The sequence below is a fragment of the Glycine soja genome, chromosome 1, assembly GCF_004193775.1.
Source record: "Glycine soja cultivar W05 chromosome 1, ASM419377v2, whole genome shotgun sequence".
Taxonomy (NCBI): domain Eukaryota; kingdom Viridiplantae; phylum Streptophyta; class Magnoliopsida; order Fabales; family Fabaceae; genus Glycine; species Glycine soja.
Window position 1 is genome coordinate 49,443,366 of NC_041002.1, and position 72,089 is coordinate 49,515,454.

At 32.6% G+C, this 72,089-nt stretch overlaps 6 protein-coding genes and 1 pseudogene across 13 annotated transcripts; 3 read left to right on the forward strand and 4 right to left on the reverse strand.

The window, feature by feature from the left end:
• LOC114418582 overlaps nt 1-2,268 on the reverse strand; it is a 4,840-nt pseudogene extending 2,572 nt beyond the window's left edge.
• A 4,610-nt stretch (nt 2,269-6,878) lies between these two features.
• On the forward strand, nt 6,879-8,846 carry LOC114391791. The gene is made up of 3 exons (XM_028352788.1): nt 6,879-7,012; nt 7,099-7,948; nt 8,094-8,846. Exons 1-3 carry the CDS (start codon nt 6,879-6,881, stop codon nt 8,844-8,846), a joined length of 1,737 nt encoding a protein of 578 aa, XP_028208589.1.
• Nucleotides 8,847-14,373: 5,527 nt separating this feature from the next.
• LOC114391872 lies at nt 14,374-15,635 on the forward strand. Its single transcript, XM_028352900.1, has 2 exons — nt 14,374-14,644; nt 14,797-15,635. Exons 1-2 carry the CDS (start codon nt 14,374-14,376, stop codon nt 15,633-15,635), a joined length of 1,110 nt encoding a protein of 369 aa, XP_028208701.1.
• Nucleotides 15,636-15,789: 154 nt separating this feature from the next.
• On the reverse strand, nt 15,790-17,195 carry LOC114405506. The gene is made up of 3 exons (XM_028368004.1): nt 17,118-17,195; nt 16,636-17,040; nt 15,790-16,553 (listed from the first exon to the last, which is right to left on the reverse strand). The coding sequence occupies exons 2-3, from the start codon at nt 16,903-16,905 to the stop codon at nt 15,888-15,890; spliced, it is 936 nt and encodes a 311-aa protein (XP_028223805.1). The 5' UTR covers nt 16,906-17,040; nt 17,118-17,195; the 3' UTR covers nt 15,790-15,887.
• A 14,053-nt stretch (nt 17,196-31,248) lies between these two features.
• On the reverse strand, nt 31,249-36,822 carry LOC114418589. Of its 6 annotated transcripts, XM_028384037.1 has the most exons (7): nt 36,631-36,820; nt 36,048-36,197; nt 35,612-35,653; nt 33,746-34,076; nt 33,040-33,093; nt 32,761-32,940; nt 31,249-32,187 (listed from the first exon to the last, which is right to left on the reverse strand). In XM_028384037.1, exons 4-7 carry the CDS (start codon nt 33,986-33,988, stop codon nt 31,549-31,551), a joined length of 1,116 nt encoding a protein of 371 aa, XP_028239838.1. In that variant the 5' UTR covers nt 33,989-34,076; nt 35,612-35,653; nt 36,048-36,197; nt 36,631-36,820; the 3' UTR covers nt 31,249-31,548. The 6 variants fall into 6 exon arrangements, with proteins under 6 accessions (XP_028239838.1, XP_028239843.1, XP_028239823.1 ...); XM_028384042.1 differs by lacking the exon at nt 35,612-35,653 and having other exon boundaries at nt 31,249-32,181; nt 36,631-36,822; XM_028384022.1 differs by lacking the exon at nt 35,612-35,653 and having other exon boundaries at nt 36,631-36,819.
• Nucleotides 36,823-38,997: 2,175 nt separating this feature from the next.
• LOC114418625 (NDR1/HIN1-like protein 12) lies at nt 38,998-40,322 on the reverse strand. Its single transcript, XM_028384071.1, has one exon. The coding sequence runs from the start codon at nt 40,118-40,120 to the stop codon at nt 39,431-39,433; it is 690 nt and encodes a 229-aa protein (XP_028239872.1). The 5' UTR covers nt 40,121-40,322; the 3' UTR covers nt 38,998-39,430.
• Nucleotides 40,323-41,890: 1,568 nt separating this feature from the next.
• On the forward strand, nt 41,891-45,794 carry LOC114418633. Of its 3 annotated transcripts, XM_028384093.1 has the most exons (6): nt 41,891-42,013; nt 42,122-42,430; nt 42,548-42,625; nt 43,750-43,831; nt 44,205-44,332; nt 45,408-45,794. In XM_028384093.1, the coding sequence occupies exons 2-6, from the start codon at nt 42,125-42,127 to the stop codon at nt 45,606-45,608; spliced, it is 795 nt and encodes a 264-aa protein (XP_028239894.1). In that variant the 5' UTR covers nt 41,891-42,013; nt 42,122-42,124; the 3' UTR covers nt 45,609-45,794. The 3 variants fall into 3 exon arrangements, with proteins under 3 accessions (XP_028239894.1, XP_028239900.1, XP_028239884.1); XM_028384083.1 differs by lacking the exon at nt 41,891-42,013 and having other exon boundaries at nt 42,028-42,430; XM_028384099.1 differs by lacking the exons at nt 41,891-42,013; nt 42,548-42,625 and having other exon boundaries at nt 42,026-42,430.
• Nucleotides 45,795-72,089: the final 26,295 nt, after the last annotated feature.

A 72,089-nucleotide genomic window follows, 5' to 3' on the forward strand; every position in this document is an offset into this window, starting at 1 on the left:
TGTGAGCTCCTTTTCTTTGAAGGTTTAGGACCTTTATGGCTACAACTTTGTCTTCTGACTCAAGAGTTCCTTTGTAGACAAAGCTAAAATTTCCAGACCCTATCAAGTTTGCAGTTGAGAACCCATCAGTTCCGTTGTGTAGACTTTGGTATGAAACTTTAGCCAGTTGGTCAATTATTGGTGAATCCAAAGATGGTTTCTTACTCCTTTTCCTCATGCAATAGATAGTTAGAATAATGGACAGAATGAGAAGAAAAGCAAGTACACTAACTATCACTGCTATCAACCTGAACTTGTGGTGTTCTACAAGTTTGTTACCTTTGACAAGGCATGGTGGTAGATGCAGTTCTGGAATACCTCCACAAAGTTTACTATTTCCCGTCACCACTAACTCACTTGCATTTTGAAAGACACCTTCTGTTGGTACCTCACCATTCAACATGTTGAAAGATACATTCAAGTATTCCAAAGTAGAAATATTTTGCAAAACATTAGGAATTGTTCCAGACAAGCGATTTTGTGACAGGTCTAATTTTCTTAGACCTTTTAATGAAGCCAAAGAGGTTGGTATAAATCCCTGGAAGGAATTCTCCCGTAAATAAAGGTACTCCAGCATTAGGCATTCTCCAATCATTCCAGGAATATCACCAGACAAATTATTGCTAGACACATCTAGGCTAGAGATATGTTTTAGCCTGCCCACTTCTTCTGACATACTACCACTCAATGAGTTTTGTGACAAATTCAAGTTTGTTAGAGATGAAAGATTAAAAATCTCTAAGGGTATGGTTCCTCTAAGTCTGTTTTGTGAAAGTTTCAAGTATTGTAACATCTGGCAATTTTCTATACTTCGAGGAATAATCCCTTCTAACATGTTTTCTCCTATACCCAAATGAAACAATTGACTGAGGTTGCCTATGAAGGCTGGAATATCTCCTGAAAGATTGTTCCCACCAAGTTCTAGCACTTGCATCTTCTGAAATTTCCCAAAAGCACTAGGAACAAACCCTTCAAAATAATTATTTTCCATTGTCAAGAGAATTAAGTTAATTAAATTTCCTGATTCGGCAGGAATTTCTCCTGATATTTGATTACCCCCAAGATATAGTACATTGAGTTGGGTGGATAAATTGCCCAATAAATTTGGCAAATGACCTCCAAAATTATTGTAAGATATAGATAACACATTCAACTTACTACAGTTTGTTAATGATTTTAAAAAGTCCAAATCATTAGTTGAATTGTCACCTAGATTGTTCTCAGACAAATTTAGCAAAAAAAGATTTTGTACCTTCCCTAGACTTGAAACTTGTCCTGAGAAATGGTTTACACTGATATCAAATATTGTAAGGAAAGATGCATTTATGATGGAAGGTGGGATCGGACCTGAGAATTGATTGCCACCAAATCCAACTTCTTGGAGATTGGGGAGGGTGTGGAACATGTTGGGCGGAAGAGAACCATTAAATTGATTTACTGTAGCTGAGATTGCTGTAAGAGATGACATATTATAAAGACAAGAAGGAAATGTACCAGACAATCTGTTAGGACCAATTACTATGGTTGTCAAGCTTTTAAGGTGGCATATTTCTTGTGGAATATCTCCCACTAAGTTGTTACCTCCCACCTGGAGGTAAGTTAGGGATGAAAGATTCCCTATGAATGATGAGATTCCTCCAGTTAACTGGTTTCTAACAACCAAAAAATACTGAAGCTTCTGAAGCGAGAAAATTTGGATCGGTATTTTGCCAATCAAATTGTTTCCATTTAAGTGTAAGATTTTGAGTTGAACACAACCTGTCAAGTTTGTAGGAATTTCTCCTACCAATGAGTTATTTCCGATAGAGAGAATCTGCAATTGTGACAATCGTCCCAATTCTTGTGGGATGTTCCCGTAGAAGCTGTTATTTGCAAGGATGAAGCTTTTGATATAAGAGAGATTGCCTACATGAGGAGATATGGATCCCTTCAAGTTGTATCCTCGCAAGTTGATCTTTGTAACTCTTTGAAGCATGGGGTTGCATGTGATTCCATGCCAGTTACAGAAGTGAGCAGAAGTATTCCAAGAGAGCAAGATTCCATATGGGTCACTGGATATGGATTCTCTGAATTTAAGCAATGTCAAATGATCAACCTCATTTCTTGATGCAAAGGCAGACATGTTTGGGCTAAGCCATAATGTGTTTAGTGTAAACAAAAAGAACAAGTGGACGTATACAAACCAAAATGCAAGTAACATGAGATAAAAATGCTTCATTTTCTGCTAGATGGTGGTATTTCTATTCTTAGATAGTCTTATATGGAGTCTGGTAAATTGGATGGAATCAGACAAATGTACGTCGTTCAGGTCAAGTCAGTAACCAATAATGCAAGTAAAGGGTCAAGTCAATAACCAACCAACAGGCAATTGCATATTGGACCTAATTTTGGAGAAATTTATAAAGTTAGAATAACGAGAGGGACTTTTTATTCACGTTAAGAATTAGCCCCAAAACAGCTTTAGTCAAATATATTTTTTAATATTGGTGAAATATGTTATTAATCCCGTAATTTTAGTAAAAATTGGTATTAGTCCTTGTATTATAACAATTTAGTTCCTGAATTTTTGGAAAAGTAATTGTTTTTGTAGCTTATCACAAATGATTTTCAACATGAGGAACGAATTTTTTTTTTAAGAGTTAGGGACCAAATGGATCAAAGTAGAAGTTCGGAAACTAATACCAAATTTTAACGAAAATATAAGGATTATAAATATATTTTATTCTTTTAAATATGTATTCTTATCTATTTTCTGCGTATCATTTGTTTAATTAATCAAGAGAAAATGATATGCAAAATTGTATGATATAAAATGATAACTTTTAGCATGTAATAAAAGTTTGATAACAATTTAATTAATATATCATTAATATCAAATTAAAAGAAAATTTGATACAAAAACAATTTTAATGAGCAATTTATCATTTTTTTCACCATTATATTGATGTGGAATTCCTACTACCTTTACCAATTATTAATTTTTGTCCAATTAACTTACTTGATTACTTTTCTTTTAATTACATTTTTTTTATTCAGCATATATGATCAAATCCAAAAGTTACTTAGAGATCAAACTCAATTTTACTCGGACGAAGAATATATGATGGTGTGCAATTAATCATTATAGAAGCAAGAATTATATTAAAAAAAAGATTGATATGCATAACAAGTTTTGTACGTATGTATAATGTTTACGCTAGGAGTTATATAATTCAGCAAAAAAATGTTAGGAGTTATATAACTTTTTATTGAATTTAAATGCTAATGGATTTAATGTATTTTGTTTTTTTTGTTTTTTTAACAATAATGTTAAATTTGTAATAAAATGACTTTAGTTATTGGTATTGTAATATATGGTATGGTATTATTTTATAGTAACAGGTCAAGACATAGAATTAAGCCTCCTCTACAAAAAAGAATTAATTTCTAGGCTTTAGCCTTTTCCATTTTATTGTAAGTGCTTTTTGAGTCTTAAAAGATTTTTTTCTTGTTTCGAATGGGCACCATCCTCTCCCCCTAAATTTTACTCTACCAAAAGAAATATTAAGCCCTGCGTTTTTTTTTTTTTTTTTGTGTGTAGAAATTGAGCTCTGCATTGATAGCACAGGAATTGTGCTAATAATTAGTTTAATAATAGTTATAAAAGTATTATTTTATTTTTAAAAATACTTTTAATTTCCTCCTAAGTTATATTATTGATAAATGTAAAAATATATACTAAAACAATTATCGGAAAAGTTACGAAACTCGAAATCCAAATTTAATTTTTTTAAGGGTTAAAATGTTCAAAATTATAAATGAAAAATAGTAGCAAAAATAGAAAATGATCATTTTGTAATTTGACGTGATATGCGTCTCAATTTTGAAATCATTTTTTAATATGTTATAGGTAAAAATATGTTTTTTATCCATGACAAAATTTGAATTTTGTTTTTATAATAAAAATAATCTATTTTTCGTTCTCATAAAATTAGATTATGTCATTTTTCCAGGAATAAGGTTCGGATAGTTCGGATTATAAATTATTTGTGTTAATTAGTTTTAAGTTGTTAAAAAATAATGTTTCTATAAAAAAAATGTTACACTTTCAGGAGAGGGATACCCTGTTGAAATAGAGGTGTGATTATTATTATTATTATTATTAATTTATTATTATTATTATTATAAGTTGTTATTTAAGTTATTATACATTTTAATAAATTATAATTTACTTAGAAAATACTAACTTACTTATTTTCCTATATTAAGTTGGAGTTTTAAAATTTTATTGTATCAAATAATAAATCCTACAAATAATTAATATCTAAACAGTCATTTTATCAAGTTACTGTAATCAAACTAAGGTTTATTTCATATACTTTTATATTTAGAGAAACTATTTAATATCACATATATTTAAAGTGCATCAAAAGGAATCTAACTCATTTTATTAAATAATAAGATGCATGAAATATTGCAAAACTCTAATACTTGTTTCTATAAAACAAAATAATTTAGAGTGTGTACTTACATTTGAAAAGAAGAAAAAAGGGCAAAAATGAAAGAAAGTAGATTGAGCTGGATCAATGAATGGAAATTCAGTAGCCGCTAATCCCGGAATTGGTCCATCGAGAACACTGACTACTATTATTACTAAGAAATTCCTTGGGAGACTTTATTAAAAGCAATGTTATGAAGTCTTGAGACAATCAAAAGTCTTAGACTTTTTTTCTATAATATTATGATATTGGTATGAAATAAGGATATTTAAAATTGAATTAAAATATTTATAAATCGTTAAATCAATTTAACAAATAAAAAAATTGTTGAAACCAAAAATTACAAAAATAAAAAATCCAAAAATTTGCATAAATCGTTAAATCGATTTAACACACTGTCTATTACATACAACTGAACTGAACATATGTATTTATACAAGTCGCATATGAGATATTAATGTATAAAAATCAAGAGTTAATTAATCACTTTCACTAGCAGAATTAATCAACTAACAGGATTATTTTATTAGTCATTCACTTAATAGAGTTAACCCACTATGAATTACTATACAACGGAGGAATTATTTGTTTCACGTAATTATTTTATATTTTTGGGAATTACATCTCTAAAAATATTGTAAATGGAAATGTTATTTCTTGACATATATATATATATATATATATATATATATATATATATATATATATATATATATATATATAAATGCGTTAGGTTAATTTCTAATATTCCTAAAAATATTTTTAAAGTTTTGAAATAATAAATAAAAAATAAAAATAAACATTCATATTTTCAGGAAAGTAAGATAATTTCGTGAAGCAAACGCCCTAAAGTGAAGGCTTTTTCACCATGACTAATACAAGTCTATTTTACTTGGACCAGTTTTTCTATACCTCCCAACAAAGTGAAGACTAGACAAATTTTAATACGCAGATGTTATATTTGCTCTCCTTCTTTGCTTATATCCACTTCCCTTTATAATTTGTTTTTCAAAAAATACACTCTCTTATTTACTTAGAAAAGAAGAGTGGATAAACAAAGAAGGGGAGTGGATATAACAAGTGTTGCCTTTGATAAAAGTCTTGTCTATTAATTTTTTCATGAATAGTCCTGTTTTATTTTACCTTCACTTGATAGTTGACAAACCGTTTCCATTTGGACATGGAAAAGTGGGTTTTTTTTTATGTTTTCATAATGCCATGTAACGATATTGTTACACCGAAGAGCCATTTATGTATGACAGAATGTGGACTCAAAGTATACTACATATCTTAGTGGATAAACCACGAAAACATGATTTTGTTATACAATAAAATTGTGTTTATGTTCTTTTTGAAGGGGTGCAAAAAATATTATGGAATCATGATTTGATTGTTTTTTTTACACAAAAATGGAACTGACTTCCATTGCCCATTTCCCTTTTATTCTTCCTTTACGAGAATATATCTAATGATGCATGGGCACACAAACCAAGGAAAGGAATTGTGGCTACACAGTGGTGTTTGGACACGATGCTAAGGACACATGGTGTTGGTTGGGCTAGTGAGGGGTCGTGATAGGAACTCAAAAACAACAGCAGGGGTAAGGGTCAAATAGCAAACCAGGGGGTACAGGAAGAAGCAAAGCCCAAAAGAAAAGTTGCAAAATCATCTTACCTCAACAACTACGTCTGAGGAAGAATGGATGATGATCAGCGAAGTCACCTTAGGAAAAATCTCCTCCTTGCTTGATGTTGTCTGCTCTAGGGGGACAAGCACTAACAAATTCGGTTATTGCAAATATTCCTAGAATTCATCTGTTACTAGGAAGCCTATAAATATATGTAAATAACAAGCAAGGAAATCAATGAAAAATATACAAATTACCTTATCCTTCTTTGTTCCTTCTCTTCTCTTCTCTGTGTCTTCTTCTTCTTAATTGTTGGAGGTTCTGGTTCCTCGAAGCCAATAGCTAGGGAGAGCTAACATTTGGTGTTCTCGTTGTCCACATGTCCGACACCCACAAGCACGCAGGCTTCTCCAGCCATCTCGAGGATGTCCTTGCTCGTCTTGGCGATACCATGCACTCGATGACCCTAAAAAATGGACGAGCTTATCACCCACATTGCTCCCGTCACCCCCTCTTCCACAAACAACCCCACACCAGTTCCTCACCACTCCACCTCTATTCCTGCAACCACCCACAAAATGAAGATAGAAATGCCTCGTTTTGACGGCACCGAACCTCTTGGTTGGATCTTTAAGATCAACCAGTACTTTGAATACCATGGCACCCCGGACCAGGATCGTCTTACCATAGCTTCATTCTACATGGAGGGTTGGGCTCTTGCTTGGTTTTAGTACATGACCAGCAACGCCCAATTTACCTCCTGGCCCACATTCCTGCAAGCACTACAAACCCGGTTTGCCCCATCACAATATGAGGACCTCGGTGCCCTGTTCAAACTTACTCAAAAGGGTTCAGTGGCAGCTTACCTGTCAGAGTTCGAAGACTTGGCTAATCACATTATCGATTTGTCGGCCCCGTTCCTTTTGAGTTGCTTCATCTTCGGCTTGATGCCAGAGATTCGCCGCAAAGCCCAGGCCCATCATCCCTGACTCTGGTCCAATCCGCCGGCCTCACGCGCCTCCAAGAAGAGAAGCTGTCAGACCATCGCCCGCCACCGCGACCACGACCCCCACCCATCATTCCCCCACCTCCTCGTCCCACGATGCTCCTGCCTCTCTTGCCCTCACCACCTCAACCCCCACCACCCACAGTGAAACGCTTGACTCCAGATGAACTCACCTCACGCCGGGAGCGTGGGCTGTGTTTCAACTGTGACGAAAGGTACCATAGAGGGCATTGTTGCACCTCTAGGGTTTTCCTTCTTATCGTGGAAGATGAAGACCCCAGTTGGCCTCATATAGACCCTTTCGACCCGACCCAAGACACAAACTCTACATCTAACCCGAACCCGGCCCAAATTAGCTTGACCTCGTTATCGGGCAATTTGGCACCGGAAACTTTGCGCCTCACAGGCTTTCTTTCCGACCATCGTATGATCCTCCTTGTTGATGGGAGAAGTACCCACAATTTTATCCAGCCTCAATTAGCTACCGCCCTGAGCTTGCCCTGTCGGACCACTCAAACCCCATTACGAGTGATGGCGGGAAATGGTCAATACTTGGAGTGCACCAGCCTTTGTGAATCAGTTTCTTTGACCATTCAGAACCATGTCTTCGTCCTCGACCTCCATGTCCTACCAATTTCAAGCGCCAATATTGTTTTGGGGGTGCAATGGCTCAAGACTTTGGGGCTAGTCCTCACTGATTATGCTACCCTATGCATGCAATTCTTTCATCAAGGGCGCTTGGTGGAATTACAGGGCGAGAATGACACCAACTTGGGTATTCTCACCAACCCCAGTTTCGTCGCCTCTATCGGAAACACGACGATGTTTCCTACTTCCATATTGTTGTATTTCTTGAAGATCCTCCTGACCCACTTCCCATCAACACACCTGACGTAATTCAACCTTTGATTACTAAGTTTGCACCCTTATTTCACTACCCCAGAGCCTTCCTCCGGCTAGGTCCATCGATCATTATATTCACTTGGTCCCAAACTCCCCTCCAGTCAACGTGAGGCCCTACTGTTATCCTCACTATCAAAAGCAGGAGATTGAGCTTCAGGTTGATTCCATGCTTCAGAAAGGGCTTATTCAACCCAGCACGAGCCTCTTCTCGTCGCCGGTGTTGCTTGTCCAGAAGCAGGATGGTACGTGGAGGTTTTGCATCGACTACCGTGCTCTTAACGTGGTGACGGTCAGGGATAGGTTCCCTATCCCCACCATTGACGAATTGCTATACGAGTTGGGTGGCGCGGAATGCTTCTCGAAGCTCAATTTGTTGCAGGGCTACCATCATATTTGGATACATGATGCTGATATCCCCAAGCCCACCTTCAGAACCCATCACAGCCATTACGAGTTCAAAGTAATGTTGTTTGGGTTGTGCAACGTGCCATCTTCCTTCCAAGCCACAATGAACTTGATTTTCCGGCCATACCTCCACCACTTCATCATCATCTTCTTTGACAATATCCTCATATACAGTGCTTCCTTTGAGGCTCACCTAAGCCATTTGGAAATTGCTTTTCAAGTGCTGCTTGACAATCATTTTGTTCTAAAATTGTCTAAATGTTTCTTTGCGCAGCCCCAGGTGGAGTATCTCGAACACATGGTTTCTCGGCGGGGAGTGGAGCCCGTGGCTTCTAAGGTCGCCGCTATTCATCAATGGTCAGTTCCTCGTTCCATTAAAGCTGTCTGAAGCTTCTTAGGCCTCGTTGGATTCTACCGGAGATTCATCATATGCTATGCCACTATTGCAGCCCCCATGGTCAAGACCGCCACCATTGAGCCATTTGTATGGACCCCGCAAGCCCAATTGGCTTTTGAGCAACTGAAACAAGCGTTTTCCACTGCCCTAGTCCTGGCCCTGCCTGGTTTCTCCTTGCCATTCACTGTCAAGACAGACGCTTCTGGGATAGGTATGGGTGTTGTCTTATCGCAATAGGGACACCTCATTGCCTTCTTCAGCAAACCATTCAATATGAAACTCCTCCGTGCTTCCACATATGTCCGAGAATTGTTTGCTATCACCTCGATGGTCAAGAATTGGAGGCAGTGCCTTCTTGGTCAGCACTTCACCATTATCACTAGTCATCGGAGTCTCAAGGAGTTACTCACTCAAGTCATTCAGACACCGGAACAACATATGTATTTGGCGCACTTGATGGGCTATGATTACCAAATACAGTATCGCTCCGGCAGCCACAATCAGGCTACGGATGCTTTGTCACGACTGTCGAAACAGGGACCCTCCCTGTCCATGATTCTGTCAGTGACTTCTCTGACCTTCCTTGAAGAGCTTCGTTGCCAGCTGGAAGCTCATCTTGAATACACATAGCAATGCCAGGACATCCGCGAAGACCCCACCAAACATCCCCAGTTCTCCCTTTCGAATGATTTGTTGTTACACGCAGGCCGTATTTGGCTTCCCCGGGGCATTCCGATTACCTCTGCATTGCTCACAGAGTACCACGCCACACCCACCGATGGTCATGCCGGTGTTGCTAAGACCTTAGCCAGGATATCAGAAAATTTTTATTGGGCCGGTCTCAGGGAAGACGTCAAGCACTTTGTAGCTAATTGTGCTGATTGTCAAGTTACAAAATATGAAACCCAAAAGGTCACGGGTCTGCTTTGTCCTCTTCTGGTGCCTTGTCAGCCATGGGAGGACCTTTCTCTCGACTTCATTATCAGATTACCTTCGTACCAGGGCCATACAACCATATTAGTGGTGGTGGATCACTTCTCAAAAGGCATCCACCTGGGCACACTACCCACTGTGCACACGGCACGCATGGTCGCCTCTCTGTTCATCAGCATTGTCGTGAAGATTCATGGAATTCCCAAAATCTTAGTCTTGGATAGAGACCTTCTATTCATTAGTCGGTTCTGACAAAAGTTGTTCGGATCAAGTGGAACACAACTGCGGATGAGCTCTGCATACCATCCCCAGAGTGATGGTCAAACAGAGGTCTTGAATTAGATAATTGAACAGTACTTAAAAGCGTTTGTGCATCGCCGATCAAGCCTATGGGGGAAGCTCTTGCCTTAGGTTGAATGGTCTCATAACACTTCATGGAACACAGGAATAGGAAGCACACCGTATGAAGTTACATTTGACCGTAAACCATTCACTTTTCCAGAATACATCACCGGGTCTTCGAACATTGAAGTTATTGAGGAAATGATTACTAACAGGGACGATACTTTTCAACTTATTCGTAAAAAGCTTCTTAAAGCTTAGGCAGCCATGAAAAGTTAAGCTGACAGTTACCGCAGGGAGGTCAACTACCAGGAAGGGGATTGGGTCCTCTTGAATCTCCGTTCTCACCGTTAGACAACGGCAAAAAGCTCTCAGGCAATCACAGGCAAGCCAGCTAAAAGATTCTACAGGCCCTTCAAGATCATACAGTGCATTGGTCCTGTTGCATATAAGTTACAGTTACCCGAGGCAACTAAAATCCATTCTGTGTTTCACTGTTCCACGCTTAAACCTTTTCAAGGCTCCCCTAATCAGATGGAAGGGCTTCAACTGCCCACTGACTTCCTTAATGATCAACCGCTAGTGTTTCCTCTAGCCATTCTTGACTATCGTCGAGCATCACCGAAAGCACCCTGGGAAGTCCTCATGCAGTGGCATGGCCTTTCACCAGACGAGACCTCCTGGGAAGACTGGACCCAATTATGCCGAAACTATCACCTTGAGGACAAAGTGGTCTTACAAGGGTCGAAGGATGATAGGAACTCAGAAACAATAGTAGGGGTAAGGGTCAAAATAGCAAACCAGGGGGTACAAGAAGAAGCAAAGCCCAAAAGAAAAGTTGCAAAACCATCTTACCTTAACGACTACGTCTGAGGAAGAATGGATGATGATCAGCGAAACCACCTTGCTTGATGTTGTCTGCTCTAGAGGGACAAGCACTAACAAATTCGATTATTGCAAATATTCCTAGAATCCTTCTGTTACTAGGAAGCCTATAAATATATGTAAATAACAAGCAAGGAAATCAATGAAAAATATACAAATTACCTCATCCTTCTCTATTCTTTCTCTTCTCTTCTCTATGTCTTCTTCTCTATGTCTTCTTCTTCTTAATTGCTGGAGGTTCTGGTTCCTCGAAGCCAATAGCTAGGGAGAGCTAACAGATTGCACGCTCACGAATCTGCAATTGGGAACGACGCATGATGCCATTGGTGATGTCGCATTTATATCTAGCCAGTGAGGGGGTTTCACGATTCAAATATGGTCGGTGAAGGGGTTGCACAGTGAGGTGATGACATGGTGGGGTCAAGTCTCGTGGCGAGGTGGTGGCTCACGGCCTTGGCTAATGGTGATGGGTTGGGTGGGGTGCAAAGAAAGAAAAGGAGAAGAGGAAGAAATAAAAAGATTTTTTCTCACATTTATAGGGGTCGGTAACAAATGGGGTTGGGACCAATAGTAAGTTCCCATATCTTATCATCTCCATTTGGTATCAATTCCAATCTTTGACATGAGAGGAAGAAAAAATATTTAAAAGGTATTTACTTTGAAAATTATTTATGTATTTTTATTTTGATAATAGAAATATTGTTTTAATTATATTAATTAAGTTATCTATAAGATTATATAATTACAAATGTCTGATTTATCACAAATTTAGTTGCCATGAAAATTAAGTTCATATCAAAGTATTCAAGGGTTAAATTAATCAAAATATACATGTACAATACTGAAAGGAGTAGCTTTATCAAGAGTTATTCAATAAAACATTTGCATTCAACAAATGGCAAAATCACCAAATTGGGTCCCTTTTACAAATTAATTACCAAAATGAGTCTGTTTTATTTTTATTTACCAAGGGGGTCTGTTATTTTACTACAAAGCGCCTACCTGAGGAGCGCGTTCCACCAGAACGCGACACGTGGCTTGTCTGGACAGGACGATGTGACAGGGGTGGTCGTGCCTGCCTGCCAGGCGCTACCAGTCGTGCCTACCTGCCAGGCGCTACCAGTAGTGGTAGGGCCCCAGGCGCGACCACTAGTGGTAGCCTGGCAGGCACTTCCACTAGTGGTGGGGCCCCTGGCACGTCCCTGTTCCCTATAAAACCATCTGCCCTCCGTTTCATTTTCACACAAAAATCAAGCTCATTTGGAAACCTTGAAGCTGAGTTGAAACGTACCGGTTAGAAATTTTTTTCAAAACTAGTAAATATTTTTTATCTTCAATACATTATAGCATTAATTAATATTTATTTTGTTGATGATAATAATGATTATATTTTGTAGGTGCATAAACAAATTGACATGAACTATAAAATGAAATAGTAATTTTGTTTATATTTTTTGTGTGATAATTAGTAATTTTTGGTAACTTAATAATTTATTTTTTGGTTATAATTATGATATATTTGTTTGTTGATGACAATAATTATTTATTGTAGTAGTTTTTATGTCTAGCACATTATTATTATTATTAGTTAAGCTCATAATTATTGATGTTGTTGGTATATTTTTTTAATAGCCAAAATTTATACATAGACATTAAAAATAAATGCCGATTGTTTTGCGTCATGAGTGTGCGAAGTAGGAAATTGTTGTGACAGTAATTTCATTTATTTAGAGTAATTTGTTGTTGTTAATTTATTTTAGGTTAATAATTTATGTTATGTTAATATATTTTTTATATTATTGTTTGTTGACGACATTAATTATTTATTGTAGGTATATTTTTGAAAAATGAATTCAATTATTACACTCGTCTATTTAAATGGTAAGATGTACGAAACTGATGATGGTATCACATTTGAAGGCCCTAAAAAAGCTATTCAAATAAAGCGTGGTATTAGTTTTGAGAGTTTAAAAAAAAGGATACACGACAAGGTAAAATTACAAAAACATGAAAGTATATCTACTATCACTTGTAGATTTTTAGTTGCAGGTAAATATATTGCACTGCAAATTTGTGACGATGAAGATGTTGAAACAATGATTCAAAGTTTTGAACAACAACAAGAAATGTCTGTCATAGAATTATGTGTTGAAGTTGATGTTGCGGGTGCTTCTGCAATTAATTTGACAAATTCATTGTTATCATGCGGAAATAATATGTCTCACAATGAATCGGGTAGTGCAACAGTTGGAACAAATTCAGAAGAAGATTTTGATGATGATGATTATTTAATATCTAATTCATACGCTGAGGACTCATTAGATGAGGATGAGGATATTAATGAAATATCTGACACAGATGATGAAGCTGCTTGTTTGATCGAACCACTTATAGTTGTGCAATCGGGAGAAGGTATATTTATTGTTATATATAAATAAATATTATAATATTTAAATAATTCTCTACCCTTGAATTATAAATTTTTGGTATATTGTTTTTGTAGGTGGAAGTCAGACTCCATTTTGGGATTCTGCTTCTCACTATAGTAATATTAATTAGAGTTATCCTGACCAAGAAGAAATTTGCGGTTTAGATATGGAATCAAATTTTAATATGGGTCAAGAATTATATGTTGGTATGGAATTTGATACCAAAAGCGCAGTAAAAAATGCATTACAACAATATGTAATGAAAGTGCATCAAAGTTTCAAAGTTGTTGAATCTAAATCGCAGAAATATGTCGTCTGTTGTGGAAATAGAAGCGATGACATCCCATGCCCTTTTTATATGAGGGCAATTTTATCAAAAAAAACTGATACATGGAAAGTTACGCAATGGGGAGGACCACACAGTTGCTTGAATATGAGTATAACTCAAGACCATGATAAATTGGATTCTGATTTGATTGCCACTTGTGTACTAGGTATGATTATAAATTTTCATTCTTATTTATCCTTTTTTTTGTGTTTGTTGGTGTGGTGTACAATAATTTTTTGTACTTATTTTTATAGGGATGATCAAAGAAGATCCGTCACTCAAGATTTCTTTGATTCAAGAGAGGATCAATGGAATGTTTAATTACAACATTTCGTACAGGAAAGCGTGGAAGGCAAAGCAAAAGGCAATAACAATTGAATATGGCGACTAGGATGAGTCTTATGTCGTTCTTCCGTCATGGCTGAAACACATGCAAAATCATTCGCCAGGATCGTATTATCAAATTTGTGATGATGATTTTGTTGTTGGCAATACTGTCAGCTGTGAACACCGACAATTCCATCGAGTCTTTTGGACCTTCGGTCAATGCAAAGAGGCTTTTAAATATTGCAAACCAGTCATACAAGTTGATGGTACATTCATGTATGGGAAGTATCGCGGTACGCTGTTAATTGCAACAACACAAGATGGAAATAGTCATTTTCTTCCACTTGCATTCGCTGTGGTTGAGGGGGAAACATTAACAGCGTGGTCATGGTTTTTGACACACTTGCGTGAACATGTCACAGATAAAGATGGTATCTGTCTCATTCCTGATCGTCATGCAAGTATAAAGTCAGCTGTTGCGAATGAAGCACTTGGGTGGCAACCTCCTCATGCGTATCATGTGTATTGCGTGCGCCACATTGCAAGTAATTTTAATCACAAATTTAAGAATGGGAAACAAAAAGAAATGTTAAAAAAATTAGGTAACATTTCATATCTAAAATATATTATTTCATATATAACATATATGTTATTTATTATGCAAATTTGACTAATGTGGATAATTTATTATGTGCAGGATACACCCCGTGTAAGCATATTTTTGATAGAAATTTTGATAAATTTTGTGAGCTAAGTCCCCCAGTAAAAGCATGGATTGGGAAGATCTCAAAAGAAAAATGGACAATGGCATATGACAAAGAAGGCCGTAGATACGGTCATATGACAACCAATCTATTGGAATGTGTAAATAAAGTTTTTAAGGGATGTCGCAATGTACCAATAACTGCCCTTGTGAAGTCAACATACAGCAGGTGTCGAAAGTATTTTGTTGATCGTGGTCGTCAAGCACAAAGGGAAATACGCGATGGTCAAATATATTGCTCACACGTCATGAAAAAACTTCGGGAAAATCAAGAAAAGGCTTGTTCTCACATTGTTCGGACATATGATATTCAGAGAACAATATTTGAGGTTGAGGAGGCTTTCGACCCTATGACTCAACGAGGTGGACATAAATGGACAGTTAACTTGAATGAGCGCTACTGTCAATGTGGACAATTTACTACTTACCACTATCCGTGCTCTCATATCATTGCTGCGTGTGGTACTGTTAGCATCAACTTCTATCAATATATAGATGTTGTGTACACAAATGACTACATATTACATGCTTACTCTGCACAATGGTGGCCTCTTGGGAATGACGATGCGATTGTCCCATCTGATGACCCGTGGACACTTGTGCCTGATCCAAGTTTTATTCGTGACAAAAAAGGAAGGCCAAGATCAACACGATTAAGAAATGAAATGGATTGGAGGGAGCCATCGCAAAGTCGCTACAAGTGTGGCAGATGTGGGACAGTAGGACACAACCGACGTAATTGTCCATTGCAATCTCAACAAGGCAGTTGTTGATGTCATGTATTAGATCATATGATAATGAAATGTTTACTTCTTTTTTTGTTATTCTTAAACACATTTATGTGTCAGTGACATTATCGTAATTTATTTTAAAAGCATTGCACGATAAGATTGAACGTTAAAGTAACAATAATATAAAATTAACATGAAAACAACCATACAAAGTACATGACATTGTTAAAACATGAAAAAAAAAACAATACAAAGTACATGGAAAAAAACAATACAATGTAAACCCATTATTAATCAATCATGACTATGTCTGTGATGTCGCGACGATGTCCCACATGGCCGATCCCAATTCCTAGCTGCCCTATCAGGGTTTCTTCTTCTAAGATTCCCCCTTTCATCCACTTCGTCAGCCTCGGCAGAGAAATCATGACGTAAATCGACCCCCAATAAGTCATTCATGTCGGGTATATTTCCAGGTACATTCCACGGACCACCAAGTGGAGCATTTGGGGTCGGTAGTTCATTATTTTGGGTGAATGAAGGAGTCCCCCCTGAAGGAGGAGAGGATCCAAATATGCCTGTCATACTGTACCCTGATTGGAAATCATGTGGGTATGAATACATCGGCGCCATCTGCGATGGTTCTTGGGTGAATACCGGTGGTGTGTAATACATTCCATGTTCTCGTTCTGGCATCGGAGGCAAACTGTACAGTGCTGCATCCACAGTTTGCCGACGTCGCCCTAAGCCTCGAGTCTCCACACTTCGCTGTAGTATATTAAACTGCTGATGTTCAAATTGTGGCTGAGAAGGGGGAGCATCTTGATGTGCCTCAAGTATCCTATCCTCTTCTTCAGATATAAGAGTGATCTTCTCGATACATGGCAGTAAATCATCAAAAGTACAAACCCTTCTCCCAACAGGCGACACCATAAAATGTAGTGTTTCCGCGATTTCACCCTGCATAAAAAAAGAAAGGAATAGTTATTAAAATAATCTTCAACGCAACATTATTTTCTAAATTATAATGAACAATTTATACCAATAGTCCTCTTCTTGCATGTTTTGGGTCGACATAAACTTTTGTCTTACGCCTGTACCACCTCATATATTCAGAGTTCAGACTAAGGGTCCCTGTTTGTGGCGGCGTTTGTTCTACTCTCCTTTCATAGCGACTATTCCATTCATTAAGCGCGGGTTGCATTAGTCGCATCCAATTTCTTCCTTCTTTTCCCTTTAAGGTCAAGTCATGTATGTTTTCGGGTTGCATTACTGGGCCCAGAATAGGTTGTTGCATTCCAAACTGTCGCATGACTCTATCCGGCTAGTGCCATTCCACTTTTTGAAAACAAATAAGTGGTACGATACATGTCCATAATACAGACCCAATAAAATAAACTTGACTCAAATTCATTTCCACATGTCCAGCATAAGGGACCCAAACAAACTGCATATAAAAGTTAAATTTAATAAATTAAGTAACAATTAGAACATCATTTAATAAACAAATGTCAAAATTATTACCTCGTCGCGTTTCATGACATCTAATTTACGACGAAACTCAAGTAAATTGTCATTGCCTATGTGATGCAATTCACCTCCCAACCATCTTCACAAAAAACCAAATAACAAAATAAGATGTTACATATAATAATGATTAACATCAAGCAACCAAATTTATTAATTATCAATTCAAAATATTAAAGGAAAGTATACCTGTAAGCAAGTGGCGCGTTTTGTTGTTGTGGAGGAATAACTGACGGGGCTAACGTTGGGCATCGTTCCCATGCCCATAACTGAATCAAGAGAGTGAAACCGCCTATTGATTTAGCATGATAGTCTGTTGCGATGCACATCTCTCTATAAAGGTTACCCAGAAGAGCAGCTCCCCATGCATAAGTGCTGCACTCTCTAAGGTCTCTCAAAAATTGCAAATATCTCATTGGCATCCTTTTGCTGCTTTTATCAATAAACATCACGCCTCCTATGAATCTTAAGATCCAAGCTCGAGCAAATCTTTCAAGCCCTTGTTGGTTGCCTATGAACAATTATCATCTTAAAACTTTGAGAACTTTAAATCTAAATCACACAACTAAAAGACTAATTCTTATTTGGTAGTCACATGACTATTTAAGAAAATCATATTTCATTCAAATAAAGTAAAATTATTCAAAATATGCTTATATTTTAATCTATCATACATTTAAAAACACTTATATTTGAATCTAAAGGAAATTCATTCATTTGTTATATATAAAGGAAAAAAAAGTATTGAGTTAGTTAAAACAAACCTCTAAAAATATTAACTCTTTCTGTATTACTATATCATTATATTATAATAAAGGGTTAAAATTTGTGCATTTTACCCTCTAAACTTTAGAGAAATTCAATATATCCTCCAGCCAAACGTAAAGCACAACTCGTTGGTTGAAATATGACGTTTGAATTCAGTGCCACATAATTTCTGAATGAAGTATTAAATTAGTTAAAACAAACCTTTAGAAATATTAGCTCTTTTTGTACTACTATACCATTATATTATAATACAGAGTTGAAATTTGTGCATTTTACCCTCTAAACTTTAGAGAAATTCAATATACTGTCCAACCAAACATAAAGCACAGCTCTTTGCTTGAAATATAACGTTCAAATTCATTGTCACATAATTTCAAAATCATGTATAAAATATGAATATATTTATTTTTGTTAAGTATTGGTATAAAATAATCTCCATCTAAAACAGTGATTAATCTTAATCAAAGATAATAAGAACATATAATATAAATATTTTTCTTCTAATACGATTTATTTTATACCCAAAGATATGTTAGAAATTCACATCACTTGGTTAAGAAATACATACTCCTACCACGTGTGTCAACCGATTCAATGGCTCATAACTTTGAAAACATTTATAAAATAGGACAACATAATTTTAAAAAAAGTTACATGAGAACCTATTATGTTATTTAATACATAGAGAGAAAAATATATAAATATAATAAAATTTATAATGTGATAAAAAAAATAAAAAATATTAAAAAGGTATTTAAAATAACGAGGTATTTATATATCATTATTCAATTTTAAAAATAAACCTTTCCTCCTAAACAAACAACATACAGGAAATATCTTGCATTAATTCAACTCTTTCGTGCATCTTTTAGCCGAAAAGAATAATTTTCAACTGTAAATCATATTCAATTTTAAAAATAAAAGTACATAAACCTTTCCTCCTAAACAAACAACAGGAAATATCTTGCATTAATTCAACTCTTTCGTGCATCTTTTAGCCGAAAAGAATAATTTTCAACTGTAAATCATATCAACCGAAATCCAGATAGTAACACGAGAAATCAAATGTTACACCTCTAAAGAATCAGAAGCCGTACTAAAAATACTGTATAAGACCATTTTCTGTATAAAAAAGAAACCTTTTAATTTAGAGTTCACACGATATTCACAAAAATACGTAGGAACATCAAATTCTTACATGCTCATAAAATTCACGTGCTAATAGGATATATTTATTATCATTAAAAGACAAAAAAGAGTGAAGTGATATTGCTTATATTATTATATCAAGGACTGTGATCATAGTCTGAAGAGCTGCCAGCCAATAAGGGTCTTCTCCAAATAATCTCCAACCCTCCATTTTATTCAGAGCAAATTTAGATATCAAATTTTCACTATGGAATGACAAATTTCTATCTTAACATGATAGTAGTGTTTCATAACACCATAATGTCAAGAGATAGTTCAAATTAAAAGAACAAGACGGCTACTAAGAGAGAGAAATTTGAAGGAACAAGTTAAAATAAACCTCTCAAAATATTATAAATATCTTAACAATATTGACTATTTTTATATGTAAAAAAAAAAAATCTAGAAAACACACACTATGAGAGAGAAGTGTTTAGGGCATTTCCACATATGCATGGGGAAATTTTTTTTTTTCTATAATTAAATTATAATAGTGTGTTTGAATGGATTAATTCAGTAAGGAAATTCATTTTTTCAAAGAATTTAGAATGATTCATAATAAAATAGCTTGTTTGGATAGAATATTTGAAAGAAGATTTAATTTTTGATATTTTTATGAATAATTTTGATTGACTAAAATAGTGAGATTTAAAATTCTCTCAAAAAATATAGAATTTGAAATTCTTTTTCCAAAGATGTTCACATTAACTCACGTTGTTGCTCACGACTCTTTCTCACTCAACACTCGCAACTACGGGTGATCAAAGTTTTTACGGCCGACATCAACATGAGTTGTTTTTCACCGACGTTGGCCGAGATTTTTTCGATCAAAATTTTTTGTATGATGTCAACCAAAACTATTTTTTGCTGATATTGACTAAGATTTTTTTTAGATGATGTTGGTTAGAGATAATTTTTCACTGACGTCGTTCATGGGAATTTTTTGCTGACGTTGGCCAAGGATTTTTTTTGCTGTTGTCATCCAGGTTTTTTTCAATTGATGTCACACCAATGATTTTTTTTTGCCGACGTTGGCTAGATTTCTTCTACTGACATTGGTCATGACTAACTTTTGAGTAGACATCTGCTAGGGTTTTTCAGCCGACATCATCTAGGTTTTTCCAGCCAACATCAGCCAAAGTTATTTTTTTAGTCAATATCGGCTAGGGTTATTTTTCAGCCGATGTTAGCTAGGGTGTTTTGACTGATGTCAATTAGATTTTCTTAGCCAATGTCGGTTAGGATTTTTTTTTTGCTGATATCGACTATTGCTTTCTGGCTGACATCAACCAAATCTATTTCTTAACCACATTAGTTAGGTTTTTGGTTGATGTTGGCTAGGGTTTTTTCTACTAACACAAGTTACGTATTTTTGACAGACATCAGGTATGACTATTTTTAGTTGACATCGACTAGGTTCTTACAATCGACATCCACTAGAATGTTTTGATCGACATCGGTCAAAACTATTTTTTAACCAACATCAACCAAGACTATTTTATAGCCGATGTTAGGTAGGGTTTTTTGTCCGACATTGGTCGAAGCTATTTTTTAGCCAACTTCAACTAGGGATTTTTCGATCAACGTTGACCAATGATGTTTTTCAACCGACATCAAGTAGGTTCTATTGGTTGGCATCGACCAAGTTATTTTTTAACCGATACTGGGTAGATTTTTTTGTCAACACCTGCTAAAATTTTTAAGCAGACGTTGGCTAAAAATAGTCTTGATCAATGTCGTTCGAAAAGATCATAACCGGTGTCGGCCAAAACAAACCCTAACCGATGTTGGTAAAAAAACCCTAGCCAACATCGACTAAAAAATAGAATCAACCAACGTTAACCAAAAAATAACCTCAACTAACAATTAAAAACATCACTGATTATGGTCAGACAAAACAATCCTAGTTGAAATTATCAATATTTTATATTTTTAAATTATTAAAAATTAAAAAATATTTTTTAATTAATATTTCAAAATTAGATTGTATTTGTTTTTTATAAAATTTAGTATTAAAATTTCATCTATTTAAAACATAAAATTAAAATTTTACATATGAAAAAAATTGAATTACTTTATCCAAATAAATAATTTAAAATTAAAAAAATTTGACTTGATTCATCCAAACAAAACATTTGAAAAATGAAAAAAATTAAAATCAAAACAATTCAAATTTTAAGTATTTTAAATTCTCTGGAATTTTGAAACTCCTAATCCAAACACAAGGTAAAAGTAATTTATGTTTATGTTTCCACGAGGATTTATTTTTAAAGATCAGGCCAACAACATACTTGCATAGATACTCCGGCTCGCTGCAGACCATGTGTATTACAGTAATATGTAATTAAAAAACAAAAACACCATACACAAAAGGAAACAAACTAGTCTTTTGGAAATTATGTATCTAGGCATTTTTCCATACGATACATAACTAACACACAAATCCACAGACGTCAATAGTGCTAGATCATGCCACTATATCATGGCATGGTGTCACACCATTTGACGCTACATAGAAGAACCTGCATTACAGTTTGGCAATGCAGCGGTCATCACCTCTATAGTGGTTTGAATAACAAAATCGCAGGTGGCTTGACAGGTAACAGCATCAAAAATCCAATTTCACTGCACTAAATAACATCATTTACAGCTGTTTAGGGGGCAGACACATAATTATTTCTCATCCCCTTTCATTAAAGCAAAAGGTTCAAACTGAAACCCTATGCTTTCAGTGACATAACTTTGTGTTGTCTCCCTAGACGAACACCGTTCTTCTCTGGTGATTTCCAGCATTTTCCTACCCGCCTCTGCAACCTCTGTTCAGTTCACTCTAATCCTTTATATCATTCTCTGGACAAACACTCACTTTTCTCCAACATGTATCCCGGCATCTTTCAGCATTTTCTAGCAAAGCAAAGACCTCTGCTACCTGCTCACTTCTGTTCTCTTTTTAGTCTGTGACCCTGCTCTGTTCTCTCTATTGTTATTGACATCACTCACATAAAGTATTATTAAGCTTCAATTCCTGATTTTTAATCATATAAATATCTTAAAAGTGTGGGTTTTATTTTCAGCATTTATAAATGTGGAGTATAAATTATTCCATGTGTATTTCACAACTTTAGAATAGCGGCCAACCTGCTATGTGTTATAGTATTATGCATCAATCATTGAAGAATTAATTAGTCCGAGATCCAATGATCAGAAAAACATCATACATCAGAACAAATAGGTTAACTTAGCATTCATAATTTCTTCTAACTTACAAGACAAGACAAAGTAAATGAATTAATAAAGTTAGCAGTCTGTTAACTGAGAAAAAAGAAACAAACAATCAATGCACCATAACTGGCAAGAAACATAGAATAAGTAAATCTCTTCTAGACTTTCAATCACATTCTTAATTTCTCATAATCATAAAAAGATATCCTTGAGGCCACTGCCCCATCCCAGAAATAATAAGAACTCTCGGTTACACAAGTGGGTTTCTCAAAGTTCTTATTTGACAACATATTAGAAGATGAAGATCAGGTTTTTATTGGATAAGTGTTAGAACCAGGTAGAGTAATAAATACTATCCGCATGGGATATATTCATCTTAAGCTACAACAGGAAAATGTTACTTCAATTCACATGATTTTAGAAATAAATTGACTGAAGTCGCGAAGCATTTTGATATATGAAAGTCCCATTGCTTTATAAATCAAACATTCAAATCAATCTCAAGGCGAATGGACACAAACAAGATCAACTGCTTTGACATAGCTAGTATGCAATTTGAAGCCATCCTCAAGTCTTAACTTGGGTTTCTATGTCTAGAAGCTAGTTACACAGAGAGCCAGATACTCAAATCATGCCCCAAACAGGTCATCAATTCCTGCTACACAATTCACTTACAAATGCTTCATAGACTTGAAGCCTTCTGTTCTAAAAGCAATATCAAACAATATAAAATAGCTCGAACCAGAATAAGCACAAGCATCGCAATGGAATGCATCACATAAAACACTTGCAACCGTGGCATGCAATTCAATTCAACCAAGGCTCAAAAACCATCAGAAAACCTAAAAAATGTTTTTTTTTCCCAATCGAATCGCAATCACCTCAATTAGCTTAACCTATACCGATACAGTAAATTCATTATTGTAATAAATCCAAGATTATTTATTTCAGTTCTCAAATATCAAAAATTTCAGCTTGATTATTAATCAATGAAAGGAAGCAGGTCAAGTAAAAATCCAAACAAGGAAAAAGCACATCAGAAGCTTTTTAACTAAAACTATTTCTCTTAGATGTAGATTCTATGCATCGGGATCTACCGCATAAATCACACTTTCTGCATAGAGACGATAAACTTAAATCTAGAAGCGTTTCGGATCTGATAAGCAGAGATTAAAATAAATTTAAAAAATACTGGTGGTAGAATCTCGGAGATGAGATCTGAGCGGAAAACGAGGCAAAGCTTCACCGCGGCCTCCGATTCAGTTGATGCAAGGCGGGATCCAATTCGCCGCCGGCGACCGTTCCTCCATTCCGCGCGAAAACCGGTTCCCGACCTGCACCAAGCGAATTAGAGACCGCACAGTGAGAGAGAGAGAATCAAAATCCCCAACGCAATCGCATCGCATCGAATCGAACTTCACCAAACCAAAACCACCAACCACCGCTCTTTCTCTCTTACTTTCTCTCTCTCCATCCGCGAGGACGAGAGAGAGAGAGAGTTAAAGAGAGAAATAAGAATCGCGAAGCTAACCCCAACCCACACTATATGTGGTGAACGGGTGAAGATTGGGTTAGCGAGGTGTTATTTATAAAGACCACAGACGAAGGAGATACGGACACGTGGCGGAACACGCGCTCGCTGATGCGATGAATACTGTGCAAGTGATTTATATATATATATTTTTTTCTGGAGAAGAAAGAAAGCGCGGCAGGGAGAGACGTGAAAATTTGGACATGGATTTGGAAAGATTTACTGAAGTGATGCCATAAAACCATTTGCTGAAGTACGTGGCTGCACGTGCGTGTGTTTCTGCCACTACAAAGTGCAAACGTGTTTTCTGAGCCCATTTTCACACTTTTCATTGTTGGACTTTCATTGCATTTACCGTAACGTTTGGTTTAGCCGACGCCACTTTGGGCTGCACTTTGTATACTGTTTGCCGTTTGGTCGACCATAAATACTAACAAATGTTTTTAAGATAAGATATTGGTTAAAAAATCAAAAAATAAATAATTTATTAAAATACATAATTCTTTTATTATTTATAACATTTTTTTTTACATTTTTCTATAATTTTTATAATAAATACTTTTTTAGTTTCTTAATTGATGTCTAAGAACACTAATTAACAAAATTCTTAGTTATATATGAGAAAAAAAATTATATTCTATGGACTTTGATTTATTTGTGCTATTTGAAGGAAAAAAAAAATTTTAAGGCTGTGTTTTTATATATATAGTCAATGAGAGTTAGGCAAGATTTGAGTGATGAATTGGCTGGGCTCCACTGTGCCAAAGTTGACAAGTATATCAAAGAGAAAAAAAAATGGGATGTGAGTTAGATGGGAAGATGGCTACATATATCATTAGTTATGGTGGACTGTGCTTGCAAGTTTTTGGTAAGTCAAAAGCGATGGATTGGTTAAGAGATCTAATTTAAGAAGGTAGGCAAGTCACAATAATGGATTGGGTATACATCACCCGATTGAAGGAAGAGACGTTGGAGGGAGATAAGGAATATTCATAAATTTAGCTTGAGAAGATTTTAATTTTACAAAATTAATTATGATTAGAATTGAGATTGAGGGTAAGAGTTTGTATATTTGAAAACCTTTCTCTTAAAAAGATGTCTATTATTTTTATTAATTTTTGTATATTCTTTTCTTTCTTTTATATAGGAAGGTGAGATCTTACTAAACTAATATATTATAAAAATATATATAAAAAAAATACCACAAAAGTCTAAAAATAATAATTTCTCACAAATTAACAAGAAAACCATTTAACGAAGTAACATAATAAATTACTATAAGACAAAATTGCCAACCAATTAGTCATGTTATAACCTTCGAGAGAAAATGAGTTAAATGACCTTTTCAATTTTGATATTTTTTTTTAGTTGGTTAATAGTCTTTAATGGTGTAAATTGAGATATTTTGTTTTTCTTATGTTATAATCCTCTTGTCGTTGAGTTCTCTTCCTCCTCGGTTCACAGAGACAAAATGTAAAATAAGATAGTTTATCAGAAAGAAAGGATTAAGTGAGTCAAAATCACTAACTAAAACGAATTTAATATTAATAGAGAATACTAACGGAATAGAAATTGAATTATCTTTTCACATAGATATTCTTTCAACACAACATAGGTTATCGAAAGGATCTTGAAGATCCACCAACGCATGAAAGCTGAGATCTTTCAGAAAATAGATTCTATTCAAAAAGTGATCAAAAGTAGAATAAATAAAATCAATTGTTGAGATGAAAATTATCATATTGTATTTCATTACATTTATAATTTGTTGTGAATGTGTATAAAATAATTATTGATTTTTTTTCCAAAAAATATTCAAATTAATTATTTTATCTACTAAGAAATTTAATTTAATTGGTTAAATAGTGTGTGAATCCTTATAACTTTAATACTTAAGAATTACTTACTTTATCTTTTAAAGTGAGTTATTCACTTTAGAGAAGTTAGTTCATAAGAATGCGTGGGAACACAATCATAATAAATCAAATAAACTACAACATTGGTGCACTATTTAAAGTCATCCTGAACTTAAGTTTCTCACAAAGTCATATAATAAATACAAGAGTCTCTTAAAATTTTCCTCCATCATATGCACATGCATTTGATGTTGTATATTTTTTTTTATAGATAAATGTTAATAGTTAAAATGTTAATTCTATTAGTTAGAATAATCAAATCCTTAACTTTCTTCTTCTTCCTTTCACCTTTAACCATTTAATCCACTTTATATCTCTAATTTTGCACTTGATCCACCATTCCGGTGGGAACATCCACCCTATTGCAATTTGTTAGTAGGTCTGCATCATTCAAAGAAGGTGAGATCTGGTACTAGTTGCACTTTGAAACTCACTAGTAATAAACAATAAAAAATAAATGATATTCATTAAATTATGTTCTTCAAACACCTTTTCATTAGTTACTACCAAATAAATGACAACAGGAAATGAATGTCCAATTCAAATATATTTATGGATCTTGTTACCCTTTACCCATTCATAATCGTCGATGAAGAATCAAGCATAATGTTCTTCTGGGTGAAGATGTTTTCCAAACTAACTTCCTAAAATGCCCTTAAATGATCTATTACATTTTCAATCAATTATATATATACATGATGGATTATTTATGTTGTCCTTGCTTGAGATTTGCGACTTAAATTGAAATAATCGATTATAGTGGCATAGTCATAGATTTGTCCATGTCGTTGTTGAATATGTGTGTGGAAACTATATCAAAATAATTTTGATCCTTTCTTAATTTATCTGTTTTTTTTTTTACAAAAATAGAAAATATTAAAATATTTTAATAATTCTAATTTGATAAAGTTGAAAAAATATATAGTTTAGGTTAAATTGATAACCTATATTTTAAAGATTAGTTCAAGTTGGACAAATGGGACCAATATCAGCATTAATCCTACTTCATTATATTCCAAACTATTGCCTTGATCCCTTGACCCTTGAAACATAAAAATCTTTTATAAACCTAACTACCTTGCCACCAGGAAATCCCAATGACAAATTATCTACAAATCCAATTTATGTTTCATCCATTGTATGCAGCGTCTTGACCGAACAGTGTATAGGCAAATGCTGAGCATTCTTTAATCCGAGTTAGAATGTTAGTGTTGAAGTGTTTCAACGACTAATAGTGTGTTTGGATTATATTTATGTTAGAAAATAATCAATTAATTTTTCATGATGAAGGTAAAACAATAAATAATTACTTCTATTTTTTTTATGATGTCACCATAATTTTATGGAATAAAATTAATTCTTGTTTGTTATCCAAACACATTATAAGTTATACCATATTGAGACTAACTAAACTTAGATCGAAATAGTCAAACCTAAATCATGTCATTCATCTTCCAAACAAAATTTATGATTAAAAATTAACTGTTATTTTTTTTAGTTAAAGTTTAAGTTTTTTTATTTATTCTTTACAATTGATTATTTAAAATACAAAATAAACTAATATAAATAATCACTTCTGCATACATCTTTTTTGTAAGTTTATTATAAAGAAAATCTTTAAATAAAGTAAATAAAATAAATTATCTTGAAATCACTTTTTCCTTATCCTATTTAAACATACATTTCATATAATCAATTACAAAGTTATTGTATCTATAATGATATTGAAATGATTTATTTTATAACTAATCCAACACACACGGTTATAAAAAAAAATAAAAAATCCAACACACGGTTATAAAAAAATCCAACACACACGGTTATATATAAAAAAAATCCAACACACACGGTTATATATAAAAAAAATCCAACACACACGGTATCCACAAATAATAAATGAAAAAATTAACTATTTAGGAAAGAAGCAGTGCAGTTTCAGGAAAAAAAAAAAATAGGGACAATTGCATGAGGAAAAAGTCACTTTTATGTTATTGTAATATTTTCATTGCCTGATGGGTTGATCAACTTTTGACAATTTGGGCAGATAAAGATTTGAATCCTTTTTGTGTGAAAGGCGTGCTGGGATATTCTCTAATCAACTAATAATTTATGTTTCTAAATGCTTGAAAGGCGCAAAGGGAGAGAATTATTATGTCTTGCTTTTGCTTTCTATATTTGTAGTTGAAGGGGATGTAAGAATTCAATCTGGTTCCCGAGGTAGTTCTTTTGTCCTCTCTTTTTTCTTTTCTTATTGCAATTGCAACTTGCAACCATTGTGATGGAGTCTTTCTTTCTTCAATCTAAATTTTTCTATTGTGGCGTCCAAACCAATAGAAAACTCTAAGCTCAGCCCCCAGGTGGAGTTGGATAAATGAACCTAAGTCCATAGACTGTGTCGTATAACTTGCTATTTATGAGTTAAGATCAAAGAAAAAAAAACCCTAATGTGAGATTGTTTCATTTTAATCAGATTTTTATTTTTAAGTGTATATTTATATTAAATACTCAAAAAAATTATTTAATTCAAGCAAAATTGTCTCTAAATTTCAGTGTGATTTAGACAAAAAAATAATTAAGACCATCTAAATCCAAATTTTTAAGGATTTATTTTGGTCAGTTCAAACAGTGGATTTATGAGTAAATTTACGAGCTAAAATGTTTTTTAAATGATATAATTTGTTATTTTTATAGTTTAGTAATCTAATTTGGATGGATTGTACTTGAAGACTTCGCTACGAGACAAAAAATTTCAATCGAAATCGAAAGACACGCGATCCAATATGTATTAGAGGAAGAAAATCACTGACTAGTGCAATTCCAATCCAATGGGTTTTCGTCACCCGACTAAACACTACATTTGTTTTTAATCTCTAATAAGTCACAAGCATTTTATAAAACATGGGGTTTGCTAAAACATTTCAACTGAAATATGAGTAAAACTAAACATACGACTCTAATGTGTTTAATTGTAATACGGTAATTTTTTTGTCCTTTTCTATGTTAAGTTTGAATTGAGACACAAATGTAACCAATATTATTTGAGACACTATTGGCTTCTCCCTTTGTGATCCACCATACAATGTGTAGTAGCAACTAACAAGAGGGCATAAATGAACCTTTCCCTTTGCATGTTCTAGCAAATTAAGGAGTTAGATGTCCATAGACGGTGAATGGATTAGAAAATAGCAAATGGGCATTGCCTTTCCTACACCATATGGGGCAACACCATAGCAGAGTACCAGCAATACATGACGGTCCAAGTTTATTCATCTTGATAACAAAAAATTGTTAGAATGTCACTATCGTGGGAGCACCGCCAAAAATATATGTGAACATGAGGAAGACTTGCATTGAAATAAGTGTACTGAACTTTCCTACTTATGACACTGAAATTTATTTTTTATTATTTTCAATTTATGAACATTATATTATTTTTTATTTAATATTACTAGGATATTATATTAAAATGTTAAAAAATATATGTTATTAAAACGGATTTGATCCCACCTAAACCATTGATTCTTGAATGAGTGTGTGGTTCGATGACTGATTGGAAAATATAGAAAAATAAATAAATGATACTTTATTACAAAGATATTTGAATTTTTATAACAAATAAAACAATTTTTCTCCCATTCTTTTTTTATCAAGCGTTAATCTAGAAATTAGGATGCAATAAATAGAAATTTTTTATTTATTGAAGATTATATTAGAGTTGCATGAGAAATCACAAGAGTAAACTTTCCTAATAAAAAAAAGGGCAGTGGGCACCTGTTAGCATTTAAAATAAAAAGATTAATGTCTCCAATCGTTTAGTATTGGAGATTCTCTCAGTGAACATGCATAAGTACATGTCTATGTTCAATAGAGAAGAAAAGAAAAAGCGTTGTCTACTTATTTATTGTTGTTGAAATCGTGGTAAAACTTGTGTTGTGGGTGCTAAGTTCAGACTCCATAGCTACCACTAGACAGTGCTTTCTGATTCAAAGATACTAGACCATACAGAAATAGAATATATGCCAAAAGTAGAGTAGGTTGCACATAACTAGAAGACCTTCATGTTATTCTAACAGCATAAGGGTTATATTTTATTTGCAAAATGGGGTACATACGACAATGTTATTTGTTCAATCAAATCCCTTCATCATCACCTTTCATGGATAAGTGTCCCAACACAGAGCACATGCTTCAATTGGAATATAAAGGCATATGCTTGATTTAAAAAATAAAAGAGAAAAAAAAAACTAACTCCGACTTCATATATGTGTGCTTTCTTTATCCCTACAAAAATAGATCGTTGACGTTGTAAGGACAAATCAATCCAAAAAAACTTGGTCCCTCGAGGACCATCCACTTCTTAATTCAATATTAGAAAGATGGTGACAGGAGTGGCAAAGTGGGGGTGGAATGATCTAGATAGACATATGATATGCTTACAACACTAGGCAATCCTTATGCCACATTTTCTCATGCTGCTTTAATTAGGCCTACCATAAAGAGTCTTAAAGGTGTGCAACTACCACATTTCCTCATAATACAGCAATCAAGAAAAAAATGTATCCTTCATATGGGACCCCATATCCCAGCCTAACAGGTGTCAATGTGCCATTGCCTTTTGGAAATTCTAAACTAACTAAACATTTTTATTGCAAAAATTTGGATAGAGCCCTGAACTTTTAACGCTTGTAAAGTACAAGCAAATCCTAACTCTTAGACGTTGACGGTTTTGGTAAAGGTTAACTGATGCATTACTTTCAGCACCTCATCCTAAAAGCCACAAATTGAGGTATCACAAAATTAAATGATGGATTTGGATTCATTTAAGTCTTCTCATTTTATGAAAGTGATATGACAGGAGGAATTGTGTTGTATATAATAAAGAGATAAAGAAAAGAACGAATTGTAAAATAACATGATTGATCAATGATATGATAAAAAGAGATAGCTAAAAATATTAATATTGTAAAAGAAAGTCTAAAATACATCATAGGTCTCTTATTTTCTAGTTTCAGATTAGTTTCTTAAGATTAAAAACTTTCAATTTGATCTTGTAAAGCAGCTATGTTAGACCAAATTGATTTTTTTCGTTAACTTAATTTTTTTTTTTACATGAACTAAAATTAACACTGTTAGTGCATATGACTAACAAAAGGATCATATTGGTCTATCAGAGGAGAAATTATTAGTTAGTCATAAACTACCATGGTTTCTATTAATTCTTTCTCTTGAATTGTGAAATTTGAATGTGTTATATAAACATTGGTTGGGACATGAACACGTAGAGGCCTAAAATTACTTAATAATTTCTCCTAATAGAGGCATTTTAAAGACAAAGTAAAACTTTTTAAACTTATCAAATCAAACTTTACAAAAAAATCAGACGAGGGAACAAAAAGTGTATTATAGGATAAAAAAACTAGATAAACAATATAACAATATCATAAAATAACTTTTTCCTTCTTCTCTCCCTTTGTATATATCTCTATATCTATATAAGTAAACATATCGAACCTGCATGATCCTTAAATAATCCAGCAGAACATTGATCAAAGTTAACAAAAACAATAGCTCACTGAACTCTGAAAAAATGGTGAAGAAAACAAAAACTGATTTCCTATCTCCCTTTCATGTTTGTGAGCTGGAAACAGAAAAAACAGAATATCACAACACAGACAACTAAATTACAGAGATTCCTCGTATTGTACAAGCAATAAGAAACGCACACCACAGTAAAAAAGGACACAAAATTCAGATTATACAGCACATAATATAACACAACAGAAAAGAAAAAAGCAGTGTCAAGCTATGGAAAGGAGACCGAACCAGGTGTCATGGTTTGGTCCATAAGGCGTAACACTAGTGGAGCCAGCATGCGAGCAACCCTTGGTAAGGTAGGGTAGGTTAGAGTGCCAAGAATAAACCAATTGAAGCTTAAAAGAGCAACAGCATCAGATGCAGGTTTATTTCTAATGGTGGAGAAAAACTGCACCACACTCTTCAAGGACATGCCTACTACGGCAAAGAGAGCCACCACAAGAGGCGTGCAAGGGTCCTCAGCTTCCCACACAGTGACTCCAACCACAAGTGACATAATGGCACTGAAGAGAGATTGTGAAAGAGCTACGTCTCGATGGTAGTCTAGTGCTTCGCTCGTTTTGGACTTAACTACTGGCCCGGACTTTGGTACTGCTTTTAAGAGTTTAAGCAACTCACTTCTGGTTTTGCTCTCATCTTCCCAAATATCTTTGCACATTATAAGATCCTGAAGAGAGATTCCACTCCCGTTGTAGTTGGAGTTCAGTGAGAGTATAGGATGAGAAATGTTGTAGTTGCTGTCATTGATGGTTTGGACTCTGTCGCTGTTGCTTTGATCTTTGGAGCTCCAGTATCTCTTTCCTTGAATTTCTTTCAGCCGAAGATTTTCATTTGTCTGATCCTGCAACTGTCAAGGAGATATAAGTGACAAACAAAGAATCAAATGAGAAAAAGCTATCTGCACATTGATATAATTACAGAAATGCATGACATGTTACTGAATATGGATGGTATTTTCTAGTAAAATTTTATCTGACTTTGGCTAAATACATGTTAATCTTATCAACCATCAAATACTTACATTTCTGATGATTGCAGATATTACCATTTTGCTTGTTATTCAGTGTCAGCCACAACTAGAAGCCAAGTCTATACAACTAGGTACAGTTAACATTGTTTTTGAAGCCTCTTTTAAAATGTATTTTCAGTTTATAACTTCCAGGAAGTAAAAAAATAAATTATTATAATTCTCTGGAGCTAAAAAACCACTACTAGGATATAAATTAAAAACAGTTGCCCTGGTGTCTGCCACTTTGTTAATCTATTAGACTTTTAAGTGCAATGTATATTGAACAAAAAATCATAAAAGGAAAAGTTCTCAAGAATTTAATTTTATTAAGGATTTAGCAAGTTCACCTTATCATAAGCTCAACAGTAAAAGTCTTTCAGCAAGTAGCATCAAACAAGCGATAAATTTTACCTTTCCCTCTAACTTTTCAATTTTTTCAATGGCCATATCATGCTCCTCTTCAAGCTCCACTAGTAGCATCTCCATCATTTTGCGCTCTTTGACAGCCATTTTAAAATGTTCTTGTAGTTCCTTCTTATCCCACACTAAATTCTCCAACTCTATCTGCATTTCATGTAGTTTTTGTTCCAGCTGCATAACAACATAACACCATTGGATCTAAAATAAGATAAACTTCATGATTAGGGAGAAGAATAAAATGTGGAGACCACTCCAATGGCACCAACTTACCCCATCCCCAATTCCTTTCCCCTTTCTTGGTAACAGGCAACAACATTTGCGAACCTAATAAAACAAAAAAATCACATGTACTTTAGCCTATCAAAGGTATGCTTCCCTATAGTTTTCTGCCTTTTCTCCCAGCCTCTTTTCTTTATACTTTCCTTCTCCCATCTCTTTAAAACCAAGAGCAACCTCACTTTTATTTGATAGTAACAGCCTTCCTCTTCTTGCTCCAATGGTAAGTTAAATTAATTTGATCTTAAACTATATTTAGTGCTAGATCTTCATACTTCAATCAACACCTAAACCCACTTAAGCATGTTGTTAGGGGTTCGATTCTTGATGATGTATATGGAAAAAACTTTATTGAAAGAGGCAACTCATTTTGGTGATTTCTACGCCTCGAAAGAAATTAGTCTCTGACTATCAGTTGGAGGATATCCTTGGTGCAAATGGAAAAATAAAAAATAAAATCAACACCTAAACCCTATTCATTAAGCACAAGTTCTTGCCAGAGCTATACCATCCTTCAGCTCTATGAAAGGGATAGTGTTGGAATTCTATTATCTCTGATATTTCGAGCAAAATGAATTGTATTAAGCCGATATCAAAGCTTGTAATTGCAAATTAAACATATTTTAATTTAAGGAAAATCGAATTGCATTATGCAAGGGGCAAATATCATAATAAAAGAAAACACAGAATGATAACTAACCTGCCTCTCCCTTTGAAAGGCATACACAACTCTTGCAGGCAGGGAGATAAGCCCAAATGTCCATGTGATAATTCTTAATATTATGTTTGCATGGAAGCTAATTGTTGTTCCGATCAACTCCGTCCAAGTATATATGACAGTTAATGCGATTCTGATACCAAACAAGCATGCCAGTCTAAGTAGAGAAAAATGCCTCATCACCAAGAGTATTGTGTTAGCCAGTAGCTCGGAAATCAGTGCCATTAATCAGTTAAATGAATGATCTTCCTTCTTAATCATTACATGTTGAAAAGTTCCATGATGTTGCTCTAACACAGTTTATCACAGCATCCTGCAAAATCAATAAATCCATGTGAAAAATTATTAATTATTGAGGATTAATCAGCTATGGTGCAAACAAATAAGTGGGAAATTGTATATCTTCACTGGACTAAATAGATTTAAGCACAGACCTTAGATGACAATGGTGCAACTCTAAGACTTCATGTTAGAAATAAGAAATCCATCTTACATTACAACTTAAAAGCTTTTAAAAAAACTTGATGGCTTTCAATGTCAACATTAGGAACCCCACAATTAATTTTATTGCTTGAATGATATTGAACAGAATATAGGAGAAAGAATTCTCCTTTTCCTCCAAGGATTTCTCCTTTCACATCAGTGATACTTCTTAGTTCTCTCAAATGATACAAGACAGAATGCCTCCTTTTTCCATACTCCCACTATTTATCAAGATGATCCCTTTAAGTCTTTAACTAACTATCCCTCTAACTAATTTTCCCGTGCCTAATTCCTAACAGTTTATCACTTGAAGAAATATACTGAAAATTCAAAATAAATTCAAATTCTTAGCCTCAGTTTTAGCAACCAGTCTTGATTTGAACTACCAACTCTAATCAAACAACTAACTTTTCCTAGTGTTTCCATGGTGGAGAAGACATTTATCCCTAATTCAAATGCGCAGCCTACAGCTAAAACAATTTGGCAATATGAACAGCAAATATAAGATCATAATCTTACAAGCTTCCATGGAAGTTACAACTGGAAATACGAGTAGTTTCCTACTGATCAAGGCACACATACACAGTGACATGCATACAGAGGTGCAAGTTTCCTTCTTTAATGATGACACATTATAAAAAAATCAAATTTTGTTCTGTTTTTGACTTGGACACATTTTCAAATCAACCTTCCATAGAGCACTGGACACCCCTACAGAAAGCTAGTATTTTAAATAAAATATTTATGAAGATGAATGTTTCACGAAAACTATTCCTACAGTTGATTGAATTGTGTATATTTACTTAAGCAGAATACTGAATCCCATGCTTACAAAACGAATGCCTTTTTTCCCAAAAGGTCAAAGTGTATTTGCTCAAGATACATATACCACATTAGTGAATAGTGATACTTATTTTATGGCTACTTATTCTCAGACCAATGTCTCCCCATTTTCCCTTAAAACCCCTTAACTGACTGCACAATTGGCAGAATTTTTTTGTGTTAGATGAACCCAAATTCAGAATCCAATGGTCAACATACAGTAATAATGCCAATTGAGCAAAGGGCACCACAGAAACCCATTTCTGAGAGTCTTCAACTGGATGTGCTTAATGGATTCATGAATTAGTAAAAGAATGAACCCACTTCCAGAATCAGAAAACACATCAGTGAAAAGTATACCAGAACTCTAAACCAATTTTTAAAGAATCTACTCAGAGCAGAAGAGAGAGAGGAACAAGAAAACATAATAAAAAAAAAACCCAAACAAACCCCTCTGCATGTCTATTAGTGCTACCGATGAGAAGAACACCAATGAGAAGCCAAAGTAGATTATGGCAATGACAACAACAGGGAATTCTTAACTGTATCAGCATTTCACATTGGGCATTCAGCAAATGCTTATAGCTGCACAAAATAGCACAAACACCTCCACAAATAACCATTGATAGAATAGGGTTAAATGTGATAAATGCAAAACAAAAAAATAAAAACGTTAATATAATGAAACAAACCATCCACGGGCATAATTTGTAATATTGTCGACCATTAATAAAAAAAAGAAATGATCTTTTAAAGAAATGAAGAAAGCCCAAATAATCAAAACATGAAAACAAAACTTAGGTTTGAACTGAAAACTCAAATCCGAGGAACCAACTAGTCAAAGAAAATAGAAGATTAAAACTTTCAAATGTAACATATAATTCCAAAATAATCAAGCAAAACCATGTGAAAAAAAAGTAATGAAGGTGATGTGTAACAAACAAATTTATTGGCAAGGAAGAGAGTACCCAGCACTTACACTGCATGCAGAAAGGAAGGGATGGAAAAAGCCGAAAGAGAAAGACAAAGGAAACGAGGAAGAGCGCGCAACCAATGTATCTAATTATGTATGAAGAGTGTGAGTTTGAAGAGGATGCATAACATAGGTGGCAATGAAGGCGTCCTCGACCTGCCACGTAAAGCGTCAAGAGATATACATATATGTGTATTAAGGTAACATCAATCCATTATATATCGAACAAAAACATATCCAAGAAAAAACATCAATCCAATATCCATTCATTAATATATATGTCAATAATTAAAGCAGTAAATAGAGAAAAAGACACCCACAATTAGTTCAAGTTGCTCGGATTTGGACTCTTAAGCTTATGATCAAGAATTTAATTGGTGATCGTGTATGAAAAATTATTGTTGGAAAGAGATAATCCACCTCTTTGAGTGCCAGCAGATATCCCATAAGAGTTCAGGAAAAAAAATAAAGGAAAAGACATTTAATAAACTTATGAATAAACATAAAAAATATTTTAATACTTATCTAAAAGCTTAAAATAAAATGATTTAGAAACAAATTTAAAAAAAAAAAATTGTAGCAGCCATACCATTAATACGATGGTAGCATGCCGTATAAAAAGATTGGATTAATCGAAGAAGTTGGTCACGTCATTTCCCAGATAGGGAGCTACGTGTCTTGTTGAAGCTCTCATGGTCTCTTCTGTGTTCATATTTAGTTCTTGCTCTGTTTCGTTGCAGAAATTAGGCTATTTCTAGTGAAACTGATTCCATGTTGCATCTTATCTTGTAAAATTGATTTCACCTTGGATCTTATGGAGTTGTACTAAAAATAAAATATAGATTTATCGTATTATTTCTTTAAATATAAATTCTACTTAACATATATGTTACTATTCCAAAGGGCTGCCTGCCACCAATTTCCAAACTCAAGTGTTTGTTTTCATTGTGAGAAACATACATTTAACTCAAGTTGCTCTGAATCTTCTTGCTCAGAACTAATATCCTCTTTTTTACCTATAGTTTTGTTGGGGAGATTCGAGGGGTATACTTGTGGGCCAGGTGTCACCACATAAGAAGACCTGACACCACATTCTAACCCAAAATCTTAAGGCTCAGGTTTATGGGTCTTCTCCTCACTTATATGGTGCTCAACCTTTTCACTTCTACCCGAAGTGAGACTTCATCTCACACTTGTAACCCAACACATCTCCCCCTCAAGTGTGAGTCTCTTCCACATGGTAGTCTCTCCCTCGAGCGGAAGTCTTTATCATCCACGAGTATAGCCATGGCCACCTGTAGTACTTTTCCTGTCCGTTAGCCATTCTGGCCACCCCGCTTCACCTGCGAGGCACACTGTGCCGCTAGCCATTCTGGCTACCTGCGGTACTTGCATACTTGTCTGAGCCGGTCACCAACTTGAACCATCGGCTCTGATACCAATTGTTGGGGAGATTCGAGGGGTACACATGTGGACCACGAGCCACCTCATAAGGAAACCTGACACCACACTCTAACCCAAAACCTTAAGGCTCAGGTTTATGAGTCTTCTCCCCACTTATATGATGCTCAACCTTTCCACTGGGACTTCACCTCACACTACACATCTCCTCCTTCCACATCGTAGTCTTCCCCTCGAGCGGAAGTCTTTTATCATCCACGAGTATAGCCATGACCACCTGCGGTACTTGCCTTGCCCGCTAGCCATTCTGGCCACCCCACTTCACCTGCGGGGCACGCTGTGCCGCTAGTCATTCTGACCACCTGCGGTACTTGCATACTCGTATGAGCCGGAACCTGGTCGAACCATCGGCTCTGATACTAATTGTTGGGGGAAATTTGAGGGGTACATCTGTGGACCACGAGCCACCACCTGCGGTACTTGCATACTCGTCCGAGCTGGTGACCAACTTGAACCATCGACTCTGATACCAATTGTTGGGGAGATTCGAGGAGTACACCTGTGGGCCACGAGTCACCACATAAGAAGACCTGACACCACACTCTAACCCAAAACCTTAAGGCTCAGGTTTATGGGTCTTCTCCTCACTTATATGGTGCTCAACCTTTACACTTCTACCCGAAGTGGAACTTCACCTCACACTTGTAACCCAACATAGTTTCTTACATTTCCCTCGTGACTTATTTCCTACAAGTTGAAGGGTTAATCTTTCAATTTTGGAAAAAAACTTATCATCAAAGAATTGGGATTGTTTTGAGACAGCACATTATTTCATTCTATGTACGTGGTCATTCAACATAAAAGTATCCATTGCTTTATTTTTAGCTTTTGGCAATTAGTAATTGGACATTCTGGTAGCTTCCAACCGATAGTCTTTACGTCAGATTTTTCTCGAAGTGACCCTCATGAACTTGGGTCATGCTTTATCCACATATTTAAGGCCAAAATAAAAGGCATATTATGTGGGTAAAGGTGCCAATATCTCTATTTTTTGAAGAGGTAAAGGTGCACTAGGTGGTATGATTGGATTTTCTAGCATCTTCCACCTGGTTCAATATCTCTATTTTTTGATGGTGCTAAATGCTAATCAATTTTCACAAGATTTTCCCTCTTGGTGGGTTTTCTGCAATTTACATTTTTCTACTTTCCTTATGTGACAAGAAATTCAACTCCTCTAGAATACGTAAATGCCAAATGAGGAAAAATAAATTTATTATTAATTTGAATTAAAATATGTCGTAATCTAATTAAATACTTTAAATAAACAATAGATATACTTTCACTTTCTTACTTTACACATTTGTTCAAGAACAAAATCTTGTCCATGAATAATAGTAAGATAAAAGTTGATATTTTTTTCTTTGAACTTGATTTATTTATTATTTCTTTAAATTTGGATGTATCCTTTTCCTATTGTTGGCAGCTACCTACAAAATCACTAAAGGAAGAACAACGAATGTTGTACCAGACAAACTGTTGAATATATAAGTGAACCTTTTTTTGTCTTGTTCCGGTGAATAACTAAATTGATAACTTGTTCAATACAAAGATATGAAGAACATTATAAATTATTCACTACCATTAAAGCCATAAGCTTCCTAAAAAGAGCGTCCAATGCAGAGTCACATCGCTATAGCAGGATTGAAAAATATATCTCTCCTGCAAAAGCAAAAGAATCTAAAAGATACTCAATTTTATTAATCACCGTAAAAATCTATGTTGGGGGGAAGGAAGAAAAAAACTAAGGTATAGAAGTTGAATATGAAGAAGGTATAGAAAGTTTTGTCCAATTTTTTTTTTCTTTTGTGTTCACATGACAAAATGGGAGAAAATAATTAGAGGAGGGATCAAATTACTCCATGAATAACTCTTAAAGTTACTCCTCATCTTGAACATTTATTTTCTTATAATTTAACGGGTAAGATTATTTATTTAGACTCAGAGGTGCAGCGTGAGTGATGAATGTAACTCCCATTAGAAGGACGAAACCTGAGCTGACACTCCAAATTGCACCAGAACTTAACAGAACCTAACGGCCCAACCCTCCACCGTGTCCTCGCGCTTCCCTTCAAGTCAAACCCTATAACGTCACGCTTCCACGACTCATCCACTTCTTCCATCTGCTCAGGAGTTAACGGAATGGAAGCAGACCGAACAACGTAGTTGAGTGGCTTGGAGCTGTTCTTGGCCACATCGAATGGCGGAGCGAGCATAACAGCAATTCCTTGTCCCTGGTAGCTTAGGTTGAACCTTATGTCGGAGAACGTTGCATGGGCCTTGGCGTTGCCGTTCTGCGCCACGACGATGATGGTGAGCTGCGTCTGGAGGAGGCCCGTGTAGTCGTTGCTGAGAAGATCGAGGTGGGCATTGGTGATACTGATCACAGGGATTCTAGGGTGGATCACCATGTAACCCACGAAAACAACTATGCCGGCTATTACAACGCCTATGGCTATGATGGTGCAGAGAATGGCCGCTAGCCAGATAAGAGGGTGTGTTTTGCCGCTGTGGTGAGTGTTCACCAATTTTCTTCTGATGGGTCTGTGGTGGTGGTGGTGGTGGTGCTCAGCCACGTGATCGTCGTCGTGGTCATGGTCGCGATCGCGGTGGGGCGGCATGGAGATTGATCAATGAATAAAATTCAAAAATCAACCCATGAGGGGTTGTTTGGGAGTTTTATGTTTGGTGTGAGGGATGAGACTACTTGAGAAGGAGGAGTTTGGGGGTTGGCAAAGCTTAGTCAGGTAGGGAACTGCACAAAAAAAATTGGGTTCTTTATCTCTAATTGGTGGAGAGGTTTTGGTATCTTCCTTTCCTAGCTTTAAAGCATTTGTCTCCTACTACTACGTACCACCTTGTGCTAATTAATTAATGCTAGTTTTTATATTCTGTTATTTTGTAATGTAGGCCACGGCTCTCTCCAACAGGGTATCTTGCACTTTAATCTTGTTGTAAAAGTGAGTAAAATTATTTTTACATGCTTTTTTAAACACTTTTTCTTACCCTTGATTAGGAAAAAAGAAGAAAAAGTGAATGCCTTCTGATGAGAGATGTGGTTTCTTAACTTATTAGTTACTTAAAGTGAAAAATTGTGTGGCAATATATGAAGTAAAAAAATTGTTTGAAAATATTAGTATTGCACAAAAAGTAAATACCAAACTTGCATGACAAATACCGGGTCACCTGCTCTTTTCCTTGTAGATTTCCTGGCTTTAAAGCTTTTTAATCTGGAATGGCTATTCAGTCGTACAAGGAAGTATGCAATTAGTAGTACTTTTTTTATGTTCGAATATACTGTCTGGTATTTTAATATACCATAAAACATTTATTTAGCATTTTTATTTGTTATATTTTATGATTTGCTAAATAATTTATTTTAAAATCTATCGCTTTAACTACATTGAAATTCATTAGAGTGACGGTACTTAAAAAAAAAAATTGGTGTCCTGAATCCCTATTTGTGTATTTCATCAGTGAAGGTAAGTCCATCACTTCCTGCAATGGGAGATTGAGAGTCATGATCCGAATTGGGCCTTATTCATTCGGACTTCGTGGGCCCGCCCAAATGAGTTTCAGACCTAAAATAGGAATTTTCTTCCTTGACCCAACAAATTTGCTAACTGAGAAAACCCCAAAAATACTGTTAAGTAAAACTTATATGGATTGACAATTCATAAAATTTATATGGATTGGTCATACAAATTGTCTAACCCATTATAAATTTATTATATATGTAAAAAATACATTATTAGATCAAAATTAGTTATTATCAAATTTATTATGCAAACTTATATGTATTAAATATATATTTTAATGTTATATATAGTGACATTAATTATTTTTTAATATAAGCTATTAGCTTAATTGGTTAGAGTGTCTTGCAATTAACGTAAAAATGACAAAGTTCCTCCAAATATTTAACTTATTTCATACCCGATACTTGAATAGGATTAGTTTATAAGCTGAAAAAAAAATCTCATATTAATTAATCCATATACTTGGTGGTTAACGGTTAATTTATAAGGTGAAAGTTGTCTATCTTTTTTATTTTAGTACTATCTACTTTCTTCAGCTGAATGAAGACTTAGGTTTTTTTTTTCCAATAGTTAGAATATACATCAACCAACAATTTTTCAGAATCAACATAAATATTTCATCTGTTACTATAAAGAAAAAACATAAAATTTTCAGCCAATTGAGCTAAGGATAAAAATTATATGGGTGTTGTTAATCAGTGCCTTGGGCGTTTATATTTCATAATTTCATAGCATTTTTTATTCAGCAATTTCCAATTTTATCTTGAGTTTGGCGGCAGTGAGTGAAGTTACTAAACACGTGTACGGGGTAAATTAAATTCCTAGTTTCCAACGTTGTTGTAGGTCCGTGCAGATTTTTGTGGTTGGACGAAATGATGGGTGAACTGTACGTGAGTTCCAGGTGTAACAGATAGGTTCGGTGAAAGTCTCACTCTTTCTCTCACACTCTGACTAGTGGCAGAATCTAGATTCACTGTACGTACTAAAACTCCACAATTTTGTGGCTCACACATACAACACAACACACTCAACTTGCCTACACTGTCTTAGCTTAGCCATTAACTGCTTCAGTTTTTTCCACAGATCATGAAACTGTCACAGACATTGGTGCGGACACCCTTCTCAACAACATCACCAGCGTTACTCCGCACTCAAAATTCCATTTTGTCCTCAAATGGAAAAAGGGTCTCTGTGTTGGAGTATCAAAGCCTCAGGCTCCCGAGTTGCGCCTGCAGCAACTCGGGATCCGCTGTTTCTTCTTCTTCTTCTGCGGCGGCCAAGAAGAATCCTTCGCCGCCGGCGCCGCAGGTTGTTTCCAATTCTGGATATGATTCTGCGGTGACTCAGGAGCTGCCAGGGAAGTTGGAGGCCTTAGAGGAAGGCATTGAGAAGGTGAGAGTTCATTTTTCTGTTTGATTGTTTTTCTTCTTTGCTGCAATCTTTGGTTGTTTGATTGTCTTAAGTGTGGTTGTTGATTGTTCTGTTTTTTTGTTGATATTGATTCTATAGGCGATTTATAGGTGTCGGTTTATGGCTATTCTGGGTGTATTTGGGTCTTTAACTGGTTCATTTCTGTGTTTTATCAAGGTATGGTTTTATACATTCTTATTTACTTTCTCATAGTTATGGATGTCATTTGCATCTGCTCAAATTCACCAAAATTATTGCTTGCCCTGGCCTTTAATGGGAAATTAGTTATGAAAAATTGTAAATCCACTTATCATATCAGAATTTTATAGGAATGCTTCAGTCACCAACAAGTGCCGGTCGCAATGGTTATACATATTTCGCTCTTGTTTTCATTCAGATACTAAATCAAGTATAATCACTGCAACCAGACACATCGGAAATGTCTCAATGGTCCTATTAAACATGTATCTAATCTTGACCTGTTCATAAGTACATGCTAGCCTTTAACCTTTCTTTAGATTAAGCTGAAAGCTAAATGGAAGGTTGATGCTCACCTTTTTCCTTGGTTCAACTAAAAAAATAATGCTTAGTAACTGGTGTCTTTTTCCCTGCATACATCTTAGTGTATGTTTGGATGAGTGTTGACAGAATTGATTTTGAAGTGGTGTGATTTATGTTTAGATATTTTTATTATAAAATTAAGTTAATAGTAAAACTCAATATAAAATTTTTTATTTAACGTAAAAGTTACTTAAAGTTGTTTCAACTCAGAATCAATTTTGTACCCAAAATCAATTCTAAATTTTTTTCCAATGTAAAATCAAACATGTGAAAATTTATGCAAGATCAATTCTAGATAAGGAATCAATCCTCTAACGTGGAACCAGACACACACTTACATGTCTTGAGGGGTGACTCTAGCATCCAAGCATGGAAATATTGTCTATTTCCTAACATTTCATTTCAATTTTGAAAATGCATAGAAACAGCCTCTTGCATGTAATTGTGCTTCCTTTGTTCCACTCAGATCTATCTCTTTGAGGAGATGAAGGTGTCTGTAGCAAAAGGAAATGGGTGGAAGAGGACGGGACATGGGAAGTTGGGAAGAATTAATGAAAGTTTGTACATTTAAATGCAAAATTGAATAACAATATGCTTAAAAAGATATTTTGATTGCTTAAAATGGTTGAGTTAATTGAATCAATTTCAAATAATTAAGAAACATTAGAATCGTTATATGCTATGTCTGATGACTTTTGTTTTAATGCATAATTTTATTTTATTGACCCTTTAACACGCAGGGCTGCACATTTGTTACAGCATCGTTTATGCAATATTTTGTAAACCGCAGTAAAGTAATCCAAACGCTAATAGAAGCTATTGGTGAGTGTCTCTAAAGTTAAACTCCTATAATTCTGTGCAATTGAGGTTCTTATCTGTTTCTTTTTTCTTTTTTGGTGTACTATTATTTCTTAATTATATGACATATTCTTCATTTTCACTGTCCTTGACGATAAATTGCATTTGTCCCTCTCATCAATGAAATTAAATTTGTAGAATTTCGCAAAATGGCATTTTGGCATAATGTAAGGTAATGCATTAGGCACATTTGTTTTTGAGGTTTATCTAAAGGTTTTACAGAGGTACTGTAGAGATGTTTTAAGCTATTCTCTATCTTTTCTTTTTTTTTGGAATTTTGTTTTTACAAGAGGATTTCCTTCTCTTCTTTCTAACTTTAACTTTATTGTTTATCCAGATGTCTATCTTTTAGGAACTGTGATGCTGGTCTTTGGAATGGGTCTCTATGAGCTCTTTGTCAGTAATCTTGGAGTAGATCAAAAACCTTCTGACAGATCAAGTCTCTTTGGTTTATTCCCTCTTAAGGTTAGCTTTGGAACATTCTGTTTCTAGGTCAACCTAATCTAAGTCAGTAGGATTTTATGTTCTTGTACACTGGCTAGCTGCTGCCTCTCTTCTGCATTTAGGCCATTTAAAAAAAATAAGAAAATGAATAGGCTGAATTGAATTAAATGTAGGGGGAGTTGTGCAAGATGTAGAATTATTGTATAGAAAATTAAAGAAATTTAACAGATACATGGGTAATCAAAAGATTCAATATTGCTTTCAGTCGTTATTCAATTGATGTTGGTTGAAATCCTCCAAGATGGTTACTTTTAGGGGACCTGTTTTCTTGGGCAATACTTCTGTTGGGATATTGTTGACGGATATATTGACCTTTAATTCAGTGGAGGGCACAGTTGTATCTTAATGCAACTTTAAATTTTTTAATGTTACTACTGCTGTTAGACACTTATAGGTAGATAATTTTGTGAACAGATAATATTAAGGAGGCATTAGGAACAGGTTATTGTTAGGAAATCTCACATCGTTAGTCTCAAGTATTGGGGTGGAGCTTATATATTTGTTGGATAACTTCACCTAATGTCAATTGATTTTATGCTCAAAGCTTACATGGTATCAGAGCCTATAGCCCATCTTGATTCTCGCCTATTCTAGTAGACTCGCCTTATATATCTATGTGTTTATGAAAGAGCCTTGTGGCCTTCTAAGAAACTCTTTTTAACTTATTTCAATAACTTGATAGAGTGTTTAGTAAAATTAGCTTTTTACTTGTAGTCTATTTAGTAAGATTCATAATCAAACTTATCAATAAGTTCTTATTAAATAAGAAATTATTGAGTAAGTGGCTAAGTGTTCAATTCAGCTGTTTACTAAAACATACCCTAAATAGATGAATAGAGAACATGATTTAGTTTGAACATTCCATGATGGTTCTCAATAACATTGATGTACCAGAGATTGCAGCCTCATGGCCTTCACAATATATTTCTGTTTATGTGTCCACACATCACTGGCTCAGGCTTTTCTTTTTTCTTAATAATAATAATAATAATCTGTCCGTTGATGTTAGTTCCTCTCTGTTGTTTCTCCTTTTCAGGAACGACCAAAATGGCTGGATATAAAAACTGTGGATGAACTGAAAACCAAGCTTGGTCACGTCATAGTGATGCTGCTTCTGATTGGATTGTTTGACAAAAGTAAGAAGGCTGTTATACACACTCCTGTGGATTTGCTATGCTTCTGTGTTTCTGTCCTCCTTTCTTCTAGTTGCCTCTTTTTGCTGTCTAAGCTGAATTAGGCAAAATGATGTTCACATACATGTAAAGTGAGGATCATAACAAGTGATACACACATAAAAAAAATAGCTGTACCTAATACTTACTTTTCTTCTGTATATATTAGGATGAATATGCAATTGTCTTGGTCTTTCCTTTGTTGTGCATTTGTACCTCTTAACCAATCACCTTGTTTTGAGTCTTCAAAATTTCCTTCGCTTCCTTATCTGGGCTCACAAAAATTCATTAAAAACAATGGCAGAAGGCCACGGGGGATGTAAATAAAGGATTCGGCTTCATACTTATTGTTGATAATTTTTATCCAGAGTAAAGAACTTACCAATAAAATATAACATACTTGTAAGCAAAGCCTAAGTTGCTAGCTATCATTAAATGGGCGTATTTGCGGTGTGCTACAATGCAATTAACATGTCGAACTTTTGGTGTATATCACATGTATCTTCCACAGGAGATAATCTTGTTCAAGCCTTACATGTCGAATTTAAAATTGAGAGAATATGTCTTAGCAACTATTTGGGATAAAAGTAGAGGAGATATATGGACACATAAGAAATATTCTGTACACCAAAAGGTAATTCGAAGTGTTTAGGCCAATATAGGGGTCAAGCAACATACAAAAGATAAGAGATTGAAAAAAAGAAAAATAATTCCACCATCGTTTCCACGGGCTCTCATACGTGAAGGTGTCTGATACTAGTACAAAAAGAAAGATGAGTAGAAATTTGAGAAGTAGGGTTGTCAAAACAACTATAAAAATCAAACTATGACTTGCAGAGTTGCTGTAGTTGAATTCTCAACTGGTTAATTAACACAAACTCTGAGGATCTTAAAAGATCTATGGAGAAGTTTTAAGCTGCTAGAACTTGCTCATCCAAAGCATCCAAGAATCACTAGTTCACCACATGATGAGCATCTGTCAGCCTTGAGTTCGAACTTCAAATAAAACCTGAGTTTTTGTCCTAATCACAGTTAGATTCTTTCTTAAATAACCAGTTGACCACAATTCAGTTCACTTTACTTATTAAGTGTTTGGTAATACGTTTGCTAACAACGGATCCACCTCAAGCAGAAGCTACGAAGAGTAGCTTCTACTTTTTTCCCACATCTGACATGAAAAGAATAGTAAAGACTTGTGTTAGAGAAGTGTATCTAAACACACAAATAATCATATCCTGTGAACTCGTATATATTAATGAAGCCATTCAGTCCCAAATTCTTTTTGAACTAGTTTTTGTCAAATTCAGATTTGTATATATTGAATGTCTCTGTTGCTTGTAAAGTTGGTTTTGCATTTGCTCCTGTTTAGAAAAAACTAGTTGCAGACTAATGATGCTTACTTTGTAGTTTAGTCATGAGTGCTTTTAGCTCTGCCTAAGCATGGGCTGAGTGGCTTTTGTATTTTAAACACTTTTAACATTTCATTAATGTGGAAAAAAAATTGAGCATATCAGAGATCAGGTTTTAGCTCCTTTCTTCTTCACGTTTGTGGTTGCTGGTTTGTTTTCTTGCATTCTGTTGAGTCCAATAGTTCAATGATTTTTTTGCATCATCCAATAGCTTTGTTGTTGAGTCTAATAGCTATTTCAGTTGACTCTTATATTTATTTTCCACCTCCTTTGCCAAATAACCCAAGAGTGGCTTAGATAAGGAATCACAACGATGAAATGACAAAGGAAGGCAAAACCCTTGTCATTATACATGCAACACTACATGATGAAGTATTTATCAAGATCTTGAATCTTGAGACTGTAAAAGAAGAGTGAAAGAACGAAGAGAATGCAAGTTTTGAACTTAGGAGAAAGTTTGAAGCCTTCAAGATTAAAGAAACTGAAAATATTAAAGAGTTTTTGTACAGACTTTCCTCAGCAACTTTCTTAATTTACACTTTTAGTCATTTCCATTTGTTTGTCCACTCTCTTTCCTTTGCGCAGACCTTGGATCCTATACTTAGTAGGTTAAATTAATATTTTGTTCCTCTAATTTTTTTATAGATTTAATTTGATCCTTCAATCTAAATTAATTTAAAATTGTAAGCAAGTGATTTTAAATCATTACAAAAATTCATATTTTTTTTATAAAAATGAATCAATTTTAAAAAATAAAAAATTAAATTGAAAAAAAAATATTAAAAGATCAAATTAAATCAATTTTAAAAATTAAAGAATCAAATTAAAAAAAAATTATAGAATCAAATTGAAAAAAAAATACTAATTTAACCTAATTATTATTCTTGTGCCCACCTTCTAAATGTCCTTACTGTTTGTTCCTTTCTTTTTCTTCTATATAGTCAAGTTGAGCACCTACTAATCAGATGCTTGGAAGTTGGACCTAAAAAGTGCGACGAACAACAGGAAGAATATTTGACTAGTTATATATTACTTCCTGTCTTTTATATAAAAAAGAAATAATTAATTCATCAAAATAGTTAACAATTTAATTTTAATCAGTAATATTATAAATTTAAATTTCATTTTCATTCTATCCAATTAAATGAATTAAGTATCATAAATCAAGAAATAACTTTTTCATCCGATAAATATGACTTATGTTGTTAAATGACCAATTATAGAGAGTAGGTGAGTGTTTTATTAATATACTATATTGTACACTAAATTAAGAGCATAAAAATTAATTAATATAGCACATGGGTCTATTTAATATATTATAGTTAAGATATAAAAAAATATGTATCCGTTTGCTTTTTATATAAAAAATCAAAGGTAGTATATGAGAATACAATAGAGTAGTGGTTGTGAGGATTAAGATTACTCATCCTTATAAGAAAACTAAGTTGTACCCTATTGACCTGTTTAGAAAGAAAAAAAAAGTGAAAGTGTTCATCATATTCATATTTGGACATATTTTATAAGTTGATTTCCCTAACTTATATAAATTGATTTCACCAACATAAATACAAGCATATTTTAATAATTTTTAAATTATTTTGATAAGCTACTTCAATTAACTCTTTTTTTAGGAGATACTTCAATTAACTTAAGTTATTAAGTTTTTCTTTTTCTATTTTTATTCTCATTAGTTTACTTAAAATATTTTTCTTTTGGGTAAATAGTCACTTTTGTCCCTAAACGTGTAATTCATTGAAAAATGTGTCCCTGAAAGATGAAAATATGAAATTTAGTCCCCGAAAGTGTAAAGAGTGCTACAAATATATCCGGTCATTAACATTCGCCTGTCACCATTAATAAAATAGTCTACATGACACAGAGAGACGAATTTGTCACTAAAATAATTGTCAACACATGACCATCTCTGAATGTCAGCATAAGGACATATTTGTCATATAATATTTTTTTATTTTTCGTTTTGCCACTTCGCTGACAAATGCGTCCCTAAAAGATGAAAATACAAAATTTAGTCCCTGAAAGTGTAAAAAGTGCGACAAATATTTTCGGATGTTAATAGTATAGTGTGACTAATTATTATAATTTGAAAAAAATTATGATGATTGCGACAAAATTTTGGGAGAGCTATGTCGCACTGGTAAGTGTTTGTGTCCGTTATATAATTTTTAAGTTTCATCACCGGTTGAGACATGCATAAAATATTATCAATGGAAGTGAATTTTTATTGTTTTGGCGAATTCTTCTTCAACTTCAAAAAAAATCAATCCTTTGGTTGTTAACTCTTGAATGAATATTATCAACACACAAAAATTTACTGTAAAACGATAAGAAAATCATTGTTTCTGTTTAATCAAACACTATTTATTTAATTATTTTTTTTATAAATTTTTCATAATAAAATATGAATGTCTATTAGTATATGCAATGACATCAAATTACAAATTATAATAAAAGTTTATTTATTTTTAAATTATTTTTTTTAAAATCATACTCAATAATTTTTTATTGACTGTTTATTTAAAAAATCATAACCTTAAAAAAATCATTCTAAAAGAGGTAAATATTTTTTACAAATTAAAAGTGTCATTAAAATTTCAATTTTTCGTAAAAATTATTCATGGATCTAATTTAATTAATAATATTTTACAATAATTTTTTTTTACTTGAACCTTTCATTAAGCATGCGAGTATAAAAAAATTATTTACGAGTTTATAAAAGAAGTATTCTTTTTTCTTTGAGACTCGATTTAATTTACGAGTTTTTATCATTAATTTAAAGTTAATATAGCAAATATAAAATAATTATTTATTATATTTTTTCTTTTTTTTTTTTTACTTTCACCGCTTTAACCTTAATTCTATGATCTAAATTTCAGCTAACAACCAAATCAAAATTTTAAATATACACTGACTTTTGTTTGTTATTTGAGATGAGTTAAGTTAAAAAAATATATTAAATTACTTATTTGATCCTTTTGTTGTAATCATTATAAATTTTTTCAAATTATAATAATTAGTCACAATATACTATTAACGTTTGGATATATTTGTCATGCTTTTTACACTTTTGGGGATTAAATTTTATATTTTCATCTTTCAGGGACACATTTGTCAGCGAAGTGAGAAGATGAAAAGAAAAAAAAATATTATATGATAAATATGTCTATATGTTGACAATTAGAAATGACTACGTTGATCACTATTCTACTGATAAATTCGCCCTCGTGTGCAGACTAAATTTTATATTTTCATCTATCAGGAACACATTTGTGAAAGAATTAAACATCCATACACAAAAGTGACTATATATCCTTTTCTTTTTCTTGTCTCACATTTTATCTCCCATGTCTTCCTCTCTCTCTTGCTTATTATATCACTCAGTCATCTCACAATCTGTCTCCCACGTCTTCCTTTCTCTTGTCCTCACTAATCACTAATTATTCTTTTTTAAAAATAACATTATTTAAAATTTATTCAAATATTAAAAAAATAATTTCAAACAATATAAGTTTATTTAATTAAATTACATTATTTTTGTGAAAAAAGAAAGAAGCATATTGCACAATACAAAACAACTACGATTACCATTCATTTTAAAATGTATTCAAATATTAAAAAAATAATTTTAAACAATATAAGTTTATTCAATTAAATTACATTATTTTTTTGAAAAAGAAAGAAACATATTTCAAAATACAAAACAAATACGATGACCACTCATTGCTTTCAAAACTAACAGATTGGCTATTATACTTGAGAATCATTAAACAAGTGTGTTATTTTAAACTATTATTTAACTTTTATAAAATTATTTTAAAATTCATGCAAAAGGTGTTTTACAATTGAATAATGTAAAATTTACACTGTCAACATATCACAATTAAATTCTTTTAAAATAATTATATGCTGTTTGAGAATAGTATTTTATAAAAATAATTTAAAAGGATTTTTATAATAATTTATATAAAATAAAATCGCCATTAGAAATAAAATTACCAGAAAGGACACTAAGGTTGAGGGAAATTGCAAAAGGGTGAAGCAAGGAAACATCTACAGCAAAGCAAAAATATAATATGGTAACAATCAACTCAAAGTTTGAATATGGTGTAAAAGAAGAGAAGAGACAAAACTTTGCAGCAAGTGAAAATTTTAATGTACAGAACCTCGCGTTTGCTTTAAGTCAAAAATAGCCAAGCATGTATATACCACCTGTTTAAGATGCAAATAAATTATGGTAGCTAGCTAGCTAGCTGCAGTGAACTTTTCGTCTATATATTTATTTTATGTTTGTTTGTGTACATTGGTGGACCGCCACCCACACTAACTAACTAGTAACAACTACCAATAATGTCACTAAGTTGATTATTGTCAAAAACATCATCAGCTAGATATGATATCTAGTCAAGGAAAATTATTAGCTAGTTTCGAATTACTATATGTTTTTAATCCCATTTTCATATAATAAGGATTTAAGGTTTTTAATTTATAAAAGTAATTAATAATGCTACTACTTAATATGTATAAGAGATTAGTTAGAATCATAATGATCGTAAGAATAATGATACATGAATCACCTTTTATTTTATTTATTTCACTAATATTTTTTATTTATCTTTATCATTTTTTATCATATCATAAATTTTATCATATTTATATTTTTCTTTCTTTTTTCTTTTTCTCAATTTCTTAGTATTAGATAACATTTAGAATGCCTATCAAATATTTTTAAAATCTTAAAGCACCTAATAATTAATTTCTCCTTTAAAAGGGAGGTTTTGTACTCCCCCGTCATGTTTATCAAATTCTCGAGTTAACTCGCTAATTTTTACGAGTTTACGAGTCTACTTGTCCACTACGAATTGACTCTTGAGTAAACTCTTTTTTTAGTAGATTCTGGCTAAACTCTAAGTAAACTAGGTAAACTCTCGAGTTTATCACCGAGTCAACGAGTTAGCAAGTTAAAGAAATTAGACCAAAATGTAAGTCATTTTTTATTGTTTTCTGTGTGTTTAGCATTTAATATATCTTCATTTAGCATGTTATTCTTAAATACAAAATTCTCACCTTTAATAATATCAAACTCTTGTTCTCTAATAACATTAAATCCTCGATGAGAATGATCTACTACTATTATAACCTCTACAAGTTATTGTCTATTAGTGATGTATTATTACTAGACTTGGTTATTTAAAGATTCTGAACTTTATGATTTACTGTTTTACTTTATTATATTGTTGAAATATTTAATTAATATGTTATTTATAGATATTTTATTATTATTTTTATATGAAGTAGATTCTTACGAGTCTACGAATTGAGTCTATGAGTTGAGCCTATAGAACTTTCACGAGTCTGTATAAACTCTCGAGTTTTGATAACCTTATTCTCCGTGTGTTGTCTTGCTTTAGATGGGAACATATATTATTCCACGTGAAACTTCATTTGCATTGCTTTAGCACTATACATACCAATTTTTGTTGTGGGCCCCTATATACTATATAAGAATATAATTTTATATTGTCATGTTGATATATGATATATAATAAGATCATTAATTTTTATAATAATATTTTAAATATATATATATATATATATATATATTTAATTAATTGAAAATATAAAAATATTTATTATGTAAGTATATTAAAATTAAATTCTTGAATTCACACCTTAATATTTTTACACTGCCCACACACAGTCCACACTCGTGGCATAAAAAATGACACGAAAATATGGAATTTGAGGGTAGTTCAAAAATAATTTTATTTATTATGTAAGTATATTAAAATTAAATTCTTGAATTCACACCTTAATATTTTTACACTGCCCACACAGTCCACATTCGTGGCATAAAAAATGACACAAAAATATGGAATTTGAGGGTAGTTCAAAAATAATTTTGGCGAAAGAAACATAATTCTTCTATCAAATAAAAACAAAGGTTTTAATTTACATTTTATAGTGTCTCGAGGGATGTCTTTATAGTGTTGGAGACATGTCCTCTCATTATAGACCTGGTGTGGAATCATTAACCCAGGTTAAGGGAGCATCTTGTAGGTTATCCCAAACCATTGTTCCAGAGTGGGAGCTGAAGAAATCTCATAAGCATATGAAAGAATTGAACAACAAATGAAAGAATAACAAGAATAACATTAGAAGATATAAAGAGATGCTCAACACCATTAGGAAACTTAAGACATTTGTGAGTGACCTCACTCAGCATTTTCAATCTCGTCATCATCATCCAAATTATGAATAATATTTTGATCATGATGATCGACCAATTAATATATGCCTCTTACTCATTAGAGACATCACCACCCCCCCCCCCCCCACCCCCACATATATATATATAATTTTTTTTTTATTATGACGTAGTATCATTTATGATTTTTTGATGACTTAGTAGCAAGTTCTAATGACTTAGTAGTTCTACTATGAAAGTGTTATGGTTATATATATGGAAATGAAATATTTTGTTATGGATTAAATTTATGTTTAAATAAGTACTGTTTTATATTATTTGTGTTTCCAATGAATATTTACAAGTATTGATAATTTTGTAAAAAAAATAAATTTAATTAAAAAAAATATGATTACCGAAGGTTAAACTCACTATATTATAATAGATTTTTACTATGCAGAAAGCCCACTCTATTACTGACAATTAAACCGTCTATATTACAATGGATTTGATCAATTGTGAAATACCCACTATAGTACAAACGTGATAGCTCATTACAATTCGTTATACATGCTAGGTTATGTTCATTTTTATTCATCATTTATTAACAGTTAAACCCTTTCTATTATCGATGATCAAATTACTAATAACTAAACTCATTATATTACTGTCAACCTACAGTGGGCTTATGTATTACAAAGGATTTCTTTGAGATCGTCGTAAAACTTACCAATAGAGATTTTATAAACGGACTTTTAGTCCACTGTAAATCGTCTGTATTACAATGAACTTTTGACCCACTAGTGTAATAGCGAACATTCTTATAATATCTTTTAAGTCTAAGTCTAGCAAACTAGCTTTCCTTGTACAGCAAACAGAGATGACGACTATCACATAAGTGAGAACTAGAAAAGGGTGATAGAACAAATAAACATTTATCTTACATGAGACCAAGAGACTACTACATCTAAGAATCAGAGGAAGATATAAATTCCGTACCCACGAAAAGAAAAAATAAAGGAAGATCAATTCTACATGAAAAGAAAAGGTTTTAGACAGAATCTTATGCTCTTTTCAAAAATACTGTCACAATAAACCTATGTTGGAGCATCAGAGCTTTAAATATATCAAATGGACAGGGATGGGGTATTTTTTGGGGGAAAAAAGCTATAAACTATTCAACAATATTATTAAAGTTTATTGATTATTTTGCCAACAGAGTTTGGTTTTATTAGCAGAATCAAACAGCTAACTGAAAAATGTAGCATATCACATGACCTTGGAAAGTTGAAATGGAGTAACTTCTTTTTTAATTTCATTCACCGAAAACAAAAATGACAAAATATAGTATTTAATTTTGAGTCATGTGAAACTTTTTCATTTTTTTCTACTACTTGTGCCTTCTTTTGGTACTATTAATAATAAATCATTGTTTGGCTTTAAAAAAAATGTTAAACTTTTTTCTATTTAATTGCTGAAGCTTCTTTTGGAGTGGCAACATTTGAAAATATTTTATTTCTCATAGGCCGACCTGGCAGGAAGGGGATTATTCAAGCCCACAGATTTGGATACCACCTTATTATACAACAACAAAAAGGCCAAACTTAAAAATGAAAAGGAATTCATTCAGTAAACAACTAGTAGCCACGTTATTAGCACAAACAGACCCTCAGCTAAAATCATCATTTGATTTGAGCAACTTTGTTTTGCTTCCCACAAATATGTTCTGATTTCGTTTTCTTTCTGCTGTTGTTCTTTAACAACCACAATCTATACAAATACGTCGGGAGGGAACTCTATTCATAAAAGACCTTTCAAGTTGCAAAGTCATTGATGTTGAGTGCCACTAGTATTAGTATTAGCCACACTTTCTTGTCTATTTTATAATCATTAGTTCTCTCGAAAACTACTAAAAGAAACCAAAAATCTTTGAGGTGGGTATCGCTTTTTTCATCTCTTCTTATAGTAGAATAGAAACGTTGCCAAATGTCAACCTAGCTAACGGTACATTAAAATCACCCCACTCTGTCATATTCACACTCTGATTTCAAGAATATTATATTACTGTTGGAATCTGACGCCTGCTTCTAAGCAAATTTCTGGAAACCTAGGTTTAGCTATTATAATAGTATCTAAAAATTGATATATGAATTCTTTGTTAGATTTCCCAACATGTATATAAGCTGTGCGTGAACCACAAATGGTGGGTGCTTGTCGCAGCGGAAGCGAATGAGAGGTCCCAGGGTTAGAGCCTGCTCTGATAACATGTTAGATTTCATTTTAAAACCAATTGACATTAAGTGAAGTTACCCAACAGGTATATAAGCTGCACTCTAAGGATTGAGGCAGCCGATGTGGGACTTGAGTATTTTTCTCAATATTCTTGATGTGATTTAAGCTTTTTTGAATTTCTATAATTCAATTATGAAAAATGATGGTACATAAGAGGATGAGTTTAATTAGCTATAAATAATGTTCATACATTAATATATTTTTTGGTAAATACTATAATGAGAACATTTGTCTTTCTATACGATTTCAAATATCTTTATAAATTTTGATTTTTTAATCAATTATGAAAATTAACTCAAATCAGTTTGGGTCCTAAATACACTTAAAAATTTTCATCCTTTTCTAAGAATGTTTTATATAAGGATTGAACTTCAGTCGTTTCCCCTACAAATTTAATGTGTACGTATACCAAGTGACACTTACATACTATTAGTACTGTTTGATTACATAGTAAATTTTGAACATCTTTACTTAAGTGTTTTTGAAACTTTTATTTATGTATTTATGAATTTATTTTTTTAGGAATAGCGTAAGCCCGAAAGCTGAACCAGAATATAATCCATGTTCTATAATACGATAACATGGTTCTCATGGTGCAGACTGCAGCGCTTCCCGACATGGAATTGGGCAAGCAAAGAAACTATATATAAAAGGTTAATTTGCTTCACAACGTCGATTTGGGTTAGCCTAGGTCACGTATATCCTTGCGCTAAATAATCATTTTTATCCCTAATGCGTAAAGCGTTGATAAATTCGTTATTGAAAAATGAAAATTTAAATTTTAGTCCTGATAAATAAAAAAAATATGACAAATTCATCCATCGGTTAACTTCCGTCTGTTACTATTAATGAAAAAGCTTACGGGCACATAGGGGCAATAAAAATGTCATATAAATGATTACCAACATGAATGCTGAATAGATCGGATCAAGATGTTAGTAAATTTCCATTAAACCAAAATATTAGTAAGTTTCTAATGGACTAATTTGTTAGACTTCAAATTTCATTTTATTTAAGGATAAAATATAATTTAATCTTCATCTTTTCTATTTTTTTTAATTGTTACAAACATAATATTGCAATAAACACTTAAAAAAAATAGGAAAACAAGCATAAGTTAGAACAAACATAATAATGAGCATAATATTGATTAATAAGCACAATCCGTTTGTTGCTCTGAAATTTCTAATATGACATTACTTTACTCAAAATATGATACTCAAACAAAAATATACAACCATTAAGTTAATCCTTACAAAAAATGAGAGTATCACTACCTAATGTTATAACAATAAAAATTATCCAAAATAGACATTCTATCAGTGTACCAAAATAAACATTATAACAACGTACCAATCATTATAAATTTTCTAATCACAAAAGGGGGAAGATGATCGAAAATTAAATTATATTCTATCCTTAAATGAAATGAAATTTGGGGTCTGACAAATTAATCCAATAGAAACTTATTGACATTCTGGTTCAATGGAAACTTATTGACATTTTGGTCTAATATATTCAACAGTCATGTTGACAATCATTTTTGTAACATTTTCGTCCATTTGTGTCACATTGGCTCTTTCATTAACGGTTACGGACAAAAGTGAATTGATGAATCATTTTGCCGCATTTTTTCACTTTTAAGGATTAAAATTTGAATTTTCATTTTTCGGGGATAAATTTATCAGCACTCTCTACATTAAGGAACAAAAATAACTATTTGTCTTATATCATTGTGTGTGTGAGGTTAATTTGCTCCACAACCTTGATTTGAGAAATGAGATTTTAATTTCTTTTAAAGTTTAATTAAATGGTATCGAGAAACAAAAGAATTGGTTGGTTTTTCGGTCCAAAATATGTTGGTGTAGGTCGCTAATGTGCTCCAACTAAAAAAGAGGTACGTGGGCATTAGTAATCCATATATATGTGTGAAATAAAATGAAAAAATAAGAAGAATTAATTTTAACGGTTAGATTATAATAAAAAAAATTATGACTGAGATTAAAATCTCAATTTTTAATATATCATGTTTTTTTTTGTTAATTGATTTAAATAGTTATTTTTCAAATAGTCACTTAAAAAACCAATCTAAAAAGTTAATTTTAACATCAGTTACTTAAAGAACCAATCTTAAAGTTAACTTTAAAATCGATTAATAACTAATTTAAAAAATATGACTTTTTATGTTATTTGCATAGACATCTGTTTTATAATCGATACAAAAGATATTGTTTAACTCATGTAAACAATGTTCTCTCAACTAAGTAAACATGATGTATTAAAAATTAAAATTTTAATTTCAATCATTAATTTTTTTAATTATAATCTAACAATTAAAATTAATTCTTTTCATTTCTCATTTTAAATTTATTTTCATTTGAAACATTTCTTATATATATAGCTTTGCAAAAATGAAATCTAAATTAGGAAATGTTTAGGCATGAAACACGATTGAGGCCACTGATGTGATTTAGTATTAGAAGTGATTTAGGAATGCAGACATGTACATGTACACGTACATTGGCTTCTACAATTTGTACCCTCTTATAAGTTAGGGTTGATATTACCTTGATTCAGTGAATTCACTAAAGATATATAAAGAGGACATAATCATTATCATATGAAGTTAACATTTAGGATCGATTTATACCAAAAGTATTGGATATAAAGATAGGTTAAGATATAGATGATTATTAAACTTTTGAGTTAATTAACTAATTCTTATGAGTTTACGAGTCTACTTATTGTCTACTCATTCTCTATAAGTTGACTTATGTGTAAATTTTATTTTTAGTAAAATCTGAGTAGACTCTATAAATTCTAACTAAACTCGGTAGACTCTGGAGTTTACCATCGCATCAACAAGTTAAAAAAATTAGACCAAAATATAAGTCATTTTGAGTTGTTTTTGATCTGTTTAGTGTTTAACCTATTTTCATTTAATGTGTTATTATCGAATAAAAAAAATTCTCACATTTAATAACATCAAATCATTATTTTCTAATAACATCAAACTCTCGATAAGAATGATATATCACTACTATAACATCTGCAAATTATTAGCTAGTACTGATGCATTACTAGACTTGATTATTTAAGTATTGTAAAATTTATGATTTACTATTTTGTTTTATTATATTATTAAAATGTTTAATTGATATATTATTGATAGATATTTTGTTATTATTTTTATATAAAGTAAACTTTTACGAGTTTATGAGTTGAGTCTATGAGTCGAGTTTATGAAACTCTCACAAATTTATGTAAACTTTCAAGTTTGATAAATATATATATATATATATATATATATATATATATATATATATATATATATATATATATATAAAGTAACAGATAATTCTTTATAAGCTAGAAAAATATATTTAACTGCAACAAATGTACAAGTCTAATCTTCTTGTTTACCTTTAAATTACAGCATATTGTGAGCTTAATATAATTTGGCGATGCTCATGTTCTATAACTCGCATCTTTTGAATACTTATGTTGAAAAATATTTTTGAGAATAAATTCCGTAGACCTGCTTCTTGTCTCTCCATATATATAATTAGATGTTAGTTCGAAGTGTATATATATATATATTTGGTCATTTTGATCTTCTCCAAATTGAGTAACATAAGCCATAATTGGAATGGTTATAGCTAGCACTTCAATCAAAGTGACAATGAAGCTAGAATCATATATATAAACACTCCACGGAGGAGATGTCTGTATCAACCATTTCCGATAATTTACTAAATTAGTGGAAGAAGCATTTTCTTTATAAAACCTACTCTCACTTGAATGCATATTGAAGAAATCCTTCTAGATTTCTCAATATATAATATAGCAAATCAGAAAGTTAACTGTTAAAGCCAGCTATATACTTATAGTGTTGTCTAATCACGATCAATGTCCTTTAATTTAAAATCATACATTATCGTTCTAATGAATGGCTGTAAGAAAAAATTTAGGAGAGCAGTCAAGAAATGCACACTGGACTTGCTTAATCTGGAAAATATTCCAATGTTCAATTCTTTCTATTTATGCAATTTCATCAATATTTACAGAAACATCCCCATGTGCATCAAACGCTTATTTTATGTTCATGTTGAAGGCCAACTTGAATATCATGAATGCACGTGGGACCGTAGCAGTCATTATAAATAGCCCTTGATAGCTCTCACCCGATCACACAGGCACAGAAGAGTGGCTAGCTAGTATTAATTCTCTTCCTTTTATTGAAACCCCATTAATATATTTTTCCGATCCTTTAGCACGTGAGCTTCCATTCATGGCTAAGAAAAACATGTTATTGACCTGTTGTCTTGTCTTCCTTATTGTGCAAGATAACGTTGGTTTATCAGTGCAAGCATCAAGGATGCTAAACATTCACCCTCCACCACCTATCCCTAGAGTCTTATTGAAGAGTATTCAACCTCCTTCCCTTGATTTGTGGTATTCTATAAACGATGAAAAGGGTAATGATGCATTTCGTCCAACAAGTCCAGGTCATAGCCCCGGGGTGGGACATCAAACACCACCACCATGACCTAGCTTGCGGATTATATTCAAATTGGGCTTGAAGATATGATGCTACTAGCTAGCTAGACATCATTGAATGTGTCTTCTTTCCTTTTTCTTTTTCTTGTCTTTTTCTGTGTTGGGAGTGTCTAGGGGGGGAAGTTATGTATTTCTTTTATTGGTAAAAGTTAATTTGTTAGTTCTTGTTAGAATATTAGTGAGAGAAATTCAAATTGCTTATCTCTAATTATCAAGTAAATCTTATAACTCAAAAGACAAAAGTTATGTATGATGTCTCGTGTTTTCATATAATAGATTTTGCAGAATATTTCAAGCAGTATGCAATTCCGATGTGGGAGAGTAGTTGCATGCATATATATAATATATGGTGTTGTAGCTAGTGTAATACGAATAAATTTAATTCTCTCTTTTTGTTTTCGAATATGATATTCCTGTGAATAATTGATAGATTATCTTACAATTTTTGGAAACAATCACTTTTTTTTCATTTCTTTTTCTTTTCTTATTACATCAATTATTTTATTGCATATAAGAAAAACATCAATTATTTTTTCTTCTTGGTGTCTGAATCCTCTTCAATGTCTATAACCTACATGGTTAGAACATAGAATGGTTGCACCATTCCTTTAAGGAAGGTTTGATAACACCAAGGCTAATGTTCTTGCAGGGTTGTGTACAGACATTTTGGGATTTAAGGCAAAATGTTAAAAAAGTCTTTTTTTTTACAAAAATTTTAAAGAGACTTAATATATTATATAAAATATCAATTTTTATATTAATCTTCTAGCTTTTTTAGCTGCAAAATCATTTATCAGAGTTTTATAATCAAACAATTCTAACACTTCACTTTCAAGGAATTTTCATTATTCTTTACAAATTAGTAAAAATATGAAATAAAAAACAATAACAATCTGCGAGCCATCCCTTTTTTTGAGTTACTATTTTAAATATTATTCAAATTTTAAATTAACTCAATTAAAGATTTAAATTAATTTATGTATACAAAATATCAATTATACAATTATACATGATATTCCAATTATAATCACTATCAATATTAATAACAATCTATGAGGAATTCCTTTTTTTGGGTCTGTACCAATTATCTACGATTCTAATTCGAAAAAGAGATTATAATATTTTTTTTTTTTGTTAGATAGACTGTAATATTACTGGTATATTGGAAAAAGAACGGGCCTAACTGGCCTCACGCTGTACACACGGCCCTGTGTCCTTGATTTTTCGGGGTATTGGTAGTTACTTACATCTTTAATCTATGATGTATATTGTTCTATATTAATGAAATGTTGTTTTTTTGCCTTTCAAAAAAAAAAAATTGGTGTACATTTATCATTATTCGCTAATCAGCATCTTGAATTAAAGGAGCAGCTTTTTGTGTACCTTTAATCAATAATGATATCCATATATCTATATGTTATTTTTATTGTTTTACTCACTCGCACATCAATATTATTTATCACATTTTTTTGCTTTTTTATCTTCTGCGTCCCTAAAATAGAGCATTAGAGGTGTATAAATCTACCATTTTCAAAATCGTATAAATCTACCATTTTTCGCTTTTGACATATACTGTTATGCGATTCATTATTTGTCCTTTTGTTTATCATTTATATACCATATAATATTTAAAGAGCATTTTGATGCCGCAAAGTGCCTACTGATAATCATAGCCTACTTAAAAGACAGTTGATCATGGATAGCTACAGATGTACATATTAGATACAAAACATAGTGCCTGAAATTATTTAGAAATATTGTGCTGTCAAGGTTTACATAGTTGACCACTTTGACTGGCATTTCCATCAGAGATATAGCTTCCTTGTACAAAACTACAGATTATGACTAGTAGTCATAATCCTTTCCTAGGTCATCTATCCATATATAGTTGATTCCCAAGTGGCAAGTCTAAATAATTAAATAACATATATTATATATCATATATATGTTCACTTGTTTATTTGGCACCCCACCAAAAGAATACACACGTCGATATCCTATGATTTAATTTGATGTCACACGCTCACCTAGTACAAAGGACACCTAGTACTTTATATCAGTTATTCCAGTGCTTCTGTGAATTTCTTTAGAAGATCTTTTCGTTACATAATTACTCAGACTCAAAAGCGACACTTTCTTTTTGAATTACAGATTATGAATCGTCATTATAGTGGATGTCGTAAAAAATCAATGATCTACAATGACGGTTCATAGGACCGTCTTAAAATAACGCACAACAAGTACCACAAAACCTATATGACATGTTGATATTATGGACTTTATCATACTCAATTATAAATTCATCTCTATACAACAAGTATTAACTATGTTGTGATTGTAGATATACAGGGCAACAAGCATGCAAAAGTATTACATCCAGAGTTTGTCACTTCACTAAAACATATCAATGAAAAGGTGGTACAAATTAGTCTGACCAATTGCAATTACTAGAATGCTCATACCTTTGCCCTCACTGAATCAGTGAAGAAATTATGCATTTGGTGCTGGAGACAAAGGACAACTAGGAATTGAACTTGTTGCTAACCAGATTGAAAGGGGAAATCCACAAAGGGTTGAAATTGATGTTGGTTAATTGTTTTTTGCTTTTACACTAGACTTAAGAACAAATGAAGGATGATTACACTAGGTTGCGGACAAGTTTGAGTCACCCAACTCAGTCACAAGTTCCTCAATTACAATCTGTATGCCCTTCAACAGTTTGTACCTTCTAATATAGCCTCTCTAGCAACTAACTAATCACTGTAAATTGTTACAATCAACCCCTTCATACAACTAACTAAAAGGGTTATGATGCCCTATGACTTCCCCATGCATCCTCTGATAGACTCTCCCAATAGGAGGTCTATTTGTAAACCATCACCCCTTTAATCAAACCAAACTACAACCCTGAAAACATCTTTAACTTACAAGGGACTCAGAACATGCTGACTAAAATGGGGTTTTCATTCCAATTGGCATGGTGATACTATAGCACTATTTGCCAAAATTTTGCTTGCTATTTCTACCACTACATTGCTGACAATAAAATGCCAAGTGATTGATTTCCAATATCGGCCAACAGCCTTCCAGCCGACTATATGATATTATTATTATTATCATATAGGTAGCTCTTTAACTTTTTTGTTTAAAATATATTTGCCAACTTTTTCTATTTTAGGGAAGGCTACAACTAGCTATTTATTAAAGGTTTAAATGGGCACCTAATTGTTTCTTGTCATGGTCGATCTATTCTTTGTTGTACAGATCTCAAAATCATGACCACAAATATAAACTAAAGATACAAAAGCTCTTGATTATGAAAATGTATTGCAACAAATGGTTCAGTCCAGCATGAACAAAATGAAATAAAATATCAACATAAACTAAAGAAACATTTTCATTGTTTTAATAAACTTAAAACCTTATAATTCACAGCATATGCAAATAACTACGAAAGAAAATGACATAGTTTTAGTTTGAAAATTTAGATTTTACTTTCTTATAAACTCCTCATGTTAGATTATTATACACGTGAGATAACTACAAAAAGATATCTCATTAATTATATATTGATAACCTAACATAGAAGATGTATGAAAACCTAAGTAAATTCAGAGGTATCGTCCAGACGCCAAGATTTTTCTTTTTTCTTAAGATTCCAGCAGGACTACAAACACAACTCTGCACCCCTTTGCAACTTCTTAAACTACTAAAAGTTGTTGGATGTTGACACCTAAAAATCACAGCTTTCAAGGTAACAAACCAATAAGCAGCTTGTGCTTTGTCCTTGCATATCTATAGTTCAAAAGAAATAAATGTCTAGTCAAGCTATAAATATGGGAAAACAAATTCAGTTATATGTCATGTGTTAACCACAATTCAGAAATATTAGTAGATCAAGAGAACATTCACCATTAGCACAAATTAGTGAAAATGGAAATAATATAAGAAAGACAATAGAAATAATATAGTATGGAACATCAACGGGTATGGTGCTTCTAAATTCAATACTCATAAGAAATTTGGAGAACAAATGTACTAACAAACGTGGTTCATAACCAAATTTCATATTAAAGGAATAGTCATAACTATAAGAATATTCTAAAATAAAGATTACAATATGGACAAAAGCTCCACAAAAATTGAACATACCTCCCAAAATCAAGCCATGTTCATAGAAATGAAAAAAAAAACACCAAAGAGATGAACATGTTACAATAATTTTGGCTCATGAATCATGGCATTAATGCATAGAAGAGAGGTTCACCAAAGAGCACTACAAGAAATGCATCAAAGAGAGGTTCAACGAATTGTTGACTCTTGTAATAACGCTTAGTAGACATTTTTACAAACAATTTACATGCAACAAAATTACTAATATGAAAAACGATTTGGTGAAAAAACAGGTTACCACCAATGGTAAGTACAAGACTTTTCGCTCCGTTTCATACCACAAACAGATGCAACCAATGTCCATTGCCTTATTCTCTACGTGTGATAGCACAAACAAGATTGAAGTTATTCAATATTTCTTCAAGTAATTAGCAGCACACACCATAGTTCCTAAAAACATCGCAGTACAAAGAAATGTACCTCTATGGAGATGCGCAGACCACACACCAAGTAGCGTGACGAGGGAGGCAGGAGAGTGATTGATCGACTGAGGAAGGAGAATGGTCCAGTGAGGGAGGAGAGTGATCGAGTGAGGGTCGACAGATCAAGTGTGAGCACGAGCGACGGAGGTAGGCACATAGATGGTAAATGAAGTACGACCTAGCTAGGGTGTGCGGGAGGGGAAAAAAGGTTGACAACAATCTTATACATAACACCGTCTTCGTTTTAAGGTTGACAAAATGACGAATAAGACCGTCTTCATTTTCAACAAACATAATTACAACATTGCCACCGAGACACAATCTAAGACGGGTCCATACAACCGTCTTAGAATGACAGTCGTAAAAAACTTTTTTCATTCTTCTAATTACAAAAATGTCACTGCATCATATTCTAAGACGGTTCCATAGAACCGTCTTAGAATCACTGTCATAAAACACCTATTTTGTAATAGTGTAACATCACACGGTCGAATCTAATGTTTAGACTGTTCTCATTCAATTGGCATTTATGTGCTTATCTTTTCTCCTAGAACCCGCCCTAATTATATAATATTGATTATGCGAGCAGTCTTATATGTGTGAATAAAAAAATAAAAATAAAATTATTTGGTATATATATAGTCATGAGCTATCACATAAGGGAACTTACACCACACTTTAATCTAAAACCTAAAGACTAAGGTATACGGGTGTTCTTCTCACTTATATGGTATTCAACTTTTTCACTTCTATTCGATATAAGACTTCACCTCACACTTGTACTCCAATAGTACCAACATAAATCAACCATTGTTATCTAAATTATGATTCATTCTTAAAGAAAGAGATCGAATTAAGGTGTGTTTTTTTAATTGGTGTTTAACTATTTTGCAAATATGAAAAAATTAGCTAATAATATCTTTCAGAAGCAACTTAGCTATTTATATACTAGGTTTCTAAAAACTTAATTATCTATTTATATTACGAGGTATTTAAATATTCTTAACCAAACTCATTCCATAAACAAGTCCGCCCTAGCTTAACAAGTCTCTGATGTGGATTAGGAAATATATCTCTAACAAGCAATTTGACTTATCTTCAGTTGCACTTATTGTTATTTTTAATGATTCCTTCATGATTTTATAATTATTGAACTTTTCCCCTCATGAGAAAAATGAGGCAAGCCAACTATTTTTTTATTTTATATTTTCATTTAGTATGCGTTTATTTACAAAATTAGTGTTTTAAAAATTAGTGCGTCATCAACTCGATCAAGATATTGCGTTGCTTGATCACTGGTTAAAGAGTGTGTTAATAGTTGAATTACATGAGCTCGTGTAAATAAAATAATATTTAAATTAAAGATATGTGCATGTGTATTATTTGTTCACATATTTACTAAATAATTATTGTGGTCTAGTGGTAATTTGTAATGTTGAACCTGTCCCAGGTCCTGAGTTTAATCGTTGGGTAGTGAAGTGCATTTTCTGCTTAAATGATACAACCTTTTTAGAGCTTGGACTCCATACAAAGTCATATATGGTTGGGTAATCAATGCTCTCTTAAATCAAATTATTTACACCTACAAAGGATTGTGAGAAGGCAACAAATATTACATCGTATGAAAAATAATAACAAATACAGAAATTTAGTATGATTTGATACCTCTTGCTTTCATCAACGGAATCGTCTTAAAAGTATTTTACTATCACAAAATGATACAAGATTGTAACACACCCTAAATTATGTATCACTCTACAAATCCGAATATTTCACTCAATAGTTATAAGAGATGATAACACTCACACACAAAGATATTTTTCTCTCAACAAAGTGACTTTGTTTCACAATCTCTTTTTTCACACACTCTCTCTTCATGTGTGTCTCCTCCACTAATTTTCTTCTTTATTTATAGTGAAGATTGTCACCAACTATAATAAATAAGTTATCTTGGAAGTTGAAACAAAAATAACTTTCAATGCATCCATTCAAATAGGATTCATCTAGTAAAATAAAATTTTTCACTTTGTATTTAAACCACTAAACCTTAGTGGTAAAAACTCAATTCCCACTATGAATTAAATGCAGCTTATCTTTTGACTTGAAATTTTACGTATATTTATTACTCCCTTTGTTCTTATATTATAGTAAAAAATAAATATTTAATTCATCAAAGATTAATAAAAATGGTTAAATTATTTTATTTTGATTAATATTTTCATAAATTTAAATTTTATTCCAAAAATACTCATAAAATTAATTGGTTTAAGGGGTAGTTAGATATAATGACATTACTCACATAATCTATATAAAAAATAATTTTTTTCAAACAATAAGTATGAGTCATATTATTAATAGTTCAATAAATGTATCTACTTTCACTACAATTCATTAATAGATTTCATAATAAATTAGGAATTTAAAAGGAAATTATCAATTAAAACATTTAAAAGTGGTGATATTTTTCTTATAATTAGGAATAAAAAAATATTACCATTTATTTCTTATATAATGGAATAGAGGTAGCATGATTTTAGTATAATTTCTTCTATATTCGTAATTATTGCATCCATTTATATCTATCAAGTTATTTTTTAGAAGTAATTTAAAAAATTATTTTTTACTTAAATTATTTTAAAAAAATTAAATATTAGACCACACAATTAAAAGTTTCTCCAATTACACAACAAAAAAATCCGTTGTGTATCTCTGCCCTTCTAAACAATGGAAACAAGTTTACATTCTGTATGTGCACCATATATATACACAATAAAAACTTTTTTTTGTTGTGTAATAAGGTAGAGGTACACAATGAAAATAAGTTTCTATTGTATATACAAATTCCTATATACAACAAAAACCCTTTTTTTGTGTATTTTGGAAACATATTTCCATGGTGACGGGTATTTTTGTCAAAATAAATAATTCCAACATGCAGATTTAAATAGCAATGAGGAAAGTGCCAATAGCAATCCCCTTCGTAGTCTTTTTTTTTTGTCAGGGCTCACAGCCCATCTCCTTTTGTAGTCTTACACCCTAAAAGTTGGCAATCTTGGATCATGCACCATAGCCCAATGAGATCATATCTTTCCAATCACAAGTAACTCAGCAAGCACCCCCCTATTTGCTTTCTGCACCTCCAAAAAATCTAAACAGACAAAACTATCCTCCGCCCAACACCACCACTACACCCAAACACCAACAGCCAACACCACCATCGGAATGACATATGTCTATCTAATTTAATTTCCAAGTCTAAAGCAGACTTATCTAGATCTTGTTTATCTTTGGAACTAACTAGTGTGTTCTTCTAATCCTACTAATACTGTTGAGCAAAACAGAAATAGAAACACTACGTGTACTTTAAATATCCCCAAAATTATTTTAATTGCCATCATTTTTCTCAAAAAATACATAAATAATTAACAAACAGATTACAGATATAATATTTAATTTTTCTCCCCTACTACCATGCATCTCCGACCTATTAAAATTATCATAAAAAAGGTCCGAAAGTAACATACTCCACCTATCAAAACAAGAGGGAGACATGAAGATATGGCTCATTCGACAGGTGAAAAAAAATCTGCAGTAGTTGTTGGCAAAATACATGGCTTCAACAGAAACATTATCCATATCTTTGTGAAGATTATGCATTGACAATAACCCTTGAACAAGCAAGTATACTATTAAAGATAAGATAGTTCCTGAGTTGAACGTTGCATATGCATATGATATACTTGGTCGAGAAGAAAAATCTCTCCAACTATACAATCTTTAACAAGTAGCTAGGAATTGTGCAACATATGATAAGTGTGGTTTGTGGGTTTAATAAATACTGAGTAGTTAAAGGGAAAAGTGAAAGCGTTCCGTTATATATGAAGAGGGATGAGCCACGCAATTGTGAAAGCCTTTTTTTTTTTTTCTTAAGGTAACAGTTGAGAAAAACCTGGATGATGAATTTGGTGAAATCAAGATATTAAAGATATTTTGTTGCGCATAAAAGGTTCAAACGTTTATTGCAATATGTATACGTGTATATGTATAACGCCCAACAAGAATCATTCAATTAGCTTGTAGGGCGTGTGTCAAAATCTAATGAGTCATTCATTTATTACTATCTTTTAGTTTTATGTCAGCAAAATTTCTATAAAGCCTCATAGAAGATAGTATTTCTTAAAGCTAATAAAATCCTGTTTTCTCTTAATCTCGTGTTATTGTTTCGCAGTTCATAAGTGGTCAATGATGATCTAAAATTTAGATTAATTCAGTGTACTTTTTTCATTAATATGTTATTGTTGCAAAATATTTTTTCAATTTTGTCAAAAACTAATCCCTATACGAAAACATCACTTACCACTAAATTTGAACCAAAAACTGGCTTTAAAATGGAACGATCTAAATAATCCAAATTGATTTTTTTACAAAATATGGACATGACTTTTAAATCCAATCCATTTAATTGGATCCCCATTGAATTTAAAATCCAACTCATGTTCACCCTTATCACAATTTAAATTATTTTTCATAAATATAAATATATAATTTGTATATTCAATAATATTTATTATAATTAAATTATATAAAAATGTTTATCTTTTGTAATGTACAAACCAAATATTAGTTAAAATTAAAAGTTAATATATTAATAAAGAGAAAAAAAAAACATGTCAAATTTAATTTGAAACCATTTATTTCATCAATAAAAGCTAATAGTACCAAAATAATTTGAATAAGAAAATGTGATACGGTTTTTTTATATTTGTTAAAATTATGTTATTAGTATAATGTAGATCAGCACCAAGCATATCAGGATCACAAAAATACACGCACGAACGGGGTAACACTTGAGATTAAAGAATTTATACATTGCAACCATACACTAAAATGCAAAGTTAGAGTTTTGATGCAAACTAAGAAGCTATGTATAAAATGGATTAAGGAACATCAAGTACTCCTAGAAAGAGGCCTCACAAGTTGCATAAGGAAAGATCCAAGCCTACAGTATCATACCAACGAGAGGCTTCATGTGAAATTAAATTTTAAGTATCCATATATGATTTCATAATCCAAGTTTAACCCTCTCGTTCTGAGGAACAAAGCTTAAAAAAACTGTTTAAGGGAGCCCAAGAAAAGAAACATAATTTAGTACCTAATATATCAATTTTCAAATACATAAAATACACAAAAAAGAAAAATAATATATATTTTGATGATCACGATTTTGATACGAAGTATTCACAATCAAAAGTATGACTAATTTTTTGTAAGAGATGGTAAACGCATATAAAATAAATATTTTCCTCCTAACATAATTTATTTGATATACAAAATTAGAATTCAAATCCAAGATCACTTTGTTAATAAATATAAATCATTATTAATTGTGCTAACAGTGTTGGTATAATATTATATATATATATATATATATATATATATATATATATATATAATATTTATTTTAAATAAAAATATCAACTGTCCAGAGTACAAAAATATTTCTGTATGAGAAAAATAAATAGATTACATTGATAAAATATTTTTGAATAATTATTTGTGAACACCTTAATATCATAAATACATCATTAACACCTATAATTTCTCTTTATCTCTTTTTTCTATCATATTATGTTACATATCCTACTTCTCTTTTTTTTTTTTTCTTTCTGTCTATCTAGCTCCTTAAGTTTCAAATAACATTGCAATTTTTAGATACCATTTTCTAATAATTTTTAAATTTTAGGAGGACCAAAATATTATTTTTCAAGCATTTAGATACACTAAAAAATTTGGAGAGGGAGCATGACCCTTTTACGTCCACCTCCCTCTCCTCATTTTTTCATATAAAAATAACACTGATACTATATATATAATATTCAAATAACAATAAGGCTTACACATCTAGTTATTAGAAAGAAAAAATAAAGTTATAAACAAATATATAACAAAGCTTATAAATTTTTTTTCTTGCTCATTAAACTGTTTTTTTAGATATCAATGTTCAATTAAGATAATAAATAAAATATTTTTTTTATGAGAGATAATGTCAACTCTATTATTTAAGTCAGTATCACATGTATCCAAGTGACACCAACTTAAGAGCAACAATTATGATATAGGTTTAAGTTATAAGTCAGCACATCAAAAAAAGATTCAAAAGAATAACCATAAATAATTAGACAAAGCCCAAGAGGTCAAATCCAATGACAAACCTAAGAAATCGGATCTAAGACAAAGAGAACTATAAAAGCACATTTGCCCCATGAATTAGAGAACTTTTTACTAGTTCACTCACTACGAAATAACATTGAGGTCAGATCACATCATAATTAAAGAGTGTAAAACAGAAATAGTAATCTTGTATTAGAAATTGCAATAAAAGGTTTTGAGAAATCTCTAATTGTTCGAAGTGATGGAGAAACACTTTTTTTCTCTCTAACGACCTGAAAAGGATATCTAATTAAAGTTAGCCCTTAGAAACGTATAAACAAATTAAAGCAGTCAATTATATTCATGCCCAGCTAGGATAGGCATCATACATGTTTAGGGACCAATTTAAGAGAGAACTTGTTGACAAGTCCTGTTTCTCTTAGGACCATTTTCAAGTTTGTTGTATTTAGTTTAAATTGTTCAAATATATGATGATTCTTCATACCCCTAGATTATTTATGCGTGCGTGTCGCAAGATAACTAGAGTTTATAAACTAGTTAACAAGCTTATTTGATTGAAATTATAAGCTATCTAAGATGTTTCAATAATATGGGATTGCAATGAACTTATTTTATTGAAAGTGAATAATTGGAAATGTTCTAAGATAGGATTGTTAAGAGCTCAAACAAGAAGGGTTTGTCTAAAGTTCAAATAATGCAGGCATCTTAATTAGTACGTGGTTTAATTTAACACTGCCCATTGGAGTGTCCGGACAATCTAGAAACACACTCACAAAAATATAAACAATCTAGAAATTATATAATATGAGAGGGAAATAACTTACTTAAAAGTAATGCTTTTAGAGATATTTTTTATCTTTATTATTTATTTTCTTTAAATCTAATAATTGTAATGAGTAATTAATTTTAATCATTAAATTTTTTTAAAAATAAATGATATGTTAAAATTAATCTTGTACAAGTTCAAAGGACGAAACCAGGTTGCGCCCCCGTCCTCGGCTTGTTACTTTTGCAAAGAAACGTTATTCTTAGGAGTTAGGACAGTGTATTATTTTCTTAAAATGTTTTATATTAACCTACATATATTTTTTTCACATATATCTTTTTTAATTAAGTCATATTTGGGTTAATTAAAAAAATTATACATTAGATAGATAGAGTATACAGTTGCTTTTAATAAAACTATACATTAGTAAAAATATTTTCTTTTATGTTAATTGCTATATAAATTATTCTATTTTCTTATATTAATTATAGCAACACTAATTATTTTATCTACTATATAATTTTAGAAATTATACGTTAGTTTCTTTTAAT

Coding starts and splice junctions, on each gene's coding strand:
- LOC114391791 (XM_028352788.1), top strand. CDS start 6,879: ATGACCAGCAACGCCCAATTTACCTCCTGGCCCACATTCCTGCAAGCA. Junction 7,013..7,098: donor GGTTCAGTGGCAGCTTACCT/GTCAGAGTTCGA, acceptor GCTTGATGCCAG/AGATTCGCCGCAAAGCCCAG. Junction 7,949..8,093: donor TTCTCACCAACCCCAGTTTC/GTCGCCTCTATC, acceptor TCACTACCCCAG/AGCCTTCCTCCGGCTAGGTC.
- LOC114391872 (XM_028352900.1), top strand. CDS start 14,374: ATGTATGGGAAGTATCGCGGTACGCTGTTAATTGCAACAACACAAGAT. Junction 14,645..14,796: donor TTGCGTGCGCCACATTGCAA/GTAATTTTAATC, acceptor TATTATGTGCAG/GATACACCCCGTGTAAGCAT.
- LOC114405506 (XM_028368004.1), bottom strand. CDS start 16,905: ATGCGACAGTTTGGAATGCAACAACCTATTCTGGGCCCAGTAATGCAA. Junction 16,554..16,635: donor ATGCAAGAAGAGGACTATTG/GTATAAATTGTT, acceptor TTTTTTATGCAG/GGTGAAATCGCGGAAACACT.
- LOC114418589 (XM_028384037.1), bottom strand. CDS start 33,988: ATGGCACTGATTTCCGAGCTACTGGCTAACACAATACTCTTGGTGATG. Junction 33,094..33,745: donor CCTTTCAAAGGGAGAGGCAG/GTTAGTTATCAT, acceptor TTGTTTTATTAG/GTTCGCAAATGTTGTTGCCT. Junction 32,941..33,039: donor GGAAAGGAATTGGGGATGGG/GTAAGTTGGTGC, acceptor GTTGTTATGCAG/CTGGAACAAAAACTACATGA.
- LOC114418625 (XM_028384071.1), bottom strand. CDS start 40,120: ATGCCGCCCCACCGCGATCGCGACCATGACCACGACGACGATCACGTG.
- LOC114418633 (XM_028384093.1), top strand. CDS start 42,125: ATGAAACTGTCACAGACATTGGTGCGGACACCCTTCTCAACAACATCA. Junction 42,626..43,749: donor CATTTCTGTGTTTTATCAAG/GTATGGTTTTAT, acceptor TTTAACACGCAG/GGCTGCACATTTGTTACAGC. Junction 43,832..44,204: donor AACGCTAATAGAAGCTATTG/GTGAGTGTCTCT, acceptor TTGTTTATCCAG/ATGTCTATCTTTTAGGAACT.